At 38.6% G+C, this 72,089-nt stretch overlaps 3 protein-coding genes and 1 long non-coding RNA gene across 8 annotated transcripts; 3 read left to right on the top strand and 1 right to left on the bottom strand.

Annotated features, from left to right (window-relative positions):
- Positions 1-29,989: 29,989 nt before the first annotated feature.
- Positions 29,990-36,135, bottom strand: LOC145072111 (uncharacterized). Of its 3 annotated transcripts, XM_079018497.1 has the most exons (8): positions 35,690-36,135; positions 35,044-35,131; positions 34,510-34,586; positions 34,328-34,412; positions 34,178-34,259; positions 33,832-33,972; positions 30,480-32,281; positions 29,990-30,400 (listed from the first exon to the last, which is right to left on the bottom strand). In XM_079018497.1, exons 7-8 carry the CDS (start codon positions 31,073-31,075, stop codon positions 30,013-30,015), a joined length of 984 nt encoding a protein of 327 aa, XP_078874623.1. In that variant the 5' UTR covers positions 31,076-32,281; positions 33,832-33,972; positions 34,178-34,259; positions 34,328-34,412; positions 34,510-34,586; positions 35,044-35,131; positions 35,690-36,135; the 3' UTR covers positions 29,990-30,012. The 3 variants fall into 3 exon arrangements, 2 of the variants coding, with proteins under 2 accessions (XP_078874623.1, XP_078874622.1); XM_079018496.1 differs by having other exon boundaries at positions 34,178-34,412; positions 34,510-34,583; positions 35,690-36,134; XR_013690926.1 differs by lacking the exons at positions 29,990-30,400; positions 30,480-32,281 and adding an exon at positions 32,351-32,550 and having other exon boundaries at positions 34,178-34,412; positions 35,690-36,114.
- Positions 36,136-37,928: 1,793 nt separating this feature from the next.
- Positions 37,929-42,280, top strand: ASY3 (asynaptic protein). Its single transcript, XM_079018495.1, has 10 exons — positions 37,929-38,148; positions 38,478-38,571; positions 38,924-40,355; positions 40,452-40,559; positions 40,743-40,800; positions 40,900-41,049; positions 41,128-41,186; positions 41,282-41,416; positions 41,772-41,863; positions 41,955-42,280. Exons 2-10 carry the CDS (start codon positions 38,545-38,547, stop codon positions 42,027-42,029), a joined length of 2,136 nt encoding a protein of 711 aa, XP_078874621.1. The 5' UTR covers positions 37,929-38,148; positions 38,478-38,544; the 3' UTR covers positions 42,030-42,280.
- Positions 42,281-57,609: 15,329 nt separating this feature from the next.
- On the top strand, positions 57,610-64,411 carry LOC145076611 (metal ion-binding protein). 2 transcript variants are annotated; one of them, XM_079022427.1, is made up of 17 exons: positions 57,610-57,833; positions 57,964-58,247; positions 58,438-58,569; positions 58,715-58,786; positions 58,918-58,988; positions 59,068-59,167; positions 59,249-59,347; positions 59,433-59,559; positions 59,636-59,769; positions 59,856-60,157; positions 60,240-60,675; positions 60,755-61,639; positions 61,726-61,899; positions 62,653-63,140; positions 63,244-63,495; positions 63,573-63,695; positions 64,185-64,411. In XM_079022427.1, exons 2-17 carry the CDS (start codon positions 58,098-58,100, stop codon positions 64,327-64,329), a joined length of 3,690 nt encoding a protein of 1,229 aa, XP_078878553.1. In that variant the 5' UTR covers positions 57,610-57,833; positions 57,964-58,097; the 3' UTR covers positions 64,330-64,411. The 2 variants fall into 2 exon arrangements, with proteins under 2 accessions (XP_078878553.1, XP_078878552.1); XM_079022426.1 differs by lacking the exon at positions 57,610-57,833 and having other exon boundaries at positions 57,840-58,247.
- A 2,138-nt stretch (positions 64,412-66,549) lies between these two features.
- On the top strand, positions 66,550-68,123 carry LOC145073400 (uncharacterized). 2 transcript variants are annotated; one of them, XR_013691342.1, is made up of 3 exons: positions 66,573-67,006; positions 67,131-67,449; positions 67,530-68,123. It is a non-coding gene; the product is annotated as an uncharacterized LOC145073400 (long non-coding RNA). The 2 variants fall into 2 exon arrangements; XR_013691341.1 differs by having other exon boundaries at positions 66,550-67,006; positions 67,131-68,123.
- Positions 68,124-72,089: the final 3,966 nt, after the last annotated feature.

Genomic DNA, 72,089 nt, shown 5'->3' with positions numbered 1-72,089 from the left:
GCGTCAAGGGTACGACTATCTTGGAGAAATCCCGAATGAATTCCCGATAGTAGCCTTCTAATCCCAGGAAACTTCGAATCTCAGATGGAGACTTCGGAACTTCCCATCTCATCACGGCCTCTACCTTGGCCGGTTCCACTGAGATCCCGTTCTAGTTGACGAGGTGTCCGAGAAACTGCACCTCGCGCAACCAGAACTCACACTTGGAGAACTTAGCATACAAGTTCTCCCTCCTCAAAATCTCCAGAACTTCTCGCAGATGCTCCTCGTGCTCCTCCTTCATTAACACGGCAGGAGCATTGGTGAGCCCGAAAGGCATCACCACAAACACGTAATGGCCATAACGTGTCCGAAACGCGGTCTTCTGCACATCCTCCTCTCTGACCCTCATCTGATGATATCCTGAACGCAAATCAATCTTGGAGAACCAAGATGCTCCCTGAATCTGGTCAAAGAGGTCATCAATCCTCGAGAGTGGGTAACGGTTCTTCACCGTTACCTTGTTCAGCTCCCGATAATCTATACACATTCGATGCGACTCGTCCTTCTTCTTCACAAACAGAATCGGGGCTTCCTAGGGTGAACTACTTGGTCTAATGAATCCTTTTTCTAACAGCTCCTGCAGCTGTGTAGACAACTCCTACATCTCGGGTGGAGCCAACCGATACGGTGCCTTGGCTATCGGAGCCGCACCAGGGACTAGGTCGATCCTGAACTCCACCTGTCGCTCCGGAGGTATCCCAGGAAGCTCCTCTGGGAACACATCTGCGTAATCTCGCACCACCGGAATCTCGCTCACCGTCGCCTTACCCGCCTCACAGGTGTCCATAACATACGCGACATATCCTGTGCAACCCTGCTAAAGGTAGCGCCTAGCTCTCGTTGCTGAACATACCGCTGGCCCTCGCTGTGGCCTCTCGCCCTAAACTACCAACTCTCCCCTCACTTAGGGTTTCATCCAGACTGACGGACTCGCAGAGTCCAGAATATGGACTCGTCGAGTCGCCAACTTAAACGTGCTCGATATCTCGTCTCTACTCGGCGAGTCGGGCCTGCAACTCGCCAAGTTCCAGCTAAAAATGCAAAAATACTTAAATTAAAATACATACCAGGAACCAGGTGCTACATATGACAGGGTGAGGTCGGGAACCTAGGGGGAACCTAGGAAGTGCTTCGGCGGGTGTTGTGTTGCTTTTTAGTGAATATTAGTGCATCAATGGAGTAGGTGGCTTAGAGGATTCAGGATGATCCCTGAGGAAAGTATGGATAAGAGTGGAAGGTAGTATTCGGCCCATACTACTGAAAGTACATTATCTATACTCGAATCGGGGAAAGTCTTGGAGAGTCTAAGAAGCTTGGGGAAGAGGATTCTTAAGTATGTTATGATCTTCTGCATGATTGCATTTCGGTTTGGTGATGAGCTTCCAGGAAGGAGGTTTAAATTCTGATTCCAACTCAGGTAAGGGTATTGAGCCGACCAGTGCGCAGACGCGTGAATTTATTTCGTGAGGAGATTAGCTGCGGTATTTTGGGAGAAGGCTCCTATAATTTATGGTTCGGTCAAGAAGATGTTTTGGAGATATTGGGAGAGCGCTTGGAAGCGTCCTGTGTTGAGGTTATGGCGATCATTGGAGCTCGCACTCTTTCTTTCCGAGAGTTTTATGCTCGTGAAGCTCCTGCATCCGATAGAGTTTGTCGTTTCAGGAGTATGAGTTGCCACAAGCGTAGCAAGTTTGACCATGCCAACATGTGATATTGCGGGTATTTATATTTTGTTTTCCTCCGGTTGCTATAAGTAGTTATGTTGCTTAGAGTGTTTTATGGGTTGGGGTAAGCGATATATCTAGTCTAATTCTCTAAATGTTGTGGGTTATATCTACTAGTATTATGGTTTTTTTTGCATGTCGGGATTCATTAGTGGGATGATGGAAAGGTCATCGCTCGTATAGCAGAATCCAAGTGTTCAGTCATATTTTGGGTGGAAGTCGAGAATGGTTCAGGGTTCATTGTGTGGAAGGTTTATCGTCAGGATTCCGTGGTTTTTCCAGTCGTGTTGGTTGACCATTATGGACGAATCGGGATGTGGTCCATTGGTGAGGTTTTGGTATCGGTATCGGTTACGAGGTTTGAAATCATTGGATATTGTATCATTTTAAGTGTCTGGGATCATTAATGTTGTCGGGATTCGAGAAGTGTTCAGTGGATCTTCAGGGATTATGCAGTCTTTTGGGATGGTTAGTGATGGAACATTAGCATTGTAAACGCTGGTTGTCAGCAGATTGATAGGGGTAAGAAGGGATGGGAATCCTTCAATTCTCATATGCCGTGAGAACATAATCAAATCAAGTGGGAGAAAATCGTTCAGGGAGTCAGGAGCAGGAGTGGTTATGAAACTAGGATGAGTTTTGCATCCCTGTCGGGGAGGAAGGCGGCCCGAGTGGCTGTTTGGTTTGAGGATTGTGTGAGTTGCGAGTTCGATAAAACATCCCAACATATGAATCACATCCTCTTGGTGCTTGATAGCATAATTTGGGGGAGCAGGTTGGGGTTCCAGTCATGAATTGAGTTCAGTTTGGGTGTTCGGTCGAGTGCGTGCTCGACTCTGTGTGTTCGAATTGATAACTAGGGGTAAGGTTTTGGGCTGCGATTGTGGTGATGTGAGAGTGTTGTAAGACTATGGGGGAGCCATAGCATTCACTAGTAGTCAGTTAAGGTGAAAGTGCTGTAAGACTACGGGGAAGCCATAACATTTACTAGTGATCAGTTAGGGCATTAGTGTTGTAAGACTACGGGGGAGCCGTAGCATTCATCGGTTCCAAGGCAGCGGTAAGATGGTGGCAAATCTGTAATTGCTCCCGGATTTCTTCAGTAAAGGGTATCATGGGAAGTGATTGGGATCATCCAATTGGTTAAGATTACAAGAGTATTCTTCAGGATTTCCAGAGCTAAGTGATCATTGTGTTTGGCTAGCAATGGGGGCACTTGTATTGTTCAGTGTAGGATTTGGGTGGTTCATGCAAATTGAGGGAAATGGATCGGAGATCCATAAGGTTTCAGAGGTGAGAGAGCATCTTCGAGTCCAGGTGGAAAAAAAGAAGTGGTTGTTTAGGCCTAGGTTGTGTTGGTGGGAGTGCAGGAAACTCCCAATCGCTGGCCGGCATCGCCTTGATTTAGGAAGTGGGAATTTGTAGGCGTGACCAGCACCCCTGATGGGTTTCAGGCTTCGACTCGGGAGGTGCGACACTGCAATGGTTTGAGTGTGGTGAAGCCATGGATGGTAAGCATGGTTGTATGGAAGTAATGTTAGGCTGCGATAGGATCGTAACATTCATCGGTTCGAAGTATACTATTTATGTGATGGTCTCAAGCATGTAAGGGGAATCAGTCTATGCCTTGGGAACGCCGACCAGGGTTGTTAGGGAATTATTCTTTGTTCTAGGTTCAGGGTCTTTGGGGTCCGCGGGTGTGCCCGGATGATTATGAAAATTCATGTTGGAACCGATAGAGATTGTTGAGTCAAGGGTTTGGATCTTGAGTTACAGGACATATGGGTAACCAGTGTGTAACATAGTGGGGTTTAGGTTGGGCAGCCTAGTTTTCGGACTCTTAGGAACCTGGTGGTTGGACCAGGTGCGAGAGTGGAAGTCTCGGAGATGGTTTGCGTATACCTATTTATCATTTTGCTAAAGGGATTGATAATCAAAAGGTTGTGGTGTGAAATGCAGATGCAAATGCATAGATGTTAGGTTCTGAGTGGGGTGTCGAACCAGTTTTGGGTAAAATATCGAGTTGGGTATCGTACACGTTCTATGTAGGGCTTTTGATTCAGTGTAATAAAAATTTGGGGTGTCATTATGCCAAAGGCATCAATCGCATGGTTCATGAGTAAGGAATGAATTTAGTATGATGAAAGAGGAGCCATTATGTTGTGTCTTTGGATGGTGCCATCTGTGGAGGGACCACAACATGTTCGGAATCAAGAGAAGTGGATTTGAAGGCGGGTTGTTGTGGAGTAGTTTTCGTTGGTCGAGATCTTTCGGGAATCGTGTGGGGCTACTGTGTGTTTTTGCGTCTTTTAGCCTAGCAATCAGGTAGGTGTCTGGTGTTTTGAGTAACTGACAGATAAGTTGGGATCAGGGTGGTCTCGACTGCTTTTGGAAAGCAAGAAGTGGCAACAAGATGAGTTAGAGTGGTTTCAGTGACTTGGGATTTGGGTTTGGATTCGCTTGTTATTTGGGGTATATGCTAAGTCGTTTGTAGTTGGATTAAATAATCTCGGAGTGGCTGATTAGACCCTGTTGTGCAGTTCTCGTCTGATTCTAACCGTTGCAGGGATAGATCTTTTACTCGAAGGATAATTTAAGCCTTCTGCCGAGTAGGGGTGTTCTATAGTTGAATATGATCGGTGATTTTGTTCCTTCAAAAACATCAAGATAATCTGGGTTGGAAGTATTTTGCCTAGTCTGGTTTTTTTGTGAAATTAGTTTCATAGTGAGAGGGTGAGCTGTCAGGAAGTCACATCAATTTGAGATTGTGGGTATCAAGAAAGGTAAAGGTGCTATTCTGCAAGAGTTTGAAGTTCATCCTGCCAGAAATGATTATAGTTGCCTTTGGAAGATTATTTTGTGTGTTGAATTTCGTTATGATCATCAAGTTAGATGTTTTGTTATGAGTGTTAGTAAGGAGCGATTTCGAGGACGGAATCTAATTTAAGTTAGGGAGGGTTGTAACATCCGGAATCTAAATGGTCAATTATGGAAATAAATTCCCTTTTTAGGGGCCAACTCGTCGAGTTTATGGCATAAATTCGAAGTGTTGGAACCTTTTGGGACGCGTGTTTTTAAGGACCAACTCGTCGAGTTGATATGGGGAAACTCGACGAGTTGGACGCTGTTTAAGAAAACCCTAATTTTAGGGTTTTGCACCCTATTTAAAGACCTTAACTCCTTTGTTGGCCTCCTTACTAGCCTCCTTGTCCAGAAAACCCTAATTTTGTGTATTATCCTTCAAGGTGGAGTGTGTGAGCTTGTGGTGAGCTTGGAGGGTTGGTTTTTGTTGTTCTTTGGAAGGAGTTTGAAGAATGAAGGTGCTTAGTTTGGAAGGAAGGCTTTGGATCTAGAAACTCTCCATTTGTTGCAGTACATTTGAGGTATAAAGTCGAAACTGTTGGGTTTTGAGCATTACATCAATCCTATGGTGCACATGCAACCCTAAATCTTTGGATCTAGGTCATTCTCTAGTTATACATACAATAAAAATATCCAAAGCTATGAACCTTAAACTAGCATGCATAAATTGAAATTTATATCTAAAACAAAGTTAGAGTCTTACCTTTCAATTATAGCTTGCTTGATCTTAACCTTTAAGAACTCAGCGCCTCAAATGTGATGCCACTAATAGATAACAAACACGAAGAGAAAGTTGGAAGAATGAGAAAGAGAGGGGGGGGGGGGGGGGGAGAGGCACAAAATCGGCTCAAGATCCTTCTAGGGTTTCTAGTTGACGATTTCTAGAGTCCCAAGGGTTCCTTATATAGTTGAGCTACTAGGGTTTTAGTTAAAACCCTAATCAGATTGCTTAGGCCTTAAGCAGTCCACAAGATCCTTCGAGAAGGCCCCTATGGACGATTTATATGTTGGCTTTCCCATAGAATCCGTCCATCCCTTCTTTCGGGATCCAGAAGCCCAACTTTGCAATTGTCTTATAATTACAATATCAGTCCCCTTAATTTAATTAATCTCTTTTGACCACAAAATTAATTCTAAATTAATTCTTGACCAATATTAATTAAATAATATGATTTCTCTTTTAATATATTATTCCTATAATATATTAATAAATAATAATTAACCTATTTCTCCATAATTCAGCCAGTCAAATTGCTTTGGTGAAGGCAACCCAAAAGGACCATGCTACTATCGGGTCAAGTACATACCAAATATAGTTATGGGCTTAGACACCTAATCCAACAATCTCCCACTTGGATAAGTCTAATAAATATACATGCAAGTACGACCTCAAAATCCGATTAGCAATCTTAGCTCTCAAAAGCCGTTGTCGAACTCTGACACGTCCAATAGATAAGGGATCATGTAGTCCTCCGTTCTCAAGATATCATGCAGATAAATACATGGAACATAGTCATAGTTATTGTCCAACAATTTGTTTCCTGATTTCTGATTTGTCTGACATAGAACTTATTTGAAGACATCAACTTATTCCTGACCAGGCATGGCATATAAGTTAACACAAAATCATTGAGGGGCCAAAGATATCGCTTTTAATCCTCTTAGGTAAAAGGAACATGTAAAGTTTGACTTATATGCTTGTACTATTTACTAATTAAATCATACACAATAATGCGTTTTATAACACAAAGTTACTGATGCGTTTACGCGTTATCAAAATGCACAACCAACTCGTAAACAACAACTCATATATCTCGGTTTAAAGACTATACGGTATTATCGTCTCACAATTTCTCGTGATGAATTCCATGAAGTGATTCATGTGAATGCGGGTTTAATCCAATACTCAAATCTTATTTCAGGAGCACTCATGAACATTGCAGCAAACCTTTGTTATGTCGAAACGCTTAGACAGTCTACAAGACAATTCATGACAGTCTTGCCTCAATACCTACTTCCAAAATATGATCGATTGTGGATTGTTTGAATAATCATATCATTCTGGAAGTCAAAACATGCAAAATGAAACAATAGTAAACAATTGACACAAGACAGTAACTTTACTCATAAATAAAACTCCTTTATTTAATCATCAAATGTCAATTACATTTTATCAATTACAAGTTTCTAAAAGCTATCTAATCACTAAAACTAATATCGTCCTTCAACCCAATACTCCTAGCATGCTGCAAGTGCTTAACCCTACTCAATCCTTTCGTAAGGGGATCTGATGGGTTCTCTTCTGATGATACCCTCTGCACTACGAGGAGTCCCTCTTCTATCCAATGTCTAATGAAGTGATATTTTTCTGTCGATATGCCTGGATCAACCATGATCCCTCGGTTCCTTGGTTAAGGCAACCGCACCTTCATCATCACAGAAAATATCCATAGGCTCCTTTATGGCAGGTACAACTCCAAGGTCTCCAATGAAGTTCCTTAGCCATATTTCCTCCTTTGATGTTTTGCTCACTGTTATGTACTCTAATTCACACGTTGAATCAACTACAGTCTCCTGCTTGGAACTTTTCCAAGTCACTTCTCCTCCATTTAGGGTAAACACCCAACCCGGATGAGAGCGGAAATTGTCTCGGTCGGTCTGAAAACTGGCGTCACTATACCCTCGCACTCTCAAGTCATCACTGCCACCGAGGATAAGAAACCGGTCCTTAGTACTTCGTAGGTACTTAAGAATGTTCTTAACCGCAGTCCAATGAGCTCTACCAGGATTCCCTTGATATCTGTTGACTATGCTCAAAGCGAAGCCCACATCAGGGCGAGTACACGTCATCACATACATGATCGAGCCAACAACGGAAGCATAATGTACTCGACTCATTTCTGTTATCTCAGCTTCGGTACTCGGATTTTGAGTCTTACTCGATTGGGTATTGCTTTGTATTGGTAACTCCCTTTTCTTGGAATTCTCCATGCTTAAACGTTTCAACACCTTGTCCATGTAGGTACTTTGACTAAGTCTTATTAGTCTTTTACTCCCATTTCTTAATATCCTTATTCCTAGAATATAAGCAGCTTCTCCGAGGTCCTTCATAACGAAGTACTTCCCAAGCTAGGACTTAACCTCCTGCAAGGTTGGGATGTCATTTCCTATAAGCAGTATCTCATCCACATACAATACGAGAATGCTAACTATACTCCCACTTGCTTTGACATATACACAAGATTCATCCTCACTTCTCGAAAAACCAAACTCTTTGAATTTCTCATCGAAACAAAGATTCCATCTGCGAGACACTTGTTTTAATCCATAGATGGATTTCTCAAGCTTACACACACTATTAGGGTGCTTTGCATTGACAAAACCCTTCTCATGTAAACATGTTCAGCCAACTTCCCATTTTTGAAAGCGGTTTTGACATCCATCTGTCATGTTTCATAATCATGAAATGCAATTATGGCTAGCATAACCCTTATAGATTTAATCTTCGCTAGTGGTGAGAAGATCTCGTTATAGTCAACTTAGGGAGTTTAAGTAAAGCCCTTCACAACCAATTTCACCTTATATGTGTGTACTTTCCCATCTATGTCGGTCTTCTTCTTGAAGATCCATTTGCACCCAACCGTCTTACGACCTGGCATATTGTCAACCAAGTTCCAAACTTGATTGTCATACATGGACTGAATCTCGCTGTCCATAGCCTCTTTCCACTTTGCAGACTCCAGGCCTACCATGGCTTCCTTATAGTTGTTAGGTTCATCCATATTTATTAGGATACTATCACTAATAAACGTATCACCCTCTGCAGTTATATGGAAACCATATAATACGGGTGGAACACTAACTCTACTTGAACGTCTAAGAGGTAAGGACTTGTCAATCGGTTCAACATGAGTTCCCTCCTCGGGTTGAGTGCCAGTGTTAGAGGTTCTTTCATCGCTGAATCTTGAAGCTCTTCAAGGTAAATTTGCCTCCCACCGTCCTCTTGGCATATGAGTTCTCTCTCGCGAAAGACCCCTCTCCTCGCAACGAAGACAAAATTATCACTCGGTCTATATAAGAGATATCCAAAGGACTTCTATGGATAGCCGATGAAAATTCATCGCTCACTATAAGGTTCAATCTTGTCATGAGTCTCTCGTCTTACAAAAGCCTCGCAACCCTAAACTTTGATATGATCCAATGAGGGAGCCTTCCATGTCCACATCTCGTGAGGTGTTTTGGCAACCTTTTTAGTTGGGACTATATTAAGGATATGGGTGACATTCTCTAAGGCATACCCCCAAAATGAGATAGGTAATGAAGCTCGACTCATCATGGAACGAACCATGTCCAGCAAGGTTCAATTGTGCCTCTCATCCACACCATTTAAGTGTAGTGTCCTAGGTGGTGTCAATTGTGAAACATTTACACAATTATATTATTGCGGGTTGAAAACCCTATATACTCACCAGGTTTCCCAACCTGGCCCACTCAGTTTATCTATATCACAGATGTTGATATGAAGTCACATTACATTGAGGGATTAAGGAGACATAAATCACTAGTGATAATAAATGTAAGTTCTTTTATGCTTATGTTTCTGTATTGACGATGACACCCCAAATGTTTTAAACTAAATAAAAATGCTTTTCTTCGGAAATGCTTTGATAATGTATTTATCATGTTTTACTGGGAACAAATTCCGCAACATTTTTATTAAAAGAGGTACTCTGATTTTTATAAAGCATAAAGAAAAAAATCGGTCTTTTCTAGCCGTGAAAATGGGGATGTCACAGTTAGTATCAGAGCATTAGTTTAAGCGAACTAGGAATATGGATTTATTTGTAGACTTACACTTAGAATGCAAAGCAATGATTGTGAGGAGTGTGTCTTAGGTAATACACCTGAATAGACACAAGCATTAGCTTATTTAGGGAAAATGTCTAACATGTTTTTATGTGCTAAATGATTTATGATGCTAAATGTATGATCGGATCTATGGTCTGTTGTCGACCGGATCTAGAAACTTTATGTGTTCAGATTTCTAAACGTTTAATTACAGTATTAGAACTGGCATGTAACTTTTCGGAGTAATAAGGAGATTTACACGTCGATCATAAATAAAATCTTTCCTATCTAAATTCTCGTCACTAGACACCGAACATCTGAATCGGTGTATAGATCGACATGGTGAGAACTCGAAGCGGATTGGGAAGCGGTAACCCGCAACTTGAGCCACAAGTGATTGAGCGTGCGCCAGAAGTAGCAGCCGCACCCGAGCCAATCACCATGGCTGGAGTACAAGCCATGATTTGGGCTATGTTAGCAAAACAAAGGGAGGAAATGAGGCAGATGTTGCACGAAAATAGGGATGAACCTACCATGCGCATTGAGCAACCCGAGCTGATTCCCGAGCAATCGGAGGAAGGGAACTATAGCCGCCATGTGAGTCAAGCTGGGACTCAAGGAGAACGAAGGAATGACCCGGAGAAGGGAATCGACAAGGATGGGCGAAAGTATAAGAATTTCTTGGGTGCCAAGCCACTAAGTCTTTCAGGAAGCCCAAAGCCTGTTGAGATTATGGTCTAGATCTCCGAAATGGAGATGGTGTTCGAGAGCTGCAGCTACAGCGAGAAACAGAACACTGTCTTTGTAGTTAGGCAACTGAAGACCGGAGTCTTGAGCTGGTGGAAGTTATTGGCAGATACGATGCCACAAGGAGAAGCCCTAAAAATGTCATGGGAAGAGTTTTTGGAACAACTGAAAATTCAATACTGCTCAGAGATAGATCTGATAGACCTAAACAACGAGTTTTAGAACCTAAAGAAAGGGTAGATGAGTGTCGATGAGTATGCCACCACATTCACCGAGAGGATGAAGTTGTTTCCCTAATTGGTGCCTATTGAACTCTCTAAAATAGATAGGTTTGCTAACAGACTGCCCACATACTTTGGCCCAACAGTCAAAATGGCAGCTACTTTGAAAATAGTTGTTAGAGCAACTAAGAATGTAGATACCCAGATAAGAGAAAGAGGTCTAGAAAAAGATAAGGTATGAGAAAAGAGGAAGTTTGAAGGATCTTCAAGGTCCAAAAATGAGAGAAAGTTCCTGAAGTTTGGAGGAGGAAGAGGAAGTGAAGCAAGATGGTGTGAGAAGTGCAAAAAGAAACACTATGGAAAATGCAGTGAGGAGGTGACTTATTTCAAGTGTAGAAAGCATGGACATTACGCCAATGAATGTACATTCAACAAAAGGGTATGTTATGAATGTAATGAGGAAGGGAACTTCAAGCAAGACTGCCCAAGGAGAGAAGAGGCTACAAATCCAAATGTGCCGCCACGGCCGAAAGCAAGAGCATTACATATGATCCTTGATGAGGCAGTTGGCAATGCAAGGAACCAAGAGTGAGGACTGATATCCGAAGATCAAGCCATGTGGATAGTAAATTGTGATGTAGCCTATTAGAGGCATAGTCTAGGGTGAACTTGAACACCTATGTATTTGTTTCAAGAAATAATATAAAACCTTCATTTTGTTATCTGATGTGTTGAATGATTGTGTGATTTTCTTGCATAGTGACTTGGATAAACTGCGAGACAATATTTGGGACGAGTATGAGTAGGTGTGAATGGTAGTAGAGGCCTATACTACCAGAAGCACATGACTCACGCTTGGATCAGGGAAAGTCACAAGGTTACCAAGAAGCTAGTAATTGATTCCGTTTTGTTCATGTATGCCATTACCATTGTTTCGATAACGACTAAGAAGATGATTGTTATTCCGACCCTAGTGTTCATATCAAATTGAGTCCTATTAAGACGAGTATGTTAAATGGTTCAGAAAACCAAGTCTGATGTAGCATCTGACTTAAGCTAGAAGCATGAAGTGAAACACAATCAAAGCGATCAGTAGAGGTATTGCGATAGTTTCTTGTAGCTACGAATGATACCTTTTTAAGATGTGATTATATCACAATAGAACATGAAGGAAGGTATAGTCTGTTGTGGAAGACTCTAAGAGACCTGAGTCTAAGCGTTGCAAAATACGATTATAGGTCATTAAAATATGACACATCGTTCCATTGTAGCAATAAAAGAACTTATCTTAAGTTCGTATCCAGTGAGGATCGAGATTGTGACTTGAAGGTCATAATTTGGAGTCTAACGTGAGATAAGGAGCAAGTTCAAGATCGAGCACCGCCTACAGTCAAGGAGTCCAAGAATTAGATACTCATTTGAAGGAACAAAGAAGTTATGATTATTACCTAGGATGAAGAGATAATGTATGGAATCATTATACTACACTGTTTCATTGATGATTCTCGGACGTAATCATCCTAAGGGGGAGATAATTGTAACACCCACAGATATGGGCTAGTCAATTTAGAGACAATGAGCATCAAAAATGAGTTTTTGATGGAATATTATTTAGAAGGAATAATCTTAACCAAGTGGTAGTATATGTTACAAGGGTTCCGTACATATAAAGAACGTCGAAAGCCGAGTTATACCAAAGAAGTTATGGCTGGTCGAAGTTGTACGGAAAAACCGGCACGGCACCGGGAGGCGTAAATAGTGAATTTACGATAGATGAATTTTTAGCCTTAGTGATCTAAACAAAAGTTGTAGTATACGTTAAACCAAGAACATACAAAAAAATAACGCCCAAATCTAACTTCGTATGAGGAAGTTATGAATTTTCTAAGATTTGGCATAACAGTGTACGACCCGAAACTCAAATTTTAGTTTGATCGGTTTTTGGCCTACGCGACCTAAATGAGAGTTGAAGATCTCAATAATAGGAACTCAACGGTAAAAAGACAGACGAAAACGGAGTTCGTATAAAGAAGTTACGAATTTTACGTGGACATTTAACAATATAATCTCCTCGTATTGTTAAATTTGAGATCGGTCATGAATTAGCTGACATAGTCAAAATGAAAGTTGTAGATCTTATTTTTACCTATGCGTGTATATAAAGAAGGTTGAAACCGGAGCTTGTATGCGAAAGTTATGAATTTTTGAAAATCGGCTGATTTCCACCCTGTGTGCGATGCCACGTGTCAACACCAGGTGAAACCTTGGAGCCTACGCAATACCACGACGTGGTGATGCTCCAGGCAGCCTATAAATAGAGGTGTCGGGCTGCCTCATTCCTCACACCTTTACCCACTTCTTTCCCTCTCTATAACCTCTCTTTAAGCCCCCAAACCCCCAAAAAGCCTAGGGAACCTCCCTAGCACGAGGCAGAAGCCCAGAGCGCCCTACGGCTCCGAAAAGAAGAGCCTTCAGCTCAGAAACTCTGCTTCAGCGGAGCCCGATTTTGAGAAAAATCCGCTGTAAGTGAGCTACTCCTAACCTATCTTTTGTATAGCTTATGTTCTAATATAGTAATGTTATTAGGACCTTATAATGAGTATTTGGGCTATTATTATGAGTTATATAAGTGTCATTATAATATCTTTTCAACCACTCGTGGTACGAGGAATCTGGTTTAAAGGGACACATAGGGTTGTTGGATTTCAGAAGTGCTATATGCCAAAATGGTCCTGCCCTCCGGTGTTTTATGACTGGCCCCTGTCTGTATATAGTGGGTGAAGAGTATTGTTTAACACTTATATAATAGTAATAATAGCTAGACTATTAATTAGTCTCGGTTAACATTAGACTAAACTCTAGTGGTAATGATACTAGGTTTTTTCCAAGGAAGTTGTTTTAAGTAAACGAAGTGTTGTCCGAGTACCAAGTCACCACCTTTTCAAGTGATTGCATGGTCCCTTTCATCTTACACATAGATATGAAGTATTTTATATAAACTACATGCTATGTGTGCATATTATATGTATACTTGCTATCTATGTTGGATAAACGATTTTATACAAGTTTTATATGATTTAAACTGTATATGTATTTATATCTACATAATATGTTAGGTAAAACATGGGTAGATGAAATATGAGTTGGATGATGATTTGAGAGGTGATATAGACCATGAGATATGGGTGAGAGGTGGACGATATGAGAAACCTTGTTCCCAGATGTTGGCCTCGTCATCTAGCAGAGTATGGATGACAACCACGGACTATTCTAGACAGTCCAGTGGAACACTAGCAGGCTTGCAACCTGTAGGTGTTGTGAACGATGTGTTCACTGGTGTACTCTAAAAACCCATTGACATGTATTACGAGTGGACTCTCGAAAATGATATTGTCAATAAACGAGATAACCCTAGCAGCTGTACCCGAAGGACAATATCGGCAGCTACGCCTCATAGAGAATGTCACAATTGTGGCAGCTGCGCCTAAGTGATATAACTAGCAGTTGTGCTTGAAAACTGTGTCATTGAAAATGATGGACTTCATACCTATTCGTTAGGATAATCCTTAGGAATGAACGAATGAGAAATAGCTGATTCTTAGGGTAGATCTTTAAGAGTAAAGAAGATAATGGGGATGGGTAATTGGGTTAACTGTTTGATGATTAAACATAATAATTATATTATTGTGGGTTGAAAACCATATGTACTCACCAGGTTTCCCAACCTGACCCATTCAGTTTATTTATATCACAGGTGTTTATATGAAGTCACATTACACTGAGAGATTAAGGAGACATAAATCACTAGTGATAATGAATGTAAGCTCTTTTTATGCTTATGTTTCTGTGTTGACGATGACATCCCAAATGTTTTAAACTGAATAAAAATACTTTTCTTCAGAAATGCTTTGATAACGTATTTATCATGTTTTACTGGGAACAAATTCCGCAACATTTTTATTAAAAGAGGTACTCTGATTTTTATAAAGCATAAACAAAAAATCGGTCTTTTCTGGCCGTGAAAATGAGGATGTCACACAATAAATCCTAGGCTGAGAGTTGTGGTGTGTGCCATTCGATCATCCCGAGCCCTTCCCTTTGCTAATGGAAGTAGCTGAAACCAAAATTGAAAACTATAAGCACGAAGCTTAGTGAACTCCCCCAAACAACCACATACCATACAATAACACATAAAGCACATATTGGGCCCCACCCACTGCATCAGACCGCCCGGCATCGGACCGAAGTCCAGAATAACTTGGGCCCCGTCCACTGCATCGGGCGCCGCCTGGCTTTGGACCGAAGTCCGGAATAACTTGGGCCCCGCCCACTGCATCGGGACCCGCCCGACATCGGACCGAAGTCCGCAATAAACTGAACATAACATAAACAAGAACATATAACATAATCACATATACTGCATGAGGCTTGCCCGACATCAGACCGGATTCCGGAACATGTAACACATAACATAAACATGCATGAATCACAAAGACATCAACCATACATAACTACTTCTCGGGACCACCCCGGCATTCGACCGATGTCCGGAACATATAAACTGCATCGGGCTAACCCCGACATCAGGAATACCCCGGAATACTACAACAACATAAACGAGCCAGAATTGATGCCTTAGACCCGTTCCTACTGGAGGAAAACTCACCTCGTATGACTGACTGTTGAAAGTTGGGTGATGGATCCCTATCTACTGCTCTGGCGATTCTCCGGCTATAAATTCCATAACAACACTTAATAAGAAATTGACAATCTTCTTAGGGTAAAATGACCATTTTACCCATGGTCAAAGTCAACGTCCCAGTTGACCCTACTTACCGAGTCAAACTATTGACTCGCCGAGATCTAGAACTCAAAAACCCTAAAATTCGCGACTTGACTCGCCGAGTCACCCTATGACTCGTCGAATTCCTAAGCTAACCAAAATCGCGACTGGACGAACTGGTTCGTCAAGTCGTCCTCAGACTCGCCGAGTCCTTGCGTAATCCAAAAGGGACAAAATCATACTACTCGCCGAGTTCCTCAATGAACTCGTTGAGTCCTATGAACATCATCGAGGTTTCTTCATCGGACTCGCCGAGTTCCCTTAGGAACTCGTCGATTCCCTTGCAAATCTAACCTAAATCACTGATATCTCACTTCTACAACCCCACATTGTAACATCCTGGAATAGCAAGAGTATAGTTGAAGGGCTAAAAGAGTAAAATTGGAAGGGAACTCGGCGAGTCCATGGATGGACTCGGCGAGTAGAGTCGCGACTTGGTCGCGTGTTAAGTGGCCGAATCGGCGAGTCAGTAAGGTGGACTCGACGAGTAGGCGCTGAGTGGAGAAAACCCTAATTCTTGGGGTTGAGCCCTATATAAAGAACATAACATTCATTCCCCCAGCCTCTTTACTCATCCTCAAGTCCAGAAACCCTTAGCCTTCGTGTGTGAGTGATCATATTGCATTGGGAAGCTTGGAGAAGCAATTGTTGAGGAAATCTTGAAGGGTAGGAGGCTTGGAGCAAGGGGCTTTGCTTGGATTTGAGTTCCATTGCAGCTGGGGCGTTCTTTTGAGGTAATATCTCGTCCTTGGGTTGTTATTCTTATGGATTCATCATTATGGGGTTTATGGGGAGCTTATCTTTTGGTGTTTTGGAGTTTAGAGGTTAGATCTGAGGTTGCTACCTCAGATCTGGAATGGAGAAGGGTTGGAATGCCTGAAAGTCCATGTGTTTGAGTGTGTAGTGAAGCTATCATGTCCCAAACCCTAGCCCTAAAGTGTTAAAGGCCTAGATCTCTTTGGATTCACGTAAAGTTTGCCACTTTACGTGATGGATGGGTTGTAGGAGGCTAGATCTATGTTTTGGATCAATTGCATGGCCTGGAGTGCTTCTGTAAGGATTCAGACCGGTGGTACTCGGCGAGTCACATGGGTGGACTCGACGAGTTGCTTGAAGATGAGTTGGAACTTGACGAGTTGGAAGAACAACTCGGTGAGTTAGATGAAGATGGCCTGGAACTCGGCGAGTTGTATGAACAACTCGGCGAGTAGGTTGAAGGTAGCCTTAGACTCGGCGAGTCTGTTCTTGGACTCGGCGAGTCTTGGCGAAGAGTCCCAATATTTTCTGGTCGAGTCGAGAATCAGTGAGTCAAGGGATGACTCGGTGAGTTGTGTGCGAGTGGACTCAGAGTTGTTGGACTCGACGAGTCTCGGGGTGACTCGGCGAGTTAGGTCACAGATTGAGGGAAGTCCTGAGCTTGGGGACTCGGCGAGTAGAGTCAGTCAGGGGTTGACTTTGACCTTGTCCAAGGGATGACCATTTGACATCCGGGGGTATTTTGGTAAATAAGGGTATTTATTGAGTTGAGTGTTTTGGTGTTCAGTGGAGGAGTTTGTGTCGGAGTTTGGAGCAGCGGGATCTTATCCTTTCAGCCGGCGGTTTCGAGGTGAGTTATCCTCACTATATCAACAGGGTCTAAGGCACCAAGGCCGGCCCTTATCGGATTGAGATCCGGGTAGTTGTTGTTATGTTACTGCTTTGATATGTTTGCATCCTGAGAGCTAGGATGGTATATGTTAGAGACCTGATTGAGATCGGTATCTTGAGAGATAGGGAGATGCTATGCTAGTGACCTGTTAGGTCGATATCCTGGTTAGGATGATGATATGTTATGTGATCTGTTTGATCTGCTTGTTGACTGTGAATTGCTATATGATTGTATGTATATGTGCACATGGTTGTTTGGACTGGAGTTGGGTTGAGGCGGGTCCTGCTTTGTGCTGTAGGCCAAGATACCCAGGGCGGACCGATTGTTCTGAAGGCCCAGCGAGCGGTCCGGATAGGCTGTAGGCCCCAAGAGGGCGGACCAGACATGCCGAGGCTCGGAAAGTGGACCAGGCCGACTGAAGGCCCGGTGCGGGCAGACCAGTCATACTGTAGACTCATAGAGTGGACCAGGTGGATTGAAGGCCCGGTGCGGGCGGACCAATCACACTGCAGACTCGATGTATGTGTTTAGATTCGGAGAGTGGACCAGGTGGATTGAAGGCCCGGTGCAGGCGGACTAATCACACTGTAGACTCGAGGTTTATGGCTAGACTCAGAGGGTGGACCAGGTGGACTGTAGGCCGGTGCGGCGGACCAGTCACACAGTAGACCCGAAGTGCATGGCTGTTCTGTGATCAGATATGTTGTGGCATGTTATGCGTGTATGGTATATGTGGTTGGTATTTTGGGGATATCTCACTAAGCTTTCGGGCTTACAGTTGTGGTTTTATGTTTTTCAGTTTCTTCAGGAGACTGTGGCAAGGCGAAGGCGTGATCGTACCGCTCCTCATGATTTTGTAGTAATGTGATTCTAGGACTACTTAAATGTTTTGTATTGAAAACCTTTTTGTAAAAATTTAATGGAATCGAGTTGTTTTTGAAAAATTTAAAATTGGTTGTATTTTTCGGTTGTTACACACATTATAGATCTATATCATTTTCAAGGCCCTTTTCTATAAAGTTGGATACTCAATGACATTGCACACCTCAAATGGACCCAAACTCAAGTTATAGCAATCAACTTCCATAAATGTGACCATGGCTTGGATGAAAATGGATTCAAGCCACCTTTTATGATCTTAGAGGCTTACTATCATAGGATAAGGGGGTTATTTCGCATACAACCCATAGAAACTAACTCATCCTTCTCAAAAGGGCCAAAAGACCCAAAAACTCAACATATAAGAGATCTAAACTATAGTTCATCAAGCTAAGAACTTTTTACCTCAAAAAGTTGCCAAAGGTGAGTGTGTTCCTGGATCTTATTCTCTTTCCCCAAGCTTGTTAGCTCCAAGCTCTTGCAACTTCCTTCAATGGCACCAAAATACACTAAAAAAGCTCAAGAAAGGGGCTTTCTAACGATTTAGGGTTTCTAGAGGACAGTGAGGCAGGTAAGGGAGGCCCAAAGGGGGTTTAAGCTGTTTAAATATGGTGCAAAACCCCAAAAATAGGGTTTACCTCTAGTAGACCTACTCATTGAGTCCATGATTGGACTCGTCGAGTAGACCCTTTAAACCCCGCGTCCTTTTTGCCATCTACTCGACGAGTCAGGGCTACCAACTCGTTGAGTAGCTCAACTAATTTCTTAAATAATTTAAATGATTGTGTACCAGGAACGGAGCGTTACATTAATAAATTAATTAGAAATCGAAATAAATAATTTATTAATATGTTTTGAGAAAAGTATATTAATTCGAAATTATATTGTTTAATTATAAGTTTATCACAAATTAATTGCAATTAATTTCAGGATTAATTGGAATAATTAAAAGTGGGAGGACTAAAGATGACAATGTTCAAAAGATTGAGCATTGACCAATTCTATAACTCCCAATAGGGGCGGATGAATTCTAGATTGGTTCTAGAGTTTTTAAAGCTTTTCTTTGGCTCTAAGGAAACTTGGGGGGGGGGGGGGGGGGGAAGGACTAAAGATGACAATGTTTATACTCGTTGTCTGTGTGATACTTGTATGTTTTGGTTTAGTAGCTGAGTGTGGGCGAGGCCCGTATCTCTCAGATAGCAGAGTGTGGGCGAGGCCCGTATCTCCCAGATAGCGGAGTGTGGGCGAGGCTCGTATCTATCAGATAGCGGAGTGCGGGCGAGGCCAGTATCTCCCAGATAGCGGAGCGTGGGCAACGCCTGTATCTCCCAGCTAGCGGAGCGTGGGCGAGGCCCGTATCTCCATAAGTGTGGGTGAGGCCCGTATCTCCTAGCTGTTCATTATATGATTGTATGGTATGTGGTACGAAGGGGGAACTCACTAAGCTTCGTGCTTATAGTTTTCAGTTTTGGTTTCAGGTACCTCTTCAACGAAGGGGAAGGAGCTGGCGCAGTAGCGGCACATCATACACACACACTTTGGTTTTCCGCATTATGAGATGTTTTGGGATTATACTCTGACATTATTATTATTTTCATGTTTTGGGTTTTCAGACACGAGATATGTTTATGAAATAATATGATCGGATGATGTTTTACTACAAATATTTTACAAGCTACTTAATTTAAATGAAATTTTTGGGCGTGAAAATTGGGTCGTTACAAGTTGGTATCAGAGCCCTGGTTTGAGGGATTCGGACACACCTTCGGTGGTGCCTGAACTCAAATCAAGGGATTAAGGGATTTCGAAAAAGTAAAAGTTTTCTAAAGGATTAAGTAAAGAGTTTTAAGAAAGAACGAAGTGTGTGATGTGCGCGACCGGCCGAGCTCAAGTAAGTATTCCCCAAAGTACCCATACAATGTTATATTATGTTTATCAGATTCAGTAGAACAACATGCTAGAATAGGACTAAGGATCTAGGGATGATGCCTTATGTGCTTCAGCTTATGAGAATTTCATGCTAGTATTGAGTAGACAGTAGTAGGATAGCCTAATTAGGTTATGCCTGGTAGTATGAGCTTAGCATTATATGCTAGTTCAGCTTCTCATTTTGAGGACCATCTTGCTTGAGTAGTTTTCTTCCGTCCGAATGCTGCTTGCTTCATGCTACGTGGGACTCTGTGGGATGGAAGTTATTCATTAGGTGAATACGTTAAAGTCACATGTGATCAACGTCGAATAATCCCAGAGTGTTGGATTTGACCCTATTGCGTAGCTCTTGTTTGATTCCTAACGACTGTAGGGATGAGTCCCTTACTCGAAACATTATCCGAGCCTCGTTGCATGTGATTGTATTCAGGTAATGGCTAACTGGCATTACAAAGAGACCTTCAGCAGCTGAGGACTGGGTTAGGTGGAGTCAGAGGTTTCCTAGGGTAAGCCTAGGATAAGAGTAGTAGATATCAGCAGTGGTAAAAGGGATATGGTGGAGTCAAGGCAGTCCTTGAGGAAGGTACGGATAGATGTGGAAGGTAGTATGGGCATGTACAACTGAAAGTAGAGGATCCGTACCCGAATTGAGGAAGGCTAAGACAAGACCAGGGAACTTGTAATAGATGTGATCCCTTTAGAGGTATCAGTATCACTGATGGTTGCCTGTATGTATTGCAGAAGGGCGGTACTACGTCAGAGGCCAGCAGTTGGCAGTTCTTGAGAGGGATCGTGTTAAGGATCAGGTTCCGAGCCAGTAGACGAGAGGCTACGCGAGTTCATCGCGTCAGAGATCACCAGAGGCATCCTTGAGTCGACCCCCATCATTTTCGGGTCGATAAAGGAAGGGATAGTTGAGCTGATGGAGGACCGCCTCAGGGTATTCAGAAGTGACATGGCATCTGGCCAGTCAGGATCTCGCACACTGTCCTTTAAGGACTTCAGGGCAGTGGTGCGTCGGATTTCCATTGGGTGAAGGACCCCATTGCTGCCAGACGATGGATTGCGGACATTGAGTCCGCACAGCTGACCAGCTTCTGCCCCGAGGGGTCGAAGGTGAGATATTCAACAAGGTGTTTGAGAGACAGAGCTAGAGACTGGTGGGAGTCTGTTGGTGGCTCATTGGGAGCCTCGACTTTTGAGGCTATGTCATGGTCGGATTTTGTGACCCGGTTCCGAGCAGAGTTTGCGCCAGCGGTAAAGCTTCAGCAGCTGGCCAAAGAGTTTTTGGACATGAGACAGACTACGGAGACTGTGGCGGAGATCACCGCCAAGTTCCGGGAGAAGGCATATTGGTGCCCCAGTATGCGGGAGATGAGGATATGAGGAGGACCCGCTATTATGACATGCTACGGGCTGACATCCAAGAGCATGTTAGCTTTTCAGCTTGCCCCACCCTGGAGTCCATGATTGCCAAGGCAAGGGAGAGGGAGATTGATTTGAAGCATATCCGGAAGAGGAAGGCAGAGGCGGGGCAGGTGGTTGGGGCTTCGGGGAAGAAGCCCAAGAGATCGGATGGTAGGCCAAAAGGCCAAGGAGGACCAGGCCGCTGCTGGAAATGCGGCAGGTCGCACGAGGGAGCATGTAGATTGGGATCGCCAGGCTGCTACAAGTGCGGCAAGACGAGACACTTTAGCAGGGATTGTACTGCCCCTACCTCGGTTGTTCACACATCTGAGTTGCTATGTTTTCACTACAACCAGAGGGGCCACAAGAGGGCCAATTGCCCCCCAGTTGACAGCAGCATCAGCGCCGGTGAAGGCGCCAGCTCCAGCGACCCTGAGGATCACAGATGGCCGGCAGTGCAAGTCGGAGGCTCCAGTGGTGAGGAGTCGGGCCTTTCAGCTGACTACAGAGGAGGCACGCGCCACACCCGATGTGGTGACGGGTATGATTTCTTATTTATGCCTTATGTTATGCTGTTGTAATTTTGATATATTATATGTATGTGCTCTGTTTAGGATCGTTCCATGTGAACGGTATCCCAGTTCAGGTGTTGTTTGATTCAGGGGATACCCGATCATTTGTTTCTCTTGCACTTAGCAAGAAGTTTCCTGAGTCCTCAGGCATGTTGGATTGCCCTCTAGAGGTTGAGATTGCGGACGACCGGTCAGTGCGAGCATCAGAGGTCTTCCGGGATTGTGTATTGAGATTGTTTGAGGAGCGGTATCTGGTCGACCTAGTTCCCATACCTTTGCGGGGGAACAAGGTTATTATCGGTAGGGATTGGTTAAGCCCCAATGGGGCAGTGATCAACTGCGCGCAACAGTTGGTGCAGATCAGGACCCCAAGTGGGGGAGAGCTGGTGATTCAGGGCGGAAGGCCACAGCGAGGACCAGCCTTATGTTCAGCAGCGAGAGCTAGGCGTTACCTTCAGCGGGGTTGTGCAGGATATGTCGCTTAGGTCATGGACGCCCGGGAGGCGGGTAAGGCGACAGTGGGCGATGTGCCTGTGGTTCGAGAGTTTGCGGATGTATTCCCCGAGGAGTTGCCTGGGATACCTCCGGAGCGACAGGTGGAGTTCAGGCTCGACTTAGTCCCTGGTGCGGCTCCGATAGCCAAGGCACCATATCGGTTGGCTCCTCCCGAGATGCAGGAGTTGTCTACACAGCTGTAGGAGCTGATAGACAAGGGATTCATTAGACCGAGTAGTTCTCCCTAAGGAGCCCCGATCCTGTTTGTGAAAAAGAAGGACGGGTCGCACCAGATGTGTATAGATTACCGGGAGCTGAATAAGGTGACGGTGAAGAACCATTACCCACTCCCGAGGATTGATGACCTCTTCGACCAGCTTCAGGGAGCATCTTGGTTCTCCAATATTGATCTGCGTTCGGGGTACCATCAGATGAGGGTCAGAGAGGAGGATGTGCAGAAGACCGCGTTTCGGACACGCTATGGCCATTATGAGTTCGTGGTGATGCCATTTGGGCTCACCAATGCTCATGCCGCATTCATGGACCTCATGAACCGCGTGTGCAGACCGATGTTGGATTGGTCCGTGATAGTTTTCATTGATGACATCTTGGTTTATTCCAAGATGCAGGAGGAGCACGAGGAGCACCTGCGGGAGGTGCTGGAGACTTTGAGGAGGGAGAGCTTGTATGCCATGTTCTCCAAATGCGAGTTTTGGTTGCGCGAGGTGCAGTTTCTTGGGCACCTTGTCAACCAGAACGAAATTTCGGTAGACCCGGCCAAGGCGGAGGCCGTGATGAGATGGGAGGTTTTGAAGTCTCCATTTGAGATTCGGTGTTTCCTGGTATTAACAGGCTATTATTGGAGATTCATCCTGGATTTCTCCAAGATAGTTGTACCCTTGACGCGGCTAACAAGGAAGGATGTAGTCTTCCGATGGGGGGCTGAGCAGCAGGCGGCGTTTGAGACGTTGAGGCAGAGATTGTGCGAGGCGCCAATCTTAGCCCTGCCAGAGGGTGTGGAGGATTTTGTTGTTTATTGCGACGCGTCCATCTTGGGTATGGGCGCGGTATTGATGCAGAAGGGCATGTCATCGTTTACGCCTCGAGGCAGCTGAAGCCTCACGAAATCTAAAATAAGTGGGGGAGATTTGTAGCACCTGGTTCCTGGTATGTATTCCTTGTAATTTAATATTTCTTAAATGATGTCTTTTGCCTTGGACTCGGCGAGTTGAAGGACCAACTCGTCGAGTAGGAGCGGGATGAGACGCGGGGTCTAAGCTTTGGACTCGGCGAGTCGGTTTCCGGACTCGATGAGTATGCCCTGTTTGGGAAAAAACCCTAACCCGGGTGTTTGCACCCTATTTAAACACTCTAACTCGGCCTCCCTTGTCCCTAACACTTCCAGAAGAGCTGTAGAGCAAAACCCTAGCCCCTTTTTGTCCTTGTGAGTGATTTTGGCCTTGTGAAGGAAGTTTGAAGCTTAAGAGAAGAAGAAGGAGTTGGAAGAGTACAAGGAGGGGAAGTAGATCCAACATCTACCCTGCACGAGGCTTCCATTCAGTTAGAAAAGTCCCTACCTTGATCACTAGTTCATTAGATCCCCTTTTGTCCCTAATTGGTGGTTTTCAAGCCCTAAAACACCAAACTCCATGTGTTGTGCTCTATGATCCAAAAGGAATTCAGATCTAGACTTTATGGTCGTATTAGAAGTATAAAGTCTCTGTGGTTGAAGTGATTGTGGTCCCTATTAAGTGCATGACCTCATGAAGAGCTTGGATTTGCCTTTTGGAGCTTATAGGGCCATGCATGCACGTAAAGTTTGCAACATTACGTGATAAGCATGCCCTAGGAACATAGATCTATGGTTTAGAAGCGTTGCATGTCTCAGATTTGGTATGTATGGGAAGTGGGTCGAAGGGACTCGGCGAGTTCTATGAAGATGGTCTTAGACTCGGCGAGTTGGATGAACAACTCGGCGAGTCCTATGAAGATTTCCTGGAACTCGACGAGTTGTTCTTCAAACTCAGCGAGTCATATGAACTGTTACTGAGTAAGAGGGGTTTAAGTGTAGAAGGTCCAACCCTTCGTAGCTGCACGCGGAATTAGCAATTTAACGTGTAGCAATGGTCCCAGAAACCCAAATCCTCAAGATGGATGCTCTGGTGAGGATTTGGAATCGAGTAAGAGATCTGCTCGTGGGACTTGGCGAGTTGGATCGCGAGTCGGTCCAATCGTCCCAAGTAGCGAGTTATGGGTGACTCAGTGAGTGGAAAAGGGACTTGATGAGTTAGTACTAGGTTAGTAGGAGAAGGACTCGACGAGTCTGTGCCATGACTCGGCGAGTCCAGTTAACTGGAAGTTGGCTTTGACCAAGGAGTTGACCTTGGACCAGGGGTGGGTCAGTCATCTGACCTAAGGGTATTTATGAGTGGCTAATCTATGTTATGGATTTATAGCCGGAGGATTACCGGTGCAGCAGTCAGACGTCTAGCAAGCAGACTTTCAGCAGCTACTTTTCGAGGTGAGTTTCCTTTCAATAGGAATGAGTCTAAGGCACCAAGGCCGGCCTGTATACACGATATGATAGTATCAGAGTGTGGGCAAAGCCCGTATCTCATAGTTGAGTTTGATGATGATATATTCTAGTGTAATAGAATTGTTTATACTCGTTGTTTGTGTGATACTTGTATGTTTTAGTTTAGTAGCTGAGTGTGGGCGAGGCCCGTATCTCTCAGATAGCGGAGTGTGGGCGAGACCCGTATCTCCCAAATAGCAGAGTGTGGGCGAGGCCCGTATCTCTCGGATAGCGGAGTGTGGGCGAGGCCCATATCTCCCAGATAGCGGAGTGTGGGCGAGGCCCGTATCTCCCAGCTAACGGAGCGTGGGCGAAGCCCATATCTCCATGAGTGTGGGCGAAGCCCGTATCTCCTAGTTGTTCATTATATGATTGTATGGTATGTGGTACAATGGGGGAACTCACTAAGCTTCGTGCTTACAGTTTTCAGTTTTGGTTCCAGGTACCTCTTCAGCGAATGGGAAGGAGTCGGCGCGGTAGCGACACATCATACACACACACTTTGGTTTTCCGCATTATGAGATGTTCTGGGATTGTACTCTGACATTATTATTATTTTCATGTTTTAAGTTTTCAGACACGAGATATGTTTATGAAATGATGTGATCGGATAATGTTTTACTACAAATATTTTACAAGCTACTTAATTTAAATGAAATTTTTGGGCGTGAAAATTGGGTCGTTACAGATTTAGAAAGAATCTCGGGGGTATTGAGAAATTATTTGGAGTATGTATAGTGTATGTGTGAGCTTTAGCTTGGTTTTAACCTTTTCCTTGTGTATTTATGTATGGTGTTTACTTAAGGTTCATGCTCTAGCGGTCCAGAGAGGCAGAGTACCAGTGATGTTGAGATCCGTAGGATCATTGCCGCATAGGTGGTCGCGACGGTCAGTGAGGTTATCCTGGAGGTATTTGGGTCTATCAAGACCGTGATAATTGAGATGTTTGACGAGCGTTACACTGTCGTCATAGAGGTTGCCGCTGTCGCAGCCACCACAATTGTTGTCTCCGTGAGACCATAAGTGGGTGATTCAATGTAGTATCGGGAGTTCAACAACACGAAGCCCCCAAAGTTTGATGAGGTTAAGGACCTGGTTGCGGCCATGAGTTGGATCTCTGATGTTGAGGGATGCTTTTACACTTGCTCGTGTCCAGATGATATGAAGGTTTGCTTTGCACCAAACCTACTTCACTTGGGAGCGAAGGACTGGTGGAAGTTTGTGACTATTGGTTATTCACATGCGGAGCAGTGACATGGGATCAATTTTTTGTGATGTTTTGTGATGAGTATGTTCCTTTGGTGGAGAGGTAGCGGCTGACCCAAGAGTACTTGTCGCTAAGACAGACGACAAAGACATCTACTGAGATCGCCATGATGTTCTATGTGCGAGCCCTGTTATGATCTGAGTACGTATACTATATGCAAGCACATATGATCTGGTATTTGAGTATGCTCAATAGGGATATCAAAGAGTTCCTGATGAACTCCCAGTACTAGACATTGGTTGAGCTGCAATCTATTTCTAGGAGAAGAGAGATCAAGTTGGAGTTGCAGGTGAGATATTCAAAGGTGGATACGCAAAGGAGAGATAGGAGACCGGTCTATTTGCAGCCGATGGCTAAGTGGGTCAAACCCGTTGATTAGAGATCATGAGGTCAGAGGAACCACACTTGCAACAAGTGTGATAAGGGTAATGAGGGTCCCTATCAGGTTGGGAGGGTATGCTACTTTTGTGGCAAGGATTGCCTGAAGGGTTTATGAGTCTATTTCAACTGCAGCCAGGAGGACCATATGAAGGACGAATGTCCACTACTTGCATCGAGGCCATTTCAGACTCTTGCTCCTGCGACCCTGCGCATCATGGATGGTCGTAAGGGGAAGGTTTGCCCGAGGTCGAGCTTTTCAGTTAACTGTAGAGGAGGCCAGAGTAGCACTGGATGTCATTGCTAGTATGTGTTTATTTACATTTATGTTGATTTATTTTATATATATGCTTATGTTGTGCTTCTGGTACCTTCCTTGCAAAGGATTGCCTGAAGGGTTTATGAGTATGTTTCAACTGCAACCAGGAGGACCATGTGAAGGATGAGTGTCCACTGCTTGCATCGAGGCCATTTCAGACTCTTGCTTATGCGACCCTGCGCATCACAGATGGTCGTAAGGGGAAGGTTTTCCCGAGGTCGAGCTTTTCAGTTAACTGTAGAGGAGGACAGAGTAGCACTGGATGTCATTGCTATTATGTGTTTATTTACATTTATTCTAATTTATTTTATGTATATGCTTATATTGTGCTCCTGGTACCTTCCTTGGGAAAAAAATACAATTTTGCCCTTCTAAGACTAAATCCCAAACAGTTGACCAAAAGTCAAACTGGTCAAAAAAGTCAATGGTCAACCCTTAGTTGACCTACGCTTAACGTAGCATACTGATCTACACTCGGCGTTGAGCTCCTGATGAAAAATAGGCAAATCCAAGGCTACGCTCAACATAGCTCCGCTGATGTCCAAAAATTTGATTAAGCACTTAATACATAAAGTTAATCTCTACAACTTTTAGATTTGATTCAAAAGGACGTCTTAATGGATAAAGTCACTAACTTTATCAATTTGCATGGCTAAAAGGAGCACAAACCCAAACTCTAATCCATAAAGTCACATTTTGCTCAAGAACTCATATATGGACGAATGAGACTATCCAAGTTCTCAATTTTATGACTTCACAACCCCAAAAACATCAGAAAATGACACTTAATGATCTGAAGTAGCCCATACTTACATAAACCAAACTTACTAGGACAAAATGCATAAAATCTCAAGACCAAAACTAGATCTAACATGAATAAGCATCAAGATACAAACTTTATACCTTGTGGAGATGGATGATTGGTTGAAAATATCGGATCTATATTGACTTGAGCTTCCAAGTGGTTCCACAATGCAACTCATCCTTCAAAAGTGCACACAAATCACTGTAAGAGCTAAAAACTCACAAATGGTGGACATGGTTTCAAGGTGGTTGGTGAGGAGGGTGGAGGCTAATTATGTGGAGGATCTCAAAGAGTTAGAGCCTATAAATAGGGTTCACAGCCCTAGGTTTGGGGTTTTGATTCAGCGCACCTATGCTATGTGTAGCTTAACCTACGCTCAACGTAGGCCATTAAACTCTCGCATTAGATCTCCCACCTACGCTCATAGTAGGGGGCTATCCTAGGCTCAACGTAGGACATAATCTTCCAAAAAATGAACAACTTGAATACTATAAAACTTCAAAGAGCAATACCTAAAGATACAGGTGTTACAATATATAAACGAACACGAACGGATAAATGAACGAACAAATGAACGAACAAACTTCAAAGAGCAATACCTAAAGATACATATGTTATAAGTCTTCTTTATGTCCGTTCATTTAAGTTAGCCGAACAAATGAATGAACACGAACGGATAAACAAACAAGTTTTCTTGTTCATGTTAATTCATTTAACAAGGTACGTTGTTCATGTTCGTTCCTTTATGTTCATGAACATGATAAACGAACGAAGATACACAAACATAATTGAACAAATATAAATATAAATGTACATATAATATAATGATATACTCAAACACAATTAAACATATATGAACATAAATGAAAAAATATAAACAAACATAAATGAACAACATAAACGGACATAATTGAACAAACGAGAATTGTTCGTGTTCAAAAGTTTGTGTTTATTTTTGTTCATTTATTAAATAAATGAACATAAACGAACTTCTCGCCGAACGGTTCACGATTAATTCGATGAACCTTCGATTCGTGTACACCCCTAGATGTTGCAAGAAAGATTGCATCAAGACTATACATGGGCAAATTACATACAAGAGAATCATGCAAAACTCCATTGAACAATCCACTTGTAGCCTTATGAGGTCGTCATAAAGACCCGAAGGTATTCCTTTATCACATCAACATTGTAAGAAAGTTATGAGAAAATGAGTTTTTGTCCATAGTAGGGTTATAGACAAAACTATTTCCCATTCTAGTATACATTTAAAACTATTTACCTTTTTAGTATTTTTTTCATTTTTGTTTAATTTTTCAGTTTTTCTTAATAGCTTTTCTCCATTTCTTTTTTATTTCACATTTTACTGTTTTTCTAAATAATAATTTTTTTTCAAACTTTTACTGTTTTTTTAAATAAAAATTTATATTTATATTTTTTATTTTAAATATCTATTTTTTTACATATAATTTTTTAGCCATCATAAAATTAAACATACAATATATTTTAAGATGTAAAAACTCCAACATTACAAACAAAATGTTTTTAAGGTAAAAAACACTCAACATTGTTTGATATAAAAAAAACACCACAATTAAAAAAAACTCCAATATTGTTTGTTAAAAAAAGGAAAACACCACAATTAAAAAAAAAACTCCAATATTGTTTGTTACAAAAAGAAAAACATCACAATTAGCTTGAACTTGAGCCAGTAACAGATCCTTACCTGTAAAAACGATTAAAAAAAATAAACGAAAATAAGAGAATAGCCACAACAATACCATAAAAAATATTATATGTTTAATTACCTTGACTTAGACGGACACCGTTTTCGATTATGATCTGGTTGCCTACAAATTCCACAAAGAGTGGCATTTCTTCCTTCTTTAATATCCATACCATTTTTTAATCTTGTTGAACGAGGCCGACCTTTTTTATTCCGTAATAATTCTAAATTTGGAAGTAATGCATTAAATGGTGATTGTCGCCAATATGCTTCATGAGGAAGCGAGGAGAACTCAGATGCCCAAGTAGCACAATAATATACAATCGAGTAACATTTATCAACATATTGCCAACTATTCAAAGAGAGTTTGACACATGCACTCAAAACATGAGAACAAGGATATTTAAATGCCTCCCACTTACCACATGTGCAAGTTTTTTGTTCCAAATTAACTACTTGCACATTTCAACCTTTTTTAGTTATCAACTCAAATATACCTTTTTCTCTATTAAAAGATTTCAAGGAATGTGCACTTGCTTTTGCCATCAAAGCTACTTGTTTTGCAATAACATGTGGAGTATGTGCATCTCCATTAGCTTGAAAACTAGATCCTAAAGGACGTCTCACCTCAAAATAATGCACCATTCTATAGAATGTAAGTTGCACACAAGCTGTGATTGGTAAAAAACGAGCACTTTTAAGTTTTTTTTTTTGAACCGGCAAATTTAATCTACTCCTAAGCTAACAACATCTATTCCAACTATGTCCACGACGGGACTTGAACCCTCGACCTCAAAGAGGGAGGGCACCACCTGATACCGCTGGGCTACAAGCCCTTTGGTTCGAGCACTTTTAAGTACACTATTGAAAATCTCTGACAAATTTATTGTGAGTAACCCATATCTCCTGCCACCATCATATGCAAGTGTCCATCTATTAAGTGGATGACTCTCCAAATAATGTCGAGCATGTGGATTTAGCTTTCCAATTTCTTCCATGATGGAGTTGAACTTTCGAATTTGATTCTGACTCCCGACACGATAAGCTAAAGCTTTCAATTTTGAATTACGAAACTTGTCATAAAAGTTGTTGATGAAATGTCGTAAACAATACCTTTAAAATAAGAAAAATGTAAGTTAATGAAGCAAGTTTTTGAAATGTCATAAAGAATAATTAAGAAATATAATAATACCTATGAAAACCACGTGACTCTAACCATGGAGATCCATGCTCATTGACAGCCTTAAGGATTCCCCCATGACGATCAGATATTAGACATATGCCTTCACGGTCTTTCACCACATGATTCTTAACATGAGAAAGAAACCAATTCCAAATATCATAAGATTCATTTTCTACAATAGCAAATGCAAGTGGCAAAATCTGATTATTACCATCAACTCCCATTGCAATGAGCATCTTACCTGTGTACTTACCATACAAGTGTGTACCATCAATGCTAATCACCGGTCGACAATAATGAAACCCTTTGATAGAGGGAGCAAAAGCCCAAAAAACACGCCTAAATTCAACTTCATCTACATCGGTTGATCTTGAAACACACCATTCAACAATAGTTCCTAGATTGAACTTATGAAGTGCACCTAGATATTTTGGTAAAGCGACATAAGACTCTTCCCAATTTCCAAACACATGTTCAATTGCTTTTTGCTTTCCAACCCAAACCTTCTTATATGAAGGAGTATAGCCTAGTGTTTCAACTACTTCAGCTCTCAAAGCAGGAATACTGATAGAAGGTTGTGCTTTTATAAGGTGCCTAGTTTCCATAGCAATCAAGCTTGCATCTAGGTTCGGATGATCTTGAGAAAGCTTATAGTGCAAACAAGTATGTAGACCGGTATAAGTTGTGATTTCAAAATATCCACTACGTTTACGTTTACTTGCATGAAGTTTCCATTTGCAACCAGATTGTAAGTATAACTTGCATCTTAGAGTCAAAATAGTTGGGTGTGAGTCAATGACCTCAAATTGTCTATGTGTCCTAATGCAATGGATCTTGATTGCTCTAACAAGTTCTTATTTATCCTTGAAAGAATCTTTTCCCAACTCTCGTATGAAATCATTCTTACTCGTTGATTGCGACACAATCCAATTGTCATCAATATTCAAATTTGTTCCTTCCATATTAGTAAAAGTTGAAGGTACTTCAACATTGTTGTCAAAAGGTGCTTCTTCATCATTTTCCAATCCAATTTCATCTTCCAAATTTTCATGTAACTCATTTTCATTGTCTATATTCATCATATTAGTTATAACAGCAGCTTGAGAGATTATAGAAAAATCATCATTGTCAATCATGTCTATAATAGAATTCATCTACAAAACAAATAAGAACAAACAAAAACTAATAAAAAACTAATAGAATTCATCTACAAAACAAATAAAAACAAACAAAAACTAATAAAAAAACTCATCATGTCATCTATGACAACAAGAAAAAAGAAACAAAAACTAATAAAAAATTGCTTATATCATCTATGACAACAAGAAAAAAGAAACAAAAACTGATCAAAATTTGATTATATCATCTATGACAACAAGAAGAAAGAAACAACAACTAATCAAAAATTGATCATATTATATATGACAACAAGAAAAAAGAAACAGAAGTAACAATTGCAATCAATTCCATCTAAAAACATCAAAAAACAAGCTGTGACATATACAAAAAAATCAAACAGATGCAGAACTTGATCTTCAATTCGGTGGAGAAGGATCAAAATCAAGAAAAAATGAGAGTGCAATGAATTAAATAGAAAAAACTACAAAAAACGAGAAGGAAAATAGGTTGCATGCCTTGAAACCGGCGAGTTTATGGAGGCGGTAGGAGGGCGGCGACGGGCAGAAGAGGTTGCAGGTAGGTGGCCAGTGTAGGAGGAAGAAGACACAGACGGCTGGCTATGGCGGATGAAGCCGTTGGCTGAAGAAGACGATTGAAGCCCTAACTGTTTTCGTTTTTTTTTGTACGTTGTTCTGTTCCAGCATATAGGGAGCGTTATTTTTTTTTATTATATATTTTTTAATAATAAAAAACAATAATAATAGTTTTAAATTCAAAATAATACTAATAAGGTAAATAGTTTTGAATGTATACTAGAACGGGAAATAGTTTTATGTATAACACTAATATGGATAAAAACTCATGAGAAAAGTCTATCGGAGGTTATGAACTACTTCCAACGCTCCAATCACGGCTTCAGGTCATTGTCTAATTCAAATGCCTACCTATCCCTTCTAGTTATCTGGTAAGATCCAAGACATCAATAAATAACCAAAGACTTTAAATGAACTCATCATCATCTCAAATGTTCTCAAGAAACAAAGTTCATTATTAATAAATTATTAACTAAGAGATATTTTTTTAATTATATAAAATTATAATCATTGATCTAAATAAATACATGAAATTATATCACCTTATAATATTTATTGATTTTATTTTAATTTTAGAGTAATAAATTATTAACTAAGAGATATTTTTTTAATTATATAAAATTATAATCATTGATCTAAATAAATACATGAAATTATATCACCTTATAATATTTATTGATTTTATTTTAATTTTAGAGTAAATTACACGAATGTATGGTTTAGGGTAATATCGCGTTTGATCCCTAACTTATTTTTTTAACTCGGAAGATCCCTACTGTTTGTTTTTGTTATACGCTTGGTCCCTGTCTTACCTAAAAAATCTATTTTGCCATTGATTTTTTAATTTATTTAAATAAACACACCCACAACCCCAACATTTTTTCCTCACCTTACCTTACCTACCCCAACATTTTTTCCTATTTAAATAATAGTCTTTTTAGGTAAGACATTGATCAAACGTGTAACAAAAACAAACAATAGGGTCTAAACACGTAACAAAAACAAATACCAAGGATCTTCCGAGTTAAACAAATAAGTTAGGGACCAAGCTCGCAAAATACCCTAAACCATAGGGACCATTTGTGTAATTTACTCTAATTTTTATTGTAATGTTATTAATTTAATGTAATTAGAGTAAAAAATTTTAAATTTAAAATTTAAAATGATGAGCCAATAGGTTGACAAATGAGATGACATTAATTAGGAGATCTAATATGACAAAAGAAAAATAAATCCCAAATAGAATGAGATTCAATTATAACTAGTGTAGGGACCCAGGTGGTTTTTTTTTCTTTCTATTTGAGAATTGTCACTCAAACCAATTCAGTAACAGAGCTTTGAGCATCACTATGACATGCAACATCTCCAAAATTGTTTGAATATGTAAAAACCAAAGAATACATGAGATATACTTTCATACTGTTGACATCAACAAAATTTTATGAAATGAATAAGCAAAATGAATACCTAAACCTAATCACGAGGGTATAATAGGAAATTTTAGCTGTCATATGGGTAACAACACTCCATTTAGCATTTATAAAGTAATATTATATGCATCTCCTTTTATTTTTAAATATACTATACTTATCTTATATCAACATCTATCAATCTATAAAATAAATAAAGTTTGTTAGGATTAGTTTTACTTTGTCATTCCTTGATGGAAACAGATGATTCAAGATGTTGAAGTGTTCCATCAGTCATTGCACTTGCAGTCCATGCTTCAACATTCTTTTGTTGCTTCAATTGATGAACAACAGTTTTCAAACGATCCCTCTCCTCAGTAACTGAAGAAAGATGTAATAATATTTTAATTCATAAGAATATCAAAATTTTGATATTTAGTTAAAAAGAAAAATGTAGTATAAGACTAACAGTGTTCAACAAAAATAATTATTTTCTTATTAAAAAAGAGAATAGAAATGGAAATAATCTTTAAGCAAATAAATGTATGTGGATTCAAAATAAAAAAGCTACAAGATACAAACTTACCGGCAACTCATCTCTTTTAAACTCCAATTTCAAAAGGTCAACCTTCTCTTTGGTCAATACATACTCTGTTTGGCAGTCTTGGCTGTTTTTGCATTTAGCGTTTTAAAAATGTCTTTTTTTTCTATCCTATAATGAAGTAAAAGAGGATACCTTGAATCAATGTATCCATGGAAACATAGCCTCCTATGTTTTCAATAAACTAACTCACTTTTTCAGCCATATCACTTTGAATAAACTGCAATATGTTACTAACATCATTAAATAACTTATGTAGTATAAAAAATATTGTTTTCTTTAATGTAAAAATAACTGATATAATGACTCAGGTTCACCTCAGGGCAAAACACATTGACCCAAATACCCTTCAGCTTGTAGGTAGAAAGCGATCTGCTAAACATAACCACACCTCCTTTCACAAAAAAAAAACAAAAAAAACAAAAAACAAAAAAAACAAAAAAAACAAAAAAAAACAAAAAAACAAAAAAACATCATAATAGAATTATAAAATCCAATTGAACATGTTTTACGATAAAGACCAACAAAGAATCCAACACATGCCACCAACAAATTCGTGTCTTTTGTATCCTTACAAGTTGTATAGAATCAATAATACTTTGTTAATGACTAATAAAACAGAATTTACATGATCTATTAAAATACATTACCTTTTTTGCTACAACTCGATTAATTTCATTGAAAGTAAATACCAATTCTAAGACATAAAATTTATGAGTTTTCATGTACCATTCACACTAAATCTATCCTTTTACCTGAAAGGTAAATTATATGTATTAAGTATTTTTCATTTAATGTAAAGGGTGCAGAGATGTTTCCCTACAATGATAAAAGGGTATTTATGACCTTACTCATTTCTTGTTGGTTGTTGCCTCTGGAAGGTTTGTTGACAGTAACTTTTCAAGTCCAAAGAAACTCCCCCATTCGCCACATCGACATCTGTAAAATAGTTATCACTTGACAACATACTTAACAACGCATCTTATATCTTATACATATAAACACGCAAAATCTGATGCTCGAAAGATAGAAGTAGAAGGCAATGAACACATCTCAAACAGATAATTGATTAAAACTAAAATGCTTTCCACAATTATTGAAAGCAGATGAAGAAAAGATAGAAAACTAATACAAATGCCCACTTAACAATATTTTCATATGCTTCACAAAGTACAAATAATAAGAAAAAAAAACCAGCAGAGCTAATAGCAAGAACAAAACGAAATCATGAGGATATAGAGAAGAATTGAAATCGACAATTGTAAGAAACCTTATCAAAGCAAACTTAAACAAATGACCGACCGATGAAAGCAGAACCTCATTAGCCTCTTGAGAATCGAAGATAAAAAATATCGGATGACAAGAGATTTGGGGCAAATCAAACAAAACATAGGTGGTGTGAAGACAGAAAGCCAGAAGCGGAAGTAGAAGACAGGTAACAGAAGCGATGGAGAGAACGTGGCAAACATAAAATCGACGATTGAATGAATCAATTACCTGGATTTTGGAAAACCTATGATTGTCCAACAACCCGTCTCTCTTACTCCCAGTCTCGCTAAGAATCCATTTCCATTCCACGGGAAATCCAAAAAATTGTAATCTAGCAAAATAAAGCCCTAATCTTGAGCTTCGACTTGAGGTCGAGATTCGGTTTGTGGTGAGCGATTATTTTTTCACATGTGGAAACCGACGAAGACGTTGCAGACACAGTTCCGATCGGTGCTATTTGATTAGGAGAAGAGGAGGTGACCAGAGGTGGAGTCGATGGAGGATAAGGCGGTGGATAATCTTTGTATGTGATTAAAGAAGCTCAGCAGATGAAGGCGGTGGAGAATCTCGATTGGAGAAGGTGATCGGTGGAGAAGATGGAGGAGACATCGAGAATTGTTAAGAGTGTGAGGTTTAGAAGCCGATGATAGAGGCGGTGGATCGATGGACCCATTAGAGAAACCTTGGTTGTGTTAAAGTAACCCACGAACAGTACTTCGGTTAAGTACTATTCATAAGAATGTTTGAAATTAATTATATATATATATATATATATATATATATATATATATATATATATATATATATATATATATAAATAACTAGTTAATAACCCGTGAGAACTACGGTTATAAAATTAATTAAATTTTTATAGGAAAACTCAAAATTATTAATTAATTATTTTAAATAAATTATTAACTTAGAGTTTTTTTAGTTATATAAATTTTAATAATTGATTTAAATAAATATGTAAAATTATATCATTTGTATGATTTTTATTTTAATTTTCATTCTAATATTATTAATTTAATGTAATTAAAGTGAAAATTTTAAAATTTGAAATTTGAAATGGAGTTGACAAGTGACATACATTAATTAGGAGATATAATAAAGTGACACATGACAAAAAAAAGAATAAAATATGCATTAATTAGAAGGCCAAATAGAATGACACATGTCAAAAGGAGAATAAAACTATTATTTTATTAGAATAGGGATAAGTGTGCTATTTATATTACCAAACGTTTTTTTAATGTGTATATTATGTTTGATCATTTAGGTGCTATTTGTTTTTTCTGAGGCAAAATGTCTGCAGTCTGCGGACCACATCTGTAGACCTCTGCAGTAGAAGAGGTGGACCAAACGTCTGCAGTCTGAAAAAAGAAGATTGTTTGTTTTTTTTAACATTTGCGGGCTACTAAAATAAACTGAAATCTAAATAAACTTATTTTTTTAAACTTCAAAGTGATTTTTTAATATTTTTATGATTTTGTTATAAATAATTAACGAATCTAGATCAACTTTTATGTATTATTGTATAAAAAATAAAATTAAAAATGGTATGAATTAGCATATATATTTGATAAAAACCAACAACTTTGGTTGCAAAATTATAATTAACTATTATAATTAGTGATCAAAGAATTTGATACATAAATTGATGGAAATAAACTTCGATTTTTTCAATTAAATCCATTAAAAACGTACCATAAATATTTTCTCGAGAAATTGACGATATTATATTAAATAATGTTTTACAAAATTTGGCAAAAAAATATAAGAATATATTATGATTTTTTTTATATTTATATAAACAAATTCAACGACTATTATTGTAATAAATCTTTATTTATAAATTTGTCAAAAATATCATGTTTGTATCGTCAAAAGTTTTTTTTTTTTTTTAAATTTTGTAGTTTTTTTTTTCAAATTGTTATCATTAATAAAGTTGGAAAAAATATAACTTAAAAAAAAATAAAGATATATATGTTTTTTTAGGCTAGAAGATGTCTGAAGATATTAGAAGACTTTGGTCTACATCTGCGCCAACAAGAGGGCGCGCAGACATTTTTAGGTCTGCAGTCTTCAAAAAAACAAACAGTTTGCGAAGGCTAATGTCTGCGCGACGCAGACAGAAGAGGTCTCGCAGATCTGCAGATAAAAAACAAACACTGCCTTAAATTTCAAAGTCAATCCAGATTATCTTGAAGACTAGGACGTAATTTTTGTCACCAGTTAAACATTTTGAAAACTCCCTGTTATTTTCTTTCAAACTTTAATATTTACATTCATTCCTTATGTGTCTTAAAAATAATATTTAATTTGATCTATGTTTTTGCAAATATTAATAAGTCTATGCTTAAATTATTTATAGCTCACCTACTTATAGTTTATATATGAGAACCAATTTTTATAATATATTAGTAGTAATTAATAATGTCAAAAACTCAAAACTTGAAAACGTCCATTGCATGATCAAGGTGATAGATCAACCTGCAACACAATTTTTGGGCATTTGAAAATATTTCGCTATAACTTCCCGCGTTTAGCCTCGAATCTCGATCGATCAAGGAATTGCTCATTACCTTCCCGCTTTCACGATTGAATTTCAGCCACTTGTCTGCAACCGTTATCACATTGCAAAGCAACCAGCTCAATGTTCTCAGACAGGGATCGTGATTAAGTAGGTGAGCTCCTTCCTTTTCACATCGGTGGATTTGGATCGTTTGGAGCTGATTGGTCAGTTATTCTGAACTTCAACTCTGATAATCGTTTCATATCCCTTATGTCGTAATCCTGGTTCAGTTCGTAGCCGAATAACTTTGTTAGCACTGCGATCCAGAACCCTAAGTTGCTGAAGTTGGTCACCATGACTTCTAAATCCACAATTTATTTACCAAATTCATATCCAGGAACACAATTTGTTAGATGAGCAATTTTATTCGTTAATCGTTTATATTGCTTTCCATTTGAATTTTTGTTGACAAGTAACCTGATACATATCTTCTATCTTCAGTTCGAGATTCTAGCAACCTATAGTTCCGAAAATTTTCCATAATTGATCCGAAGTAACGAAGCCGGGGATGGGAAGGCAGCTACATTTACTAGATGTAAGCATCTGCGGATACCTTTAATCACGTCATACCCTATCTTTTACATCTCATTATGTTGATCTAAACGTAGCTGTATTGCGTATAGATTCAGTTCATTACTTGACATCAATCAATGGACGAGAATTTGTTTAATCATCTTTCTAATCACGCATTAAATGTTTTGAAGCTCCTCATCAACCACATTTACTAGGATTTTGTCCACTTTCTGCTTTTTTTTTGCCCTTATTTCCTTTGTGTCTACTGTGTTTCCCGCTCACTGAAAAACAAATTGTTTCCTACAATGATTTATATGTTTAGTGAAGTTCAGGAAAATATGGAGGCTTAATTGATCAAATTATCTATGTGCCAGGATCATATGAGTGGAAATTGGAGCTTGGGTAGCAAATACCATCCATGTAGCCAGTCAAGGAAGATATCAATAGGTATCGTGGTTGATTCTGTTGCCAAAACGAAGGGCAAAAATGGAAGGGGAGATGTGACTGAGTTGCAAACTTTACAAAATGTAACATCAGCAAAAGATACTCCCACAGAAAGACAGAACAAAGCTCCATGCCAGGAACCCCCTCCACTGGTTTATACAAACACTTCCCATCAAAACATATCACATCCAGACACAATTAATCATCCAAAAAAAGTCTCGAGTTTGCCTTCCACCAGCAATGTACTCCTGCAACCTAACAAGATAGTTGGTGAAACTGATCCTGATACAGTTTTTGAAACCCAGATGTCTGATCTTCACTCCAAGGATGCTAATAATGAGGAAAAATTAAAGAAAAACACTTACCAAAGTGAAGCAGGCAGCCATTTTGTCATGGGCAGGGAAGAACAGTCTTCATATGCAACTCCACAGAAAGTAACTGTGCCAGAGAAAGGGATAACAGAGCAGGGAACAAGTGAAAGAGGAAACAATGGAAACATGGCATTAAGAATGAAAGTCCAGGAGTTACTTGGAACTGTTTATTCACCTAACAAGAAACAACACGACCATGAGACTTTTGGAATGGATGCAAATAATTCAAAGCCCAAGTCTGTGACCAACAAAAGTGATAGCCAACATTTGCAGACAAGAGAAACCCACTCTGGAAGTCTAAACAAGAGACCAGTAACTCGATCTTTCACCAGCAAGAAACCTCAAACACAAAAGTCTGTTCCATTATATCAGTATAAAGAAGCTCAATTAGACAAGAATGTATTCTCTTTTGTAGACAATTGGTCAAAGAATGCAAGCACAAATGTGAATCATGGGTCTACAATGTCTAAGAGAAAGGAAAGAGGGGTTCATAAAGATGAGAACCATCAAGCTACTGATGTAAGGAAAAGAAAAGCTGATACTGTAAATGTCTCATTGAAAGAAAACAGAAGAGGAGACATAGAGAAAGTTCAGCCAGATACTGAAATGAAAGACCAGTTTGAAGTTATCAGGACCGGAGGAGGTAATAATAGTACAATGTTAAAGAACAATAAGGATCAAGATTCTTCTTCCAAACATTCCTTAAAGATCAATCTAGACCCACAATATGATCTAAAGAGCCCACCATTTGAGTTCAAAACAGCTCCTAGATCTTTGTTCTACAACAACCATGAAGACCTTGATGTTGGTAGCCTGTCTAAAAGATCCTTCAAATCTCACAGCATAGGGTTTTCAATGGGGGCCCACTCCAACGCAAACACAAATAATTTTACCATGGACCCTCAAGACTGCGTAGCAAAACCAGCTACAGTACACAAAGAAAGTAAATATGTAGGATCTGAGATCTCTGAAGATGGTTCACCTGTCACAGGTAGCATTTACTTTATGCTGTTCTTCACTTGTTTAGTTAGTTGCCATCTACTTTAATCATAATCAAATATTCTCCTTTTTGTTTTTGCAAATCTAGTGCCAGTTACATTAGAGAACAAGAACATAAATGGAAATAGATGGTCTATATCACCATCATGTCAAGAGGAGGTTTCTGAGAGCTCTGAAGATGGTTCACCCATCAAAGGTAACAATTGGTCATTTACACTACTAAAACCCTGTAATTATTATTATTATTATTATTATTATTATTATTATTATTATTATTATTATTATTATTATTATTATTTATTATTATTATTATTATTATTATTATTATTATTATTATTATTATTATTATTATTTATCATTGTGTCTTTTAAATGGACAGGGGATGGAGATTGTGAAAAATTTCATGATACTTCTTTAGAACAGGATGGGCTTGCAGGGTATTCCATTTCCATTTTTGAGTTTGATAAATAAACATTTTTTTTCTTCTTCTCAGTTCCCATTATACTATTATTTTGATCATTTTTAAATATTTTCAGTGCTGTGAAGCTGTTTGCCTTGGCCTTAGAAAGAGTTGAAAGCAAAATACATTCAAGCACTACTAGACAATCTGCTGAGATATTGTTGTCTGTTTCCATGAACATACATTCGCAGTTGCAAAACGCTGAATCTAAGATCCAAAATGAAGTGTGGGTAGTAGTCTTACAATTAATTTGTTTATCAAGAATTGAGTTGTTAGTTACCCATGCTTTCTGATTCTTTTTCAGTGGAAAGTTAACAAACCTTGGTAAATCCAAAAGAATGCACTCAGAAAGCCAATGCCAAGGTGATAAAATTATCTAGTTGAAGTTGATATATGTTGTACTCCATATGTTTTAGATTATTTTTTTACTACACTTTAATGAAAAAAAATTAATATAGAGCAACAAGAGCAGCTGAAGCGCATATACGAGAAATTTAAAGAAGAAGTGGATCAGCACCTTGAGAAGTGCCGAAGCACACTTAAAGGACTAGAATCACATGAGATTGACGTTAGAGGGATGGTAGAGAAACAAAGTATGACCTGTCTTTACCAAGTCTTGGAATCAGGGAAGGAATGGAATGGTTAATTCCATAAGAATGGACCATTCCTGAGTCCATTTTGTTAATTTTCATGCATGAAATGAAATCAACTTTGCAATACAATCCATTTTTATATATGTCAATTTTCATGACATATAACTATATACATATTTTTATAAAATAACCAAAACATATTATTTTTATTATAACTTATTTGGGATTTAATGAGCTTTTATTATGTTTAAATATTTATTTTTATAAATATAGGTTTGCCAATCATAATTAAAATAAAATATAGAATAGAGTTTAAAGTATATGTTGTGTTCATATTATTGATCAATGCTTTTAGGGCTGTCACACAGAAAGCTTCTCATGCAAACTGAAGAAGCTATTGAGGCACAGCTTAATGATGCCCAAAAGAGACTCTCAGATGTTCACAGGGTAAGTCTCTTCCCTTCAAAAAAAAAGGTTGCTTATCCTGCCCCTGTTGTGTTTGATTTGTGTAGTGCCACTTGGTCTCATTTTGTTGCAGGTGGCAAGGGAGAAAATGGTCAAGCTGAAATATGGTATAGCTGAATGCTTAAAAGAAGGTTTACATGGTAGTTGAACGACTCTTGTTTTCAAACCAATATCATATATTAATTACTTTTAGGATCACAACAGAATAAGTCATCCCTTGGGTTCTTGGTACTCTACTTTTTGTCATTTATAATTAGGTAGCAACATATACATCCTATTTTCTGCGTTAAGAAATTGAAAAACCATTTCATGTAATCATTAACCATCACTTATCAAGCCCTCATGCTATAGGAGAATTTGTTATGGATTGATATACTTCAGTAATAATCAAGGGTTGCAATGTGCATTGGATTCCTTGTGGGGATTGTCAACTCAGAGAATAACCCCTTTTCATGTCAACTCGGGGATTGTTGGAAGAATAACTTTTTTTTCATATATGTTAATTAAAATGGTGAAATAACATGTGGACTTTTACGTATTGAATTGGTATACTAACACAACCATTAATCATGTAAATACCTTTTTAAAGGCAAACTCGCATCTAAATCACAACCCCTTAAATGCGTTTCTTTCCATTGATGCCATAATATCAAGTCTACTCTTTAAAATACATATTCAACTTTGATTTGAAAGAGTTTTAGGGTTTTAAAAGGTTGATAGGATAAATAAAAATAAGGGGTATAAATACATGAAAGGGACAACAAACTTCTTGGATGAGATAAAGAATGAAAAGATATTACGAGCAGTGGTCGATGCATGAATTACAACTGTAATTACACATATTTTTTTAGTGGGTGCACCTTAAAATTCCCTAGAGATGCTCTTTCACATTTCTCTACAATCTTAGCGAATCAAACCGAGAAATCCATTTATCAAAAGATGATAAGACGGGGATTGATGTACCACACCATCTAGCCACCAAAAGCAAAAGATCAATTGAGATAGAACATAAAAAACTAGTTTGAAACCAACTCCACCCTTGTATCACAAGTTAGATGCAAGAATACGATACATCCACATCTTTATGGTCTAAGTTATTATTTTTAGGAATTTATCCAAAGCCAAACGCCAAATCAAGACATTAACTTTATTAGGGACAAGTTATGCCTACCGAGTTGAAATTGAACTAGAGTGAAGGGTGTGATGGTTAATAAAATCTTTAGCAGACGCAATAGTAAAATCTCCAATTTCCTGAACCACCATCGAAGCTCCAAGCCCAATGAAACGTGACCATAGATAAAGAAATTATACAAAACATAGCCTAGAGATCGGACCGTTGGAGACTTTGGCACCTCCAATAGGACCTGTAAAGTGTGTCTTGAGCCATTAAAATAAGTGACGACTTAATATACAGTGACTATATGATGATGTTAATGATAAGAATTTAGGGTGTCATTAAAAATTGGTCACTAAAGACTTTTCTAGTAATGTAAATAACAATAAGTGGTATAAATACACCAAAGGTACAACAAACTTGTTGGAATAAATGAAGAGATAACAAAGGAAACGATAAGTAAAGATTACAAGCTAATATAATAAACAAGACCAAATATTTGGTTTCCTGTAGATTTTGATCCATGACTGGTATGAATAGAAGAAAACTCAAAAATAAAACATGTCTATAAGTTTATTAGCTTTTCTTAGATTTAAAAATTAAAATGTCCTATATTGTAGTTAGAATGAGTAAAATATGATCTCAAAATCTTGGCCCGACATGATCGTTGAAATCCAAAACCTACAAGTTTGATTTGTATATTGTAACACCATAAGGTGCAAATGATGCAGTATATGAACGATCAGGAGGATAAATGGTCTTTTCAGTTATGCTCTTCCTCCTTATAAACACCATGATTGTGCATTCTCATCTCTCCATCAGGAAACCATCAAGGCACCATAACGGAATGTTAGACTATCAATTATATTTAGACTAAGTTTAGGGTACTTAAGTAGTTAAGTGTAATATCAAAGTCTATATATTTTGTACCATATACTGTATTTTATAACGTGAATCAATTACAATCTTCTCTATGCTGAATCAATTACAATCTTCTCTATTAATGCTCTGATATTTGCTTCCATATGGTATCAGAGCCCGATCACCACTAACCCTAGTAGCCGTCAACTTTGCTGCCCTAAACCTATCTTGCAGCTACTCCGATCAACCATGGCCATTGTTACAGCCTTCGCCTCTACATAAAAGATAGCCCATAATTCCCACAAATTCGCCTTCACCTTATCACCAACAAATTACGGGTACTGGAAGGCAATGATCCAACCATTCTTGGTAACCAACAACCTTTTCGGCTATGTAGATGGCACAATTCAGTGTCCAACCCAAAAGATTCAAGCAACTGTTGAAGCCGCTCCTGTTGATAACCCCGATTATCTCAATTGGATCTCCAACGATACACACGTCATAATGGTAATCATCCCAACAATTTCTGAAGATTCATTCCAACACGTTCAAGGTACAACATCTAGAGAACTTTGGCTTGCATTAGAACGAGCATATGCACCCAAAAAACTCATCAAGAGAGTACACGTTGAAGACTCAACTTCTCAAGATTGAGATGAAAGGCGATGAGTCTTCAATCGCCTATCTTACTCGTGCATGGGAATACGCCACTGCCCTGACGAGAACATGTAAAAGACAAAGATCTTGTCATGTTAGTCATCTCAGGACTTAGAGATGAGTATAATGGTCTGAAATCCACACTTCTGGCTCGTTCTCCTCCTATTGTTTTTAATGAACTTTATGGTCTCCTCAGTGATCATGAGTTCATGATCAACAAAAACAACCCCACTCAGATCGTAGTTCCTCAGGCCTTCATAGCTTCAACCAAGACATCCTCTTCTTAGCCAAACACCATTCAATCGCAACTATCCTCTCTTCAACAACTTACTTCACAACTTGGTTTTTAGTTGAACATCTCTCCTTATCAACAACAACCTCAAGCCTTCTATGTATCTCGCCCCTCAAATAACTTTCGAGGCAGTCGACGCAACAATAACCAGGGCAACTCTCGCAGCCACTCCAACCGTGGTCGTGATGACAGTCGAGGACCGAATAATTGTTAACAATTTGCATGTGCTTCCACTCAAAATACAGTGCATGGACACTGCAATTGATGTGGCATCTGGCACATTCCTTCACAAATGTCCAAATCAACAAACCAACCGTTCTACCCCCTCACAAGCAAAATTCACAGCCTTCTCGGACACTGGATCGACCTCAGCTGCATCTTGGTTTCCTGATACAAGAGCAAACAGCCATGTCACACCAAATCTGTTAGATCTTGACAACCGAGAAGCATACTATGGTTCAGATTCTATTCATGTTGGTGATGGTAAGGCTCTTCCAATCTTTCACATTGGCTTGTCCAAGGTCTCCTCACCACACAAAACCTTTACTCTCTCAAATATTCTTCATGTTCCCACAATAAAAAAGAATTTACTTTCTGTCCAAAAATTTTGTCTTGAAAATAACGTCTTTTTTGAATTTTATTCTTCTTTTTTTGTTGTGAAGGATGAAATTACCAAAACCAGTCTCCTTAAGGGCCCAAGTAAGCATGGTCTCTACTTTATTTGTCTGCCACAACTCAAAGTCATTCCCAAGATTGTTTTTTCAGCCATTCAAGCATCTTCCATTGTGTGGCATCAACGACTTGGACACCCTCATCAACGTGTCTTTAATTCCATTGTTAATGCTTGTTCTTTACCAGTTTCCACCAAACATTTCTTGTGTATTTCGTGTCATTTGGGAAAATCTTCCAAACTACATTTACATGATTTAAATTTTCGTAGCAATAATATTTTGGATTCAGTTTATTGTGATGTTTGGGAGCCTGCACCATAACTATCTTTTGATGGATTTTGTTTCTTCTTGCTTTGTGTTGATCATTATTCCCGCTACATGTGGATTTTTCCATTAGCTAACAAATCTGATGTGTATTCCATATTCAAACTTGTTGTCACAATGGTTGAATGACAGTTTGACACTAAACTCAAAGTTGTTCAAACTGATTGGGGGGGGGGGGGGTGAATTTCGCAATCTTTCCCCTTTCTTTTCATCTATTGGCATCATGCATCGACATTCTTGTCCATATACAAGTGAACAAAACGGTATTGTCGAACGTTGACACGTTGTTGAAACGGGCCTTACACTCCTTGCTCACTCTTATGTTCCATAAAGATTTTGGCAGTTTACATTTGAAACAACAACGTATCTTATCAACCGCATGCCATCTCGTATCTCCTCCAACAAATCTCCATGTGATATCATCTTCAAGAGACAACCAAACTACAATTTTCTATGTGTTTTTGGATGTCAATGTTTCCTACACCTACGACTGTACAATCAGCACAAAATGGATTTTAGGTCCACACCATGTGTATTTTTGGGCTACAGTCCAACTCACCATGGATACCGGTGTTTGGATCTCGCTACCAAACGAGTGTACATTGCTCGTCATGTATGGTTTAATGAAGATGTTTTTCCCTTTCAACCTACCCCTAACCCACCCACTACTACTAACACTAATCCTTATACCTCAACTTACCCAACAACAATCGACTACCCATCTTCACCTGACCATCCTACACCACCCAATTCCTCACCAGCTAACTTCACCCCTTCTCCCTCACTCCAAAACAGTCCTCCAACCTCACCTAACGCCCCTTCTGACCCAACACCACCACCCTCATCTCCACCGCTGCCCCGTCGCTCTCGGCCGCCTAATCTTCAGCCAACCCCAAGCCCAATCAACGTTATACTTCAACTGCCTTTCACACGGTCTCATCTTCCACACTAATCCTTGAACCCACTTCCTTTACAGCCGCCAATAAATCCCCTGAATGGCGTCTTTCCATGGATGACGAGTTCCAGGAACTTGTCAAAAATGGTACGTGGTCATTGGTACCACCTGTCGAAAATACTAATATCATCGATTGCAAAGTGGGTATACCGAGTAAAACGAGACCAAGATGGCAAAATCACTCGCTACAAGGCCCGTCTCATTACAAAGGGTTTTAAACAATAACAGGGTATTGATTTTCATGAAACCTTTAGCCCGGTTGTCAATACCACCGCCATTTGTGTGATTCTCTCACTTGCCATTACCAATGGGTGGTCTCTCGGGCAATTAGATATTTAATACGCCTTTCTACATAGTGACCTAAATGAAACTGTGTATATCCGTCAGTCACAAGGTTTTGTTGATCCAGATAAACCCACTCATGTATGCAAGCTCCATGAGTCTCTTTATGGTCTCAAACAGGTGCCAATAGTTTGGTTTTATTAGTTATCTACAGCCCTACAACAAGTTAGCTTCATGGGGTCTAAAACTTATCCCTCACTCTTTATTTTTCAAGATCGGGGCACTCTTCTTTATGTACTGGCAACAACCCTACAACTATTCGTCACGTAATCCACAAGCTCAATACTTCATTTGCAATCAAAGATCTTAGCAATCTCACTTACTTTCTCGACGTTGAAATAGTGCCCATTGGAAAGAATATTCTACTATCTCAACGAAAGTACATCCTAGAACTACTGCAGAAATCTGGTATGACTGACTGCAAACCAGTGTCTTATCCCATGAGCACCTCTCAACCATTGAGCCTAGCTGACGACCCCTACTCTATGATCTGGCACCATACCGTCAAATCGTTGGAGATTTTCAATATGTCACTCTTTCCAGACCAGACATCACATTTGCGGTGAACAAAGTCTATCAGTTCATGCATGCACCAACAAAAACTCATTGGTCTGTGGTAAAATGGATTCTATGATATTTGAAGGGAACGTCAAATCTTGGTCTCTTTATTCGCCATAACTCTGGATCCTCACTTCAAGCTTTCACTGATGCATCTTGGCAAAATGTGGTTTCTCCTGTTGAAGCTTACTCTGATGCTGACTAGGCAGGGGATCCAGACGACCGTCGGTGTATCGGGGGATATGCTATCTATTTGGGCTCTAACCTTATCTCATGGACTGCAAGAAAACAACACACCGTTTTCTGGTCTTCTACTGAATCATAGTACAAGGCTCTTGCTGACACTGTTGTAGAACTCACATGGCTTGAAGCTCTTCTAAACGACTCGACATCTCTACCAAGACGGCCCTAATACTCTGGTGTGATAACTTAGGTGCTACATATATCTCTGCAAATCCTGTATTTCATGCTCGTACCAAACATGTTGAAGTCCGGAGTAACACATATATTGCATACTGCATCGAAATGAAGTCCGGAACACATAACACAAAGACATGCTTGAATCACAAAGACATCAAGCACACTGAACTATTTCATCGGACCGAAGTTCGGAACTACCGCTAACTAAACGGGTTGGCATTGTGGCCGTAAACCCGTTCCTACTGGAAGGAAACTCACCTCACACTGCTGAAGTCCTGCTGACAAAACCCTAGCTGCTGGATAACAGAGTCCCGAATCTGTCAACATCAAAATAACACCCAATTAATAATTGGGTTCCACTACATAACCATAAGTACATACTTTGGATAAATACTACATTACCCCAAGCTTTGCTTATTCAATTCCAAGGCCCAAAGTCAACTAGGGATCAAAACCCAACATATGGCCCAACTTTCCAAATTGGGACCAAACCTCTACATGGACTTCCCTAAAGGCCTAATTGTTCAATCCAATCCAACATGTCTCATTCTAAGGGCCCAATATCATACAATAATCCAGGCCTAAACTATGGCCCATCTATGGCCCAATTTTTCAAATTGGGCCCAATCCTTCATATGGGCCTTACCCTAAAGCCCAACTAATTACTCTAGTCCATTTGATTATTCTTGGATGTCCCATTAATAAACCAATTACCAAAACCCAATCGAAGGCCCAAGTGAAACTAGGGTTTCACATAAAATGACGATTAGGGTTAAGTGTTTCTTACTTAACCCATTAAGGACTTAATCCATTAAGTCCTTTACTCTACTAGGTCAATGATATGGAGAAATTGGGCTTAATACAAAATCCAATCTCAATAGCCCAAAAATGGGTCCAATAAGTCTAAGGGCCAATTACTTACAATTAGGGTTTTTTTTTAAACCCTAATTAGGGTTTTTGACCCAAAACGTCCCCAACTCAGCAGCTATGGTTGGCAAGCGACGACCGGAAACCCAGCAACGGCGGCCAAAGCCCACCATCGGTTCCCATCGACGTACACGACGTCAGGCCAAAGAAGAATGAGGAAGAAACTGTAGGTGGTGGTGGTGCTCAATGGCGAGGCGGTAGGCGTCCCCTCTGATCGGAACAGTGAATGACGAACAAAAGGGAGATGGTGGCGACGCACTTGATGGAACAATGGTCTTCACCGGCAACAAGGCCATGATGGCATCTTGACGGTGAGGCAGAGGCGTCGGTGATCGAGGCTTCATCTGGTCGGAAAACGAGAAGGCCATCAGGCGGCGGCTGGAGAAGATGAGAAGAAGGCGACGACTGATTCCCTACTAGGGTTAGGGTTTGGGAGTTATAAGGTGACGGGAAGGAAGCTCACCGCGTATATCCTGCTCCCATACAAACTTCCATTCAATTTTGACACATATAGCCCCTCCTTATTAATTCTTCTTCAAATTAAAGCCCCAACAATTACCTTTTAGACCCTCAGGATACATATCCTTTACACCTTAAGTACAAATTTACTATACAACCCCTAATATCATAATTATAACATAATCAACCCTTCCACCTCATTTCCTCTTGAATTAAATCCAAATAATTACCACGAAGCCTCTGTCTTCATAAATATTTATAAACGGGGTCCAAAACTTTCACTTTTAATCCCCGGCTTCTAAAATGATGACAATTAGCTCTGGGACTTACATTTATTAATTTATTTAAATAAACGGGGAGTTACAAATTAAGTTTGATTTACTTTTACCAGTTACATTTTTTTTATATATATGGTCGTGTAACTTTTTTTTTATTTCATGTATTGTTTTATCTAAAGTTTATGTTTGAAACAATATACATTATGGAAAAAAAAAAAGCAGAAGCTATCGCAATTGGACTATTAACTACCTTGATACATAATAGGTTCATAAAGAAGTGGGCAAATGGAGAAATAAGATATTTCCTCATTACGAGGATTTGTGTATTATTTTTGGAAATGATAGAGCTCAAGGGAATAAAGCCAATGATTTCACCCAAATGGAAGAAGATGTAAACGCTAAAGAACAAACCGAACAAATAGAAGATGATTTTGAAGAACAAGTAACAGAAAGTGAAGAATTAGCAAGCGTACGTTCAAAGAAGAAAAAAAGTAAAATTGATCATATTGTTCAGAGAATAACTATTGCAACTAATGTGCTTGGAGAAAAAACTTGAAAAAGCAGTGAACAACATGAATCAAACAATACTAGGAGAAACAGAAGTACAAAAGAAAGTTTCCATGGTAATTTCCACTACTAGAAAAACAGCCTTTTACGACGCGCAATCAATGACACGCGCTGATAGAGGACACGCATTTGAGCGTGCTCTAAAAATTGATGTTAGTTTTCCAAAATATGAAGCATAGAGGGCACGCATTTTTGCGCGCCCTAAAATTAGTGTCTAATAAGAAATAAAAAAAAACACGGAGGGCACCTGAAATAAAATGTGTGTCGTCTAACCATGTCGCTTTATAAATTTGAATGAAACGCGCGTTTCATTTTGAGGGGGAAATGAAACCCAAAAATTAAAAAGCCCGCTTTGTTTCCATCGGCTGAAAACCCTAGCTCATCCCCACCGAAAACCCCCTTTCTTTCTTTCTTATCTCTCAATTCTCAAACTTCCATTCACCTTCCGCCATATGCTGCTTCTTCGACCCTTCTGATTGTCTCTCACCGCCGTCGACTTCCAATGAAAGACGACCGCTCTTCCCCATCACCATCTATCTTCCAAATTACTAGACTAACATCACCGACTTCTTTCATTCACCGCCTCATCCAACTGGATTAATCCTTACACCTTCTGCCGATCGATGTCAAACCTCTTCTGATAATCCACCGCCCATTCACAATTATCTCCATCTCCTTGTGGAAAACCCTCATCCAGTCTAACCTCCACATCTTCTAATCGATTGGGGCCACTTTCTTCCACTGATCAACACCAGGTGACAATCGGAGAAGATGGAGATGGAGTCGGCCACAATAGAAGTTGGTTGGTCCGCCTCTCTGTCGTTTACCAGCATGATCCCCCCTTCTTTCACTCTCAAAACCTAATCCCCATTTTTAATATATGTTTAATGTTTATATCTGTTCTCACATGAATTTCTATTTTTATTGAACCCACCGTTACCAGAAAGTGAGAGGGAAGGAGAAAGACGAACAAGAAGATTTAGGGTGACACACGTATGATGAAGGTTTCAAAGAGTAGAGACGAGCTTTTCTTTGTCCCAAACAAATGGTAAGAATTATTTGCTTCATTGAATATTTCTTCAGCCAATTATGTTTCCTAAAGTTTCTCCTGTTTTTCTCTTCCGTTACCATGACTCTTTCATCACACTTCTTTTGTTGTTTGAAGACCTCCTCTGTACCCCGCTCGGTGCGCACAAAGCTTGAGATTAGAGCTTATTCATGGGCCGATGGCAGTGGTTATTCAGATGTTTTCCCACCAGGTATTTTTTTTCCAAGGGTTTATGTGTCGATTATGTTTTTGGTTTGTTTTTACATTACTTTGTCTTGCCCATTTTATATTGAGATTTGAAAGGGTGTTTTACTATGCAGTCCAACTGTTCGATGAAATGCTTGAACCAAGGATTCGTTAGAGTTAATAACTTATAAGGAACTGCATTGGTGAGCCAATATCTTTATGAGGTTAGAGAAGTCAAGGATTAGGGGAGAAAATAGAGAAGCCACACGGAAGCTCAGGTCTTGCTTGCAGCTGTAACTGTTGCTGCTGAAATGTTATTTGATAATAGAGGTTCAATACGCCTGAAATTTAAAATTGTAATCATTTTTTGTGGTTTTTATTATAGTATATGTAATAAGTGTTTTTTGGTATTATCATTACTAATGTTGCTGATTTTTGGAACATATCAGGCAACTCATTTCATTGTCCCTGATCCTATATGTAGAACAGAGAAATTCTTTGTTGCTGCTGCATCTGGAAGGTAAACAACAAACATGAAACATCTCTTGCGTCTCGAGTCTTTACCTTGCTTTGTGATCGGTTTATCCATTTACACAACATGTTTGGACATAAAAATCGAAATTATCACCTCCTCTAAATCAGCATATCAATTTTTACCAAATCGTTGACTTCTACTTTCATATCCTTTAAACTACAAGTTCGTTCTTATTCTTTCTGCCAACTATTTTCAGATTATATCTCATCTACTGATTTTCAAATTTAAATCAATTACCCACTAATTAAATCCACAAAATCAGGAATAAAATCTCCAAAGTAAAATACCTTTCCGGAATTAAATAAATTATTTTGCCTCATTACTCTCTGCATATTTATATGAACCCATAGAATTGCATATCATTTTCTACTGCTATGCCCTCGAATTTGAGTGAAATTCTCTGCTCTGCTCTACAGATTTCTTAAAAGTTAGTAATTCTACCGATTTCTTAAAGGTTAGTAATACATTCTTTTCTAGTAGTATTTTCTTTTAAAATCAATCTGCACTTCAGTTTTTTTTTTCATATTTTTTTGTTCTTTTTTTTGTCTTTGTTTTCAAACTCCAATTATACAGTCAGTCAACAAGCAAAATCTTGCCCAACATTAAGTACAAAACATTATTTAACAACTTAATATAAATTTGGTCTTGAAGCATTAAGGTCCATTGTTATACTGATATACATTTTCTTTCAGAGATATAAGAATTAAAGTTCTGTGATTCATCATTTTTGTTTTATAAATTGCATCAGATTATTAAATGTAAAGTTTGTGGGCTGAAAATAATTTTATGTTCGCATATGTTGAATAAGTTCAAAGTTCGGAAATTATGGCTTTGTTGTACATTTTGATTTTTCAGGTAACATAATGAAAAATAAATTTTCTTCTAATTGTAGCAGTTGCTTGCATTTGTCTTTGAAATCGGGTGTATACATAGAAATATACTTTCATATTAGTAAAGATTGCCTTTTAGTTCTTTAAAAGAGTATGAATATATAAACATATTATACGTATTAAGTAAAAGCCAAATTACACAAAAGCTATGACTTATAGTTTTTTTAAAGGCATTGATGACCTGCCAAAGTTTTGATACTGTTCTTTTTTTTTTTTCTGTCATTTTTGTTGAAACTCTAAATCGTTTCTTTTAACATAAACTTCACACCGGTTTCTATTGTTTCATATATTTTTTTTCTCTCTTTTTTTTCTGTCATTTGTGTTCAAACTCTAATTCGTTTCTTTTAACATAAACTTCACATTGGTTTCTATTTTTTCATATATTTTTGTTCCTTTTTTTTTTTCCTGTCGTCGTGTTCAAACTCGGATTGATTTACAAGTTTACAACTATAGTCTTTCACATTTTATTTGTTTATTTTAGCATCATACTTATTGTTATTTTGTAATTCATCTTATATCTCTTATTTGTTTATTTTAACATCACACTTATTGTTATTTTTTAATTCATTTTATATCTGTTATTTGTTTATTTTAATTGCTAAGTGCACATTTTATACATTCTTTGCAGATCAATGGCGCAGATAAATGTTACTTTCATTCCAGAAACAGTCACTGTGTCATGTATTTTCAAACTGCAGGGGTATATTCGTCCATTTTATTTACTCATATGATCCCCTGAATAATCATGCACGAAATTTTGTCTAAAATTTAGCAAATTCAAAATTCAAATGTTTAAACAAATAACCAAATTTCAAAATTCGAACCAAAATCATATCTACCTGATTGTGTTTCCGCTCTTAACGAATGTGAGGGTATTCTTTTGAACGGCTTCAGTTTTCGCTTATATCTTCATATACAACATTTCTGAAAGAAAAAAAAAAACAGGTAAAATTTCTTCCACATAATGTATTTTCTGTTAAAAAACTAAGATTAACAATCAATTGATTATTTCTTACCTTCAATCTTGCTTTCTTCAATTATGGCTTTGTTGTACATATCTTAAACATTTCGGAAATTATGGCTTTGCTGTACATATCTTAAACATTTGAAAAAATTACATTTTATAATGAATGTAATGTATGAATCCAAATGCATTTTGAAGAGTAAAGATGAGTATGTGGTTGGATGATATGTGCCATTGGCAAAATGGCAAATGGTTTAGGTTTTTTAGACATCTCATGATGGAAACAATTATGTGCACAAGCTTTTTGTTTGAAATGCTTGTTTGCTCGTGGTTCATGCTATGTCAATTGTTTTGGTCATTTCAAAAATATTGCCGAATGAATAATCTACCAACTTTGCTTTCCTAATTATTAAATTTTTCATTATATTGCTCAATAATTAAGTTATAATTTTATTTTTATTTTTTTAATTTCTTATCCGTGGTGTCCACGGGTTATAACCTAGTAATTATAATATAAAACTATAAAAAATTTCATTTTTTGATATATATTTTTTGTTTTGTTTTGCAGAGGACACTAAAGAGAAAATCTTGCAAAGGATATTTTTTGTTTTATTTTGCAAAGGATACCCCTCATATTTTCCCAAATTACCCCTTCCTCTACAATGTTTTTTTGTTTCTGTGTATTTTGTGCATTAGGTAAAGTTGATGGAAGAAAGGAATATGAAGCCACTTGATTCAAATCTTGCAGCATTATCAGCAAAATGCAGTAAACACTTGGAGTTGAATTTGGCTAAGTCGTTCTTGAGTGAGATGGGCCAATGTACAACTGCTTATCCATATAATCAGCTGCTTGGAGCATTAGTCTTAAAGAATTATGAAAGGCAAGATGCAACTTTACTTAGTAGGAATTTGATGTAGAGTAGATTAGATGCAAGTTTAGATATTGTAAAAAATAGAATTGTATGACATTAAATTTTATGCAATAGATTGTATTTTTTGTATATGATATTTTCTTTCTATTATGAGACATTATATGCAAATTTAATTTAAAAATTAATAAATATATAAATATATTTTCTTTTTGAACATTTAAAATTATGATACGCAAAAATGTGTGTCATCTTCATTTATGACATGGCCTTTCTTGACAGGGACTTCCTTGATACGCATTGCGTGTTATAAACACGCGCGTCGTAAGGTTACGACACGCAAATGCGTGTCGTCTTCCTTTATGACAGGGCCTTCCTTGATACGCATTGCGTGTCATAACCGCGCGTCGTAAATGAGCGTCATAAATGCGCGTCGTAAATGCGCGTCGTCTCTCTTTATGACAGGGCCTTCCTTGACGCGCATTTGCGCGTCGTCTGAGCCCTTTACGACGCGCAATGAGCGTCGTAAAAGGCTGTTTTTCTAGTAGTGTTCTGAAATTTCAAAAATCCAGTCATGGAGCGCTTTGGATAGGTTCAAAGCAAGTCGAAAAATAATGTGTGATCCTGGAACTGTGCTAAGTTTTTGGAATTTGGAAGAACAAGATCGGGAGGATTTTGTGAAGTTTTATGTTGGAAGAGTGATACGAGCATAAACTAGGTACCTATACGTTGGTTTACATATTCATATGTGGTTAAGTATTTTATTTTTCAATTAATAATAATGAATACTATTTGTTGTTTTTTAATTTTAATTAAAAAACGTTTTATGGTTTGTTTGGTTTCATCGTATTACATGTTTTTTTATCTAGTTTCTATATATTGTAAAAGAGTATAATGAATAAACTTTGTAATTAAATGTAATTTTGTTATGTTTATTTTAAAAAGTTACAAAAACCACTTAAAATGTATTTTGGTCATATTACATAATTCATATTCCAATTCCTTTGACAATTCAACAAACCAAACAGAAAATAGATTCCATTCCATGTCAACCAAACACATATCAGTTTCTATTTCTTTCAAATAGTAATTCCTCCAAATTTCAATTCCTTTGACAAATCCCATTCATTGCAAAAACATTTTGCGAACCTTACAAGGCCTAAGACTTCTTCTCTTCTTATTCTTGGCTAGGAATCACCCAAAAACTCAAAGACTTCAAAAAAAAAATGGAGCTAGGGTTTCAGTGAGGGGTGAAGGGAGGTGATGAAGGTTGAGAGTGTGCAAACCCTAACCATCACATCCCTTAAATAGGGGCACAAACCCCAAAACCAGGGTTGTCATTAAACAGTTGTCATGCCGTGACCACAATAAAAAGTACCTATAATGTTTATGATATATTATGATAGTTCACTGGGTGTGAGACCCGTGTACTATACGAGTTTATAAAAAATAAAAAGTTTAATATCAATATGTAAACATTAAACATTTTATAAAGTAATTAAAAAAAGAAAGTAAATCAATGAGTTTGTAACATTTATGTGAATTTATTCTCAAATTAATAAAATGATAACTTTACATGAATAAAATGAGAACCCTCCATATATATAACCATAAATTCTTGAAATTTAATGTGAGAATGAAAAACCTCAAAAAATGACAAGTGGAAAATAAGAAAACCAAAAAAGCCCATGTGTCAAAATGAAGGAGAAGAAGACATGTGACAAAAAACATTCATTTATTAAAAAGAATGAACTTAATTTTATGAAATATAAATATGTGTTGGTGATTGAATGTGGCCGCATCCATATATTTGAAGTTTTACAAGGACAAAAACGTACTTATGAAAATTTATAACATTTTTTTGTTCTAATTAGTTCTATTTACAAGTTGAGGCTAGTCAATTTGGCTTAATGGTTCTAATCTAACTACTAAGTAGGAGGTCATTGGTTCAATTCCATGTAGACAAGATCACAAGATATATATTTATTTGTCATTAAAAAAAACTAATTCTATTTTTTCTGTTCCTATTTTTGGTTGTGCGCTTTCCTCCGATTAGGGTTTGTTTAAAACAAATCATGAAATGAATGAATGCTTAGTTATAATGGAAATGATTTGTAGACAATATTTATTTCTCATATACAACAATTCATGTTTTATAGAGTTGTATAAAAAAAATGTTATATATAAATATGATCCTTAATTATTCTTGTTCTTTGCTGATTTTTCTTGGATCCATACGCAGTTCTTCATGATGTTGTATTCAAAGAATAGAGTAAATTATACGAATAATCCCTATAGTTTAGGATAATTTATGTGTTTGGTCCTTAACTTATTTTTTTAACTCGGAAGGTCCCTATTGTTTGTTTTTGTTACGCGCTTGGTCACTGTCTTACATAAAAAATACTATTTTGCCCTTGATTTTTTGATTTATTTAAATAAACACACCTCTAATCTCACCCCTCACTTTATCTTACCTATCTCATCATTTTTTTTTATTTAAATAATAGTCTTTTTAGGTAAGATAAGGACCAAACGTGTAACAAAAACAAACATTATGGACCAGGAACATAAAAAAACAAACAGTAGGGACCTTCCGAGTTAAAAAATAAGTTAGGGACCAAGCGCGCAAATTACCCCAAACCATAGGGACCATTCGTGTAATTTACTCCAAAGAATATTGTTGTTTTAGTGTAGTGGTTTTTTAGGGCAAATTTGTAATTTACAACAAATGACCCAAAATTGAAAATCCTAGATTCCAATTCATGTGACCAATTCCAAATCCGTTCGAAACAATCCGTGAACAAAAGACGTTGAAAACAAATTTTGGATATGCCCTGGAGGCTCAAAGAACAAAAGAATCCCGAATGGTTTGCACTACTTTGCACGTCTTGGCTGATTAGAAATGCCCTTCCACGAAAAATCTACACCACTAGCAAATTATCCAAATCCCATATTCCAATTCAGCGAGCGAGTAGTGTCTTTTTCATTCATTGTCGTTAATACCAATACCGCCGTCGAATCCCCTGTATTGTATTGTATGTTTTATGAATCCCAGTCCTACCCGTCTTTTCTTTGCCTCAGTCTTCCATCTAATACTTTGGTTTGCATCGACTGTTTCACCTTTTGCTGTGGTATGTTGTATCTTGTGGGGGTGATTAAACGCAGTCGTGCAAGTTTATGTTACAGGTGCCGATTCAGTATTGCCAGTTTGGATTTTTGAAGAACATACATCGTCGTCCTCATTGAAATAATACGCAGACTAAGGTCAGATACTCGGATAGTTAGGAATCGATCGGACCATGTCAATACCAAAGGAGCCGGAGCAGGTGATGAAGCAAAGAGATGGATCTGTGCTTGGGAAAAAGACCATTCTTAAGAGCGACCATTTTCCTGGATGTCAGAACAAGCGACTGTCTCCCCAAATCGACGGCGCCCCAAATTTTCGCCAGGTGATCCTGTTCTTTCAATTTTATTGTTTCACCCTCTTTCTTATACTTCATAGATACACCCCTCTTTTCTTGTAGTGCTTAATTTCTCCAGAAAGCATGCGGGAACTTATGTATTCCTCCTTTTTTTACATCATTTTTTCCTCGATTTGACCATTGAAAGTCCGGTTCATTTGCTTCATGAAATCATCAGGCCGAATCATTGCGTGTACATGGTGTTGCAATCCCAACTATTGATGGGATTAGGAACGTTCTTACATATATTGGGGCTCAAATTGATGGGAAGCAAGCAAATGTTCTTTGGATAAACCTACGCGAGGAACCAGTACATTGTCTTATACCCTTTCTTTATTGCTTATAATTTCTTAGAATTGGCAAATGATTTTTTTTTTCATGCTTCCACTTGTTATGGCAATAACTTTAGGATTCGATGTCCTGAATAACAGTGGTAAAACTCTTTCTTGGAACAGGTGGTTTATATCAATGGACGACCATTTGTTTTGCGCGAGGTTGAGAGACCCTTCTCCAATCTTGAATACACGGTGTGTGCTTATTTTTTCTCCTCAAATCACAACTTCCACTTCAGATTTACAATATTTTGTTTTACTTTCTTTCTGTTGATAAACATGCTGATTTATCCCATTTTATATCTAAACTTTGATGTTATTAATAGGGTATCAATAGGGCAAGGGTGGAGCAAATGGAAGACCGGTTGAAGGAAGACATATTACTAGAAGCTGCAAGGTTATTCTTTTTTGCATGTTTCTGTGTATGATTCGGATACCCATTTTTCTTATCATCTCAATACCTGTCTGGATAACAGATATGGAAATAAGATCCTAGTAACTGATGAACTACCAGATGGTCAAATGGTGGATCAATGGGAGCCAGTCACACCCGACTCTGTCAAAACACCACTACAGGTTCATCATACTAATATCTTTTTCTATGAAATTTAATGTTCATTTTGAAGATCTATTTCATAATTCCTTTCTCCATTGTAGGTCTATTTAGAACTACAAACAAGAAAATTCCTTGTTGACTATGAACGCATTCCAGTAACAGATGAAAAATCACCCAAGGAACAGGATTTTGATACGTTGGTGAGTGCTATTTTCATTTAACAAAATGAAAATGTTTAACCTAGCTTATACTTTTATATATGATTTGTGTTTATGATCTTTATAGGTTGATAGAATTTCAAGAGCCGATCTCAAGACAGAAATAATCTTTAATTGCCAAATGGGGCGCGGACGTACCACCACAGGGATGGTCATTGCCACATTGATCTATTTCAACCGAATAGGAGCTTCTGGTACTTTTTTTTTTTTTTTTTTTTCTGTCAAGTTTATGTTATATGATTGCATGCTTTTACAATATCTTATTATTAGGTATCCCAAGAACAAATTCAATTGGAACAATTTCTGTCTGTGGCTCAAATGCTACTGACAACATGCTAAACACAGAAGAGGCTCTTCTTAGAGGGGAATACACCGTCATAAGAAGCTTAATCCGTGTCTTAGAGGTATGCTAATGAACCTTTTTGCTTACAAATTTCCCATTGCAACATTCTCGACTCGATTAACTTCTTTTTGATTGACATGGTTTTAGGGCGGTGTTGAAGGCAAACGACAGGTGGACAAAGTAATTGACAAGTGTGCCTCCATGCAGAATTTACGTGAGGCGATTGCAACATATAGAAATAGTATTTTGAGGCAACCTGATGAGATGAAGAGGGAGGCGTTGCTTTCGTTTTTTGTTGAGTACCTTGAAAGATATTACTACCTTATATGCTTTGCTGTATATCTCCATACAGAAAGAGCAGTTCATATTCCTAAATCCCCTCACAATCACAATCTCAATTTCTATGATTGGATGAAAGCAAGACCTGAGCTCTATACCATTATTCGCAGGTACATAACAGTAACACACTTCCATGTTTGATTATATATATAAAGTTTCATGTTCTAAAAAAGTTGTATCTTGCTATTGCAGGTTGTTGAGAAGGGACCCAATGGGTGCACTTGGTTATGCAAATATAAAACCATTAAACAAAATAAGCAAACCTAATAATGATGGTCACCCTTGTGAGATGGGAATAGTTGCAGTGTCAAGAACTGGCGAGGTCTTAGGAAGTCAAACTGTTTTAAAAAGTGATCATTGTCCAGGCTGTCAACAACCGAATTTGCCCGAGAGAGTAGAGGGCGCACCTAATTTTAGGGAAATTCCTGGGTTTCCAGTCTATGGTGTTGCAAATCCAACTGTGGAAGGAATTAAATCTGTTATGCAAAGAATAGGTAGCCCTAAAGGTGGCGGGGGCAGACCCGTCTTTTGGCACAACATGAGAGAAGAACCTGTTATTTACATTAATGGAAAGCCCTTTGTGCTTCGTGAGGTTGAAAGACCCTACAAAAACATGCTTGAGTACACGGTATATATAGTAATAATTCTCTCTCATTTTTAATGTTTATTATTTAAATATACTCAAGTCTCTAAGTGGTTTAATGTAGGGAATTGACTGTGAAAGAGTGGAGAGAATGGAAGCTCGATTGAAAGAAGATATTCTCAAAGAATCTGAACGTTATGGAGGTGATATTATGGTAATTCATGAAACTGAAGATGGAAAGATATTTGATGCATGGGAGCATGTAAGTTGTGATGTGGTTCAGACCCCACTGGAGGTATTCAGATCTTTAGAGGCAGATGGGTTTCCTGTAAAGTACGCTCGTGTACCCATTACGGATGGAAAAGCTCCAAAAAGTTCAGATTTCGACACACTGGCTCTCAATATCTCATCAGCATCAAAAGATACAGTCTTTGTATTCAACTGTCAAATGGGCAGAGGGAGGACAACTACCGGGACTGTAATCGCATGTCTGGTCAAACTCCGAATTGACCACGGACGACCCATCAGGATTCTACTCGATGACATGGCGTGTGGCGACTCGGACAACTGTACATCAAGTGGCGATGAAGGGAAACCGAGAGTGCATTCGAATCATTCTTTTGGTATAAATGACATCCTTCTGCTGTGGAAAATAACAAGGTTTTTTGATAATGGGGTGGAATGTCGAGAAGCTTTAGATGCGGTGATTGATAGATGTTCAGCATTGCAAAATATACGCCAGGCTGTACTGCAGTATAGAAAATTATTTAATCAACAGCATGTCGAGCCACGCGAAAGGCGGGTGGCATTGAACCGTGGGGCCGAGTATTTGGAACGTTATTTTCGGTTAATTGCTTTTGCAGCATATCTTGGAAGTGAAGCATTTGATGAACAAGGGCAAGGGCAGGAATGTAAAATCACCTTTAAAAGTTGGTTGCATCAAAGACCGGAAGTACAAGCTATGAAATGGTCAATAAGATTGAGACCCGGACGCTTCTTTAGTGTTCCTGTATATTTTCTCCAAATTTCATTTTCATTTTCATAAAATATTTATTTATTTTTCTCACTCTCACCTGTATGTGTTTTGGTTTGTAGGAAGAGTTGAGAGCTCCACAAGAATCTCAACATGGTGATGCGGTAATGGAGGCGATTGTTAAAAAACGTAACGGCTCTGTTTTAGGGAAGGGGTCGATATTAAAGATGTACTTTTTTCCTGGTCAAAGAACTTCTAGTCATATACAAATCCATGGTGCTCCACATGTTTTCAAGGTAAACTAAGTGGCTGTTTCATTTTCTTGAAAAATCTCTCTTTTGAGTGGCTGAATTGGTAATCATGTCTGTCTTGATTAAGTGTTTGATACATAAGGTTTGTTTCTTTTCTAGACTGAATAAACTGCCTTAGCGTGACTAAATGACCATTTTATCCTTATATTTAAATAAAATCACAATATTCATCATTTTTAAAATGAGAGTTGTTAGGAAAAAAAAAGGGTATATAGGTGAAGGGTTATTGTTAAAATGACTGAATGAGTATTGATGTTTGTGTGGATAAAGTACTGTATACAAAAGGTTTGTATATTTGTTGGACTGAATAAACTGTCTAAATGAGACTAAATGACCATTTTACCCTTACATTCCAAAAACAAAATTCACAAATATTAATAATTTTTAACAATATTCATCAATTTTAACATGAGAGGAGCTGAGATGAAAGAAGACTAAGGACAAATAGGTAAAGGGTTAGTGTCTTAATACATTAAGCCAGACTTTTTTAGCTTGACTCAGTAAGTCATTCTGTCCAGATTAAGTAAAAAAGAAACAATTATGTATAGCATTCCAGATTAACTGCTTAGCCTTTTAGGTTCATCAAGTAAAAAAGAAAGTCATATATAGCTGTACACAGTGCAGATTAAGTGCTTTAACTCTTTAAGTCAAAAAGAAAAGCCCTTAAAAATGTGTTGAACCAATAAAGAAATTGGAGAAGTTAAATGTAAATTTTTTATCTTATTTTATTTTATTCAGGTGGATGGGTATCCTGTGTATTGCATGGCAACTCCAACAATTTCAGGTGCCAAAGAGATGCTAACTTATTTAGGTCCACAAAAAGTGATGTTAACTGACTTGCGTGAAGAAGCTGTTGTTTACATAAATGGGACACCTTTTGTTCTTAGGGAATTAAATAAACCTGTAGACACACTCAAGCATGTGGGTATCACTGGATCAGTGGTTGAACACATGGAGGCTCGGTTAAAGGAGGATATTATATCAGAAATTAAAAAATGTGGTGGCAGAATGCTTTTACACCGTGAAGAATATAACCCATCATTAAATCAGGCAAATGTAGTAGGATATTGGGAGAATATATTTGTGGAAAATGTTAAGACACCTACTGAAGTGTATTCTGGTTTGAGAGATGATGGATATGATATAGTTTACACAAGGATACCTTTGACTAGAGAGAGGGAAGCTTTAGCTTCTGATGTTGATGCTATTCAGTACTGTATGGACAAGTAAGTGTCTGTTTCTTAATCCACTTAATACAATACATTAAGCCCTTGTATTGTAATACATGGGTATCTGACCCAGTATATGATATATATGGTTGTTGTGCAGTTGTGCAGGGTGCTATTTGTTTGTTTCTCACACGGGATTTGGGGGTGTTGCGTATGCCATGGCTATTATATGTTTAAGACTTCAATCTGAAGGGAAGTTATCATCATTACCACTAACAAAAAGTGGTAATCAAGATTTATTATCTTCTAATGAAGCGCGTGAAAAGGGTGATTATCGCGATATACTTAGTCTTACTAGAGTTCTTGTTCATGGTCCTGAGAGTAAATCAGATGTCGATATTGTTATAGAGAGGTATGCTGCACTTTTTTGGATAAAGATGCCAAAAAAACTAATGTATTTGAGAAGTAATATTTTCTGTTGTTATAAAGGTGTGCTGGAGCTGGGCATCTTAGAGATGACATTCTGTTCTATAGTAAGGAACTTGAGAAGGTTCAAGGGGATGATGATGATCATCAAGCATACATCATGGACATGGGTATCAAAGCATTGAGGTTGGTTGTAAATTTTTATATGAGAATGAATTTGCTTTCTTTGTAGTTTTTTAAAGCTTGCTTATGTTATAGACATCTAGGGTTTGTTTTTTCCCCATTAACTCATGTATGTGTGTGGGTAAATTGACTGAACGGGTAATGGTGTGTGTCTGGATAAAGTGTTGTATACATAAGTTGTGTTTCTTTTCTAGACTGAATAATCTGTCTTAATGACTGACTAAATAACCTTTTTATCCTACATTCCAAAATACAAATTTCACAATATTTATGAGTTTTAACAATATTCATCAATTATAACACAAGGGGAATTGGGATGGAAAAAAAGGGACAAATAGGTAAAGTGTTGGTGTCTTAATGCATTAAGTCAGGATTGTTGGCTCACCGTATTAAGTCATTCTTTCAAGATTAAGTAAAAAAGAAACAACTGCCCAGTTTCTTTCATGAGTCGGAACATATACTTAAATGGTAAGTATTTATGTTGTTGTGCAGGCGTTACTTTCTACTGATAATGTTTAGATCATATCTGTATTGCACTGGCACTGGCACTCATGATAGAGAGATGGAATTCACAAGCTGGATGGCGGGGAGACCTGAACTTGGTCATCTTTGTAATAATCTCAGGATAGATAAATAATGTAAATGTAGATGTAGATGTAAATGTAAATGTATGTATGCACTACCATGTGCTATGTAGTTGTGCCTTGTGCCTTGTGTCTTGTTTCTTGTTTGTGTATATCTTCTAATCTCGTATCTCCTACTCCTACCATTCATTCTTTTTCTTCCACCCAAGTCAACTCATATGCCCAGATATTAATGATGTTACCATTCATTGGGGATGGTATATGCTGATGATATTGTATCACTAGGTATCAACTCAAGTTGTGATGAGGTCAGGTAGTAGATTCTAGATGGTTGGTTGGGTTTTCAATATTCTTTAGCTTTCATATTCTGTATTATAATTCCAATTAAAGCTTACAAAATTTTCATCATATGTAAGAGCCACTTTTAGAATGCAGATCTGCTTCTTTTATGCATGTTTCCAGCCAAAAATATGTGAATCTGATCATCAACAACATGCTGCTATAGTGTATGCTACGAGCTTATGCTACATGTATCCGTTAATACCCTTGTTAATTACAGGGTTAATTGGGGCTATGCAAAAGATATATTATGGGCTTAATTTAAGCAAAGTGAAATGCAGAAAAACACAAGCTATTCTGAGTTTCTTATTAAAAAAAAGGAACTCCATTAAACTTGTAAGACCATCTATATCGGTGTAATGTCATTAATCTTTTAATTATGACACATTAGCTTTGCAATGACTATTTATATCAGTATAATAACACTTATCTTTAAAAAATGGTCCCTACTGCCATATCAACTATATATATATATATATATATATATATATATATATATATATATATATATATATATATATATATATATATATATATGGGATAATGACTTAAAAGGGTAATATATTATTGGATTTGTACACATTTGGTCACTGAGTTTTTTCTGTCTACATTTACCCCTTCAACTTGTTAAACTGTACACATTCAGTCATTATGACCGATTACTCCAGGTTAGCCGGGAAAAAGTCTTAATAGGGTAATATATTTTTCATTTTGTACACATTTAGTCCGTAATACTTTTGTACACATTTAGTCCTTAATATTTTTTTGTTTCAAAATAAGTCATTTTTGTTTTTGTACTCATTCAATAATTATGAATGATTTCTTTAGATTTTTCTCACGACATCTTACGTGGGACAATCATTAATGAAGTGTGTGGGGTTATTGATGTTTATATGTAACGTCTCATTTTCACAACCAAAAAAACTCAATTTTTAAATAAGGCAAAACTCTCTAATTATAAATCTATTATTAAGAAAAAACATTTATTCCAAAATACATTGATCGAAAATCAGAGTAATATAGAAAACGAATAATCCTCAATACTGTTGATGTGTGTGTACAGTCCTGCCTTCGCCTTTCCACGATCAGCGATAGAACTTGAAAACATTAACAATTGGGTAAGTACAAAGTTTAACGAGTTTCCCCCGAAATACCCAATACAACAAATGTATTATCATGCATAACAAGCCCACACTCATTAGAATGGAATACACTAGCCCAATCAGTCATCAAACAAGAATGCTAACATGCAACAGATCCAATCAGTCATCAGACTGGAATACACAGGGTTTGTTGGTCTGCCGCCTTAACCCAACCACTCTTCTCAAGCCTCCGTGTCTACGACTTACCGGGTATCTTGGCCTACAATATATAACACGACCGCCTCAACCTATCCCACCACCATATGACTATCCCACGCAAGATGTCGTGAGAAAAACTTAAAGAAATCATTTTGCAACAAAAACAAAAATGACTTATTTTGCAACAAAAAAAATATTAAGGACTAAATGTATACAAAAATATTAAGGACTAAATGTGTACAAAATGAGAAATATATTACCCTATTAAGTCGTTTTTACCGGCTAACTTGAAGTAGCCAGTCATAAGGACTAAATATGTACAGTTTAACAAGTTGAAGGGGTAAATGTGCACGAAAAAAAAACTTAGTGACCAAATGTGTACAAATCGAAATATATATATATATATATATATATATATATATAGTTTAAATAAATAAAATATTAAAATAGAAAACATTATTATATATATCTTAAATTTGGGGGACCCTTACCTACAATAAGCTTTTTCATTTTTAAAATTGGCCACAAAAGTTTCTTCTTTTCATATTTTTGGCACCCTACTTTTTTTTTTTTGTTACACTTTGCCACATTATTTTCGTTTGTTTTGAATCGGTTGCTCAGACCTGATGCGTTGTCTTTTTCTTGACATGCGTTGTCTTCTTCTTGACAATGGTGTCCTACACAGTTTTTATTCCCCAATTAAATTACTCCACCACACCACCACCGACTCCAGCCCGATGTTTGGTCCACCGCCTTCCCTTTTATCTCTATTTCCTCCTATACATATTTTAAGCCCTCCTCTCCGCCTAGGAGGCACCTATTTGGTTGAAGGCACGGGTCGCATCTAGTCTTTCTGAGTGTCGCCCACCGCCATCGACTTCCTATGAAAATCACCGTCTCTCTTCCAAATTACTATGAAAATCACCGTCTCTCTTCCAAATTACTATACTAACATCAGAGTGTTTGTTCTTTATAGTTGTGACCCAAAACCCTCTCACCACCACCGCCCCATACGTCGCTGCTCGCCACTACCGTATAGAAACATGAGTGTAATCGATCGTCTCCACCCGGGTTTCGATTTCGGGGTTAGGTATGTTATCCGAACCTTCCATCTTCCATTAAAGACGGGGTATCAAGTTTCCACCACTGTTCTTCCTTCTCATGCACTAACTCTCATCTGCTGCTGAAAAATTAACCGATTAGAGTTGAAGCAGGTTGAGATAGGAATCGACGATGTGTATGTGGAAGTTTCAATGATTCCCGATGTTCAGGTGAGATTTCATTTCGATTTACCTATATAATCTAGCAACTGGATAAGAGATGTGGTGAAACAGAGGTTGAAGAAGCCGACGATGGAGGTTTTGAAGAAAAACCATCAACACCACACATGTTCTGCATAAGTGTAACTGCTTCTGATATCAACACCCATGGTTGACTCTCTGTTCTACCACCTATTCCTCCCGTTCTTAAAGTCTCCATCCTCAAAGGACTGCTCTCTTCACTCACCGCCTTTGTCATCACCGGACATCCAATGTCTCTTCATTTATTCTTGGAAACCAAATAGTTTTTAGGATAATTTTAAACACCTTAATGTGATTTCGTGTTTTTTTCAGGGATAATTAGGTTGGTTTTGATTTTTGATACAAAGTTTTTTGTTTCATCTTTGCGAATTGAAATGTGAGCTAGTGTGGCTATCTTTTCTGCAAGATTAGATGAGGAATTCTCTCAACAGATGCTAATACTTACCATGAAGAAGGTACTTTGGTTTCTTAGGTACATTTAGATGCTAATAGTGACTTGTAGTTTCTTTTGGTTTCTTAGGTACATTTAGATGCTAATAGTGATCATAAAGAAGGGACTTGTATTGGATGTTTCATTCTATCCGATTAGAATTAGTTGAAGCCTCTGATTGGATGTGATGAACTGTAACGAGGAGTGGGCGAAAATGAAATCCAAATATGAAAACTTGCTTATGTAAGTGCCGACATAACTGAAGGGTTACTCCTTACTACTTTTTTTTTTCTACAGATTACCATCTTATTTTCTTTATGTATCTAGAATGATAGTGGTGCTTTTGGTTTTAACAAAAAAATATACTCTCAATGACTTTGTTGCAAGATCAATCCAACTAATTGTAGTTAACATTGCCTTAAAAAGTATTTGTGAATACATAAATAGAGACATTGGATCGACTTCTCAGCTGGTAAGTTTATGTTCAATTGCAAACTCAAGGGGCATGTTTTGAATGTTTTAAAGTTGAGAGCAGTAATTAAACTCTTTTTTTTTTTTTTTTTTTTTTTGTCTATTTGTAGTTGTTTCTGCCTTTCTGGTGAAGAATGTCGTCTTCATTATAATGTATGTAGACCTCATTTTATCCTATTTTTCTCCAAATTAATTTTTTTTCTAAAGGTTGCTACTAAATTTTATAAGAAATGAATTCTAGAAATAGAAAAGAAGAAAATGATGAAATAAAAGCATTAAAAGGGCTTTGAAGGTGGTACGTTCCATTTCTGTCAAGTATGTTTCATACTGATTGTAACACCGTAAATTTTCGAACAAATTTTTCATTTTAAAATCATATAATTCTCATAAAACATATCACAAAAAAAACTCTTATTTAATTTATAAAACACGACTCCATAATTGCTTTATTAATAATCCATGATCCTTAAAACATAACTCATTTTCTGGTGTGTACAATCAAGTTGGTGCTTTCCCGTGATCCTGAGAAAAACTTGAAACACAAATCACAATACACGGTAAGCACAAAGCTTAGTGAGTTCCCCAAGATACCATGCACAAATAATTAGCCACTAGAGGCTATAACTCTGTAAGACCCTCCGGTCAATGTGTCTAAGTGGGACCCTCCAGTCCCACAGCTCGTTGGACCCTCTGGTCCGGTCTAAGTGAGAACCCTCTAGGCTCATACTCTAATGGACTCTCCGGTCCTAACTCTAATGGACCCTTCAATCCTAACTCTGATAGCTCTGAGTAATATACGACATAAATCACAAAGAAATAATGCAAGATATCACAATACACAATATAAACTCATAAGGCATCTCAGTCACACAAATACTACTCATGGTAAGTTTAGTGAGAAGACTCACCTCGAAAGCAAGCAAGTAACAATCTCGTACATGGAAATCTCGAACTAGCCTCCGCCTAAAACATAGGATAAACATCTCTAATTAATACTCTACTCATACTCAAATACACCAAAGGCTATTCTCTCTCTCTCTCTCTCTCTCTCTCTCTCTCTCTGTCTAACTCTTGAAGTGGATAAAAGACCATTTTACCCCTCCATGGTCTCCATTACTCATGATTGACCCAACCCTAATGTCAACCGAAGTCAAACTCGAGTCAACAGTCCATGTTTGACCCTACTCGCCGAGTGCACCCTTGTGACTCATCGAGTCCACTCATTTCCTCAGAAGTCCTGTGAAATTCCAGCTCATCTCGTCGAGTTGACCCCCAACTCGCCGAGTTATTGCTTGATCCAGCTCTTCGGGACAAACCCTAACTAACTCGTCGAGTCAGATCATTGACTCGGCGAGTTCATTCAGACCCAATGCTCATTCAGACGATTTAAAATAGATCCATCACCCCAAACACTAGATCTGTCATCTCAAAGCTCAATAGTCACGTAAAGCTTCGAGTTTTACGTTCATGCATGATGTTATTGCTCCAAAATGCTAATACATGCCCTTCATGAATGATTAAGCCCAAAAACCCTCATAAGGATGAATAAAGCTGGGACACCTAGACTCTAAGGACCTCACAAGGTCCAGATCTGAGGTCTAGACTCCTTCATAACTCATGCTACTCAAAAAACCAAACGAAAGATGGCAAAAAGCCCTAAAACTCCATAGATATGAGATCTATCCAAAATAAGAAGAAAGGTGAAGACTTCTTACCTTCCTCAGGAGCTCTGGACAGGAAATCACTGGATCCAACAGCCTCACCTCTAGCTCCTTGCTTGATAACCTCCTCCTCTTCCTCAAATGACGCACAAGAACCTCAATATGAGCTTCTCTCTCACTCTCTAGCTCAAAAAGAAATTAGGGTTTGCTCTCAGGGGTGTAGGATAACTGATGAGGCGGAAATGGGGACATAAGTTCCCTTATATAGGCCCCAACCCCAGGAAATTAGGGTTTCCCTGCCCAACACCTACTCGGCGATCCAGTTTCCCGACTCGTCAAGACCACTCAATAATTCCATGCAGATATCTCAACTCGACTCGGCGAGTTGGACCCTCAACTCGTCAAGTCTCTCCACAAATTTCCAAATTACAATACACGATAATATATCTGATAATTCGGATGTTACAATTCTCCCCTACTCCAATTTGATTTCGCCCTCAAAATCGCCCCTCTAATCACATAGATCGAAACCAATAACTTGAAAAGCACCACTGAAAAGACCTCCTACCACTTAGATATCTTTCCCCATTGACACCTGAATCCAAACAGAAACTTCCAAAACCAAAAGGGTCAAACCCCTCTGCCGCCATGATACCCTCTCTGACTCCTCATAATCTGGATACTCTGCTGGTCTGTCTCACTGCCAGACCGCCCTCTCAAGATATCACCACGTTATTCTCTCCTCGAATAACAGACCCCGATAACTCACTACCCCTCTGATTCTTTCATTGCGATTGATGAAACAAGTCAACGCCCCAAAAACAGGCTTCTGATCGCTTACCATATATATTAACATTCCAGGTCATACTCCAAAATGAAAGGATCACATCACACCCGGGACCCATCCATTGAACAACAATCAAAACCCATCTGAACAATGAATTCTCAACACCATGACCTTGAACACAAGAAAAGATCATGCTTGCTCAGCAATATCCTCTGACATCTACAAACATGAACCTCCGCTCCCTCCCAGATATCCCTTTCAACACTGAGCAACGAGTCAACTCTCGACTCCACAGTTGAACCTCCATAGTTTACCCATATTATGCCCCAAAAAGTCTCACCGACTTCCTTCTCTCAACAACTATCTCGGCCCATTGTGACACACAAGTCACAAAGTTCGCTTTACCCCAAGCGAATACTACAATCCAACTGAAATCATCTCACCCCGACGCCTGTCGTTTACTACTCATTAGCTTCATACATCTCGCGGTCCGTTCCATACAAACGAACTGAAGCACACATGTCTAAGACATCGGATGACACACCATACCTCTCAAAAGGAACCCACCTATAAGCTCGGAATCTCATCTCGCCTTCATAATACACCACTAGAGCCAACTCAAACTCGAGAGTCTGGTGTGACGCGAAATTGGAACCACTCGTCCCAATGAATCACTCAGCTCATAACCCATGACTCACAACTTTCGCATACATCACTACATCCAATTCCTTCTGATTGTGATAACCACACCTTAACTCAAAATACGACAACTCCCGACCATTAGGGAGACCCCAGTCTCACCCATGGCCTGACTACCAGGTTCCCACAGACTCAATGATAAGGCTACCCAAGCCTAAGAACTCCTCCTCGTCATGCTTTGGCTAGTGAAAACTACGGCTCCCCGCAGCTCCACAACGCTCTCCCTCTAACTGGTGAAAGCTACGGCTCCCCGCAGTTTCACAACGTTCTCTCACTGCTTGGTGAATACTACGGCTCCCCGCAGTATCGCCACATCATCTCGCTGACCGGTGGATACTACGGCTCCCTGCAATATCACCACACCCCTTCGTACTAACTCATGGATGCTGCAGCTCCCTGCAGTCTTACAACACTTTCTCTTTCCACCCCATGATCTCACCCTCCAGTCGACGCCACACTACGTCCACTAACTCATGTTCCGCAGGCCGACATAGATAGGTGCACACACACCCATCCAAGATAAGCATCACTACTCCTAACGACAACCGCCATGACAAAACTTCTTTTCTCGTTGCAATTCACATTCTTAAATAATCTCGCTTGATATTAATTAGTCGAAGGGCTCCCACTGGAACCATAGATACTTGCTACACCACTTTCCATCTCTTAACTCAAAACTCAAAATAATCCGAAATTTAGGACATCATACTCAGACACCTCGGTACACCATCACAGAGCCTCACGATGTCTTGCCTCTATCACTGATCTCATACTCACGACATCATACTCAGATACCACATTGCTTTCTCGGAATCTCGCAACTG

Source organism: Lactuca serriola, chromosome 9 (genome assembly GCF_051521515.1).
Source record: "Lactuca serriola cultivar US96UC23 chromosome 9, Lser_US96UC23_V15, whole genome shotgun sequence".
Lineage (NCBI taxonomy): Eukaryota > Viridiplantae > Streptophyta > Magnoliopsida > Asterales > Asteraceae > Lactuca > Lactuca serriola.
Note: the sequence above shows the minus strand (reverse complement) of the source record. Positions and strands in the feature narration are given on the sequence as shown.

Coding starts and splice junctions, on each gene's coding strand:
- LOC145076611 (XM_079022427.1), top strand. CDS start 58,098: ATGTCAATACCAAAGGAGCCGGAGCAGGTGATGAAGCAAAGAGATGGA. Junction 60,158..60,239: donor CTCTATACCATTATTCGCAG/GTACATAACAGT, acceptor TTGCTATTGCAG/GTTGTTGAGAAGGGACCCAA. Junction 63,696..64,184: donor ATGGGTATCAAAGCATTGAG/GTTGGTTGTAAA, acceptor GTTGTTGTGCAG/GCGTTACTTTCTACTGATAA.
- LOC145072111 (XM_079018497.1), bottom strand. CDS start 31,075: ATGGAAACTAGGCACCTTATAAAAGCACAACCTTCTATCAGTATTCCT. Junction 30,401..30,479: donor GAGTCACGTGGTTTTCATAG/GTATTATTATAT, acceptor CTTATTTTAAAG/GTATTGTTTACGACATTTCA.
- ASY3 (XM_079018495.1), top strand. CDS start 38,545: ATGGGAAGGCAGCTACATTTACTAGAT. Junction 38,572..38,923: donor GGCAGCTACATTTACTAGAT/GTAAGCATCTGC, acceptor TCTATGTGCCAG/GATCATATGAGTGGAAATTG. Junction 40,801..40,899: donor GAACAGGATGGGCTTGCAGG/GTATTCCATTTC, acceptor AAATATTTTCAG/TGCTGTGAAGCTGTTTGCCT.